Genomic DNA, 72,089 nt, shown 5'->3' on the forward strand with positions numbered 1-72,089 from the left:
GTTATAAATTATTAAAAGATTTAAATAATATTAATTATTATTATAAATAAAACCACCCATTATTATAAAAACTCCTAATATTTTTTTGAGAGCATTATTATTATTACTTATAATTATTATTTATTTAAAATGTAAAAAGAAAAACCTTTTTTAAAAAAAAAAAAAAAAAAAACAACCACCCACCACCACAACCCAGCCCAGCCACCACCCCACCCCTCCCCTACCGCCAGTCGCCACCCAGACTCCCTCCATCCCCCTCGTGCCGGCCGGCCAGTCCCACCCCTTCCCTCTAACCGAAATGTCGGACCCCCCTTCGCTTCCTCCACCATAAGCCGGAACGACCCAAACCCGAAACTCCCGATCCAAACCCGATATCCCATAGTCCAAACCATCCCTAATTCGTTAGGGTTTAGGTTTCGGGTTTTGGGCTCCGGTGAGGGGGAAAGGGGTTGTGAGGGAAATCGGATAAGGGAAAAGGAAGGAGTGGGGATGGTCGGCCGGCTAGCGCGAAAGGGAGGTAGGTGGTTTAGTGACTGTTGGAGGGGTCAGAAGGGTGGTGGTAGTTGGTTTTTTTTTTAAATAATGACAATAAAAATATTTTTAAAAATTAATAATAATAGGAGTTAATTAATTATTTTCTTTTTAACAAAAAATTAATTGATTATTTAGTTAGGATTTATTTAATATTTAATTAAGAGTTAAATGAGAAATTACCCACGCTTAAAGTTTTATTAGAAGTAAATTATATAGTTAAACGATTTTATTTTTTTTAAAAAAAAGAGTTAATCGCTTATATAAGTTGTAGGTAAACTATCTTGTTTAAAGCTGAAACCCCCCAAAGTTTGTATTATTCAGAAATAATCTAAAGGTTGACTTGTTTTTGGTGGATCGCTCAAATTTTGTATTATTTTTGACAATTTTTCCCTAATTATATGTTCACATATAATTAAAATGATTGAGCCATTATAGTTTGATAAAATTGAACCACTCTCATTAGACTTAATAAACATAATATTATCCAAATCCTTACCCTTAACTACAATTATTTTAACAGATTTATGCTAAATTTGTGTAAAATAATCGTAAAAAAACATATAAAATGACTTACAAAACAAATATAATTCAGTAAAAAACAAAAATGTGTTCGTTACGAAAATAATTACATTTTTGTTTTGTAAATTAGTATTAAAATGTATTTTTTTTTTTATGTTCATATGATTAATAAGATAATTCTAATATTTTTATATAGTGTATATACTAACTTTAAGTCTATGTAATGCATCAGTATATTTTAAATAAAATTAATTGATAAGATAAGAAAAATTAAATAAACAAATAATATTAAAATTATTTATATATTAACAAATTACGTAAAATTAACAGACAACTCCAGCTAGTTTTCTGAAAGGGAAGTACATGATTTCTCCGATTTCTCTACAATGGATAAATAAAGTAAATAATAAAATCTAAAACCCTTTATTAAAACATGAGAAATCTCCTACTGTTTCTTAGGAACAGTAACCTTATAGTTGATTGGCTTTTTTGGGACGTTTTCCCAAAGTAAGCTTAAGTAGCAAAATATATACGTAAATGGTTGCGTAGCAAAAGTATTTCCAAACTAACTTTCCAGGGTAAAACGCTGTCTCGTACAGCGTTTTATGCCCTGGTTTTTTTAAAAAAAAATTCAACTTAAAAACGCTGTCTCAGACAACGTTTTACATGTTGACTTTTGTTTTTTAAATTTCGTAATTTTTGATATTAAAAAAAAAAATTTACACTAAAACGCTGCCTGTGGCAGCGGTTTTAGTGTATAATTTTTTTTTTTAATTTTTTTTTTAATTTCTAGTTTAAAAACAAAAAAAGAAAAAAAAAATATTATACACCATTGCGTTATTATGATAATGATTGTATTCTTTGGGGTGGATAATTATCAATATGTGATAATGATTGTATTATTTGGGTGGATAATTATCAATATGTGATAATTATCATATCGTATTCGAGTATTGCGGTTGGGGTTGGGATACGATTGTTGCTTCCTATCTTCTTCTCCTCTTTGTATTTAAGTCCATATTCACATGATTGCAATATACTGAAAATACATATACTTTGATTGCTGTCATTGTTTTGTGTTTAACAAAATCAATTTATGAGCAAATTCTACATACCATCCAAAACGAAGGTGTGTTGCTCAAGTAAAGCCACAACAGAGGACAGAAAAGGTTAAAGGTAGGAGTATAGTGAAAGTGAAGGAGAAAAGAACAGTAGAAACTTTGATTAAAGGAGTGAAAATAGGAAGAGGGTCAAATAATTGGTAAAAACCAAATATAAAAAATCCTAGAAGGAGACACTAATTTATAGTGCATGAACATTACGTGTAGAACAAAGAAGAAAAAAGGTTAATTAAGCTAGGAAAATAGGGTAGCTCAAGAACACAACAGCTTTAATATTTTTTTTCTTTTTTTTTTAATATCAAAAATTACGAAATTAAAAAAACAAAAGTCAACATGTAAAACGCTGTCTGAGACAACGTTTTTTAAGTTGAATTTTTTATAAAAAAAAATTAGGGCACAAAACGCTGTCCGAGACAGCGTTTTACCCTGAAAGCTTAGTTTGGTAAATACTTATACCACGCAACCATTTACGTATATATTTTGCTACTTAAGCTTATTTCGGGAAAACGTCCGCTTTTTTGCCCTTCCAAACTGATTTTGCTTCCACTTGCTGCTTCTTTCTCTCTCTTCTATTCTTTCTCTCATACTCTATCTCTCTCCTCTAATCCATTGAAGCGTACGCTGATTTTGCTCTTCTCATCCTCACCATCCAAGCATATCTTAGCATTTTCCCCAATTTTCCCTTCTTTGTCATCATCAATTCAAACCTTTATTCCTAAAACAAATTCGACACCCACAAATTTCTCAATACCAGCTCCAAATTTTGAACTTTTTCCTCCATTGAAGCGTAATCCGAGCTCTCCAATGAAGGCTTGAAGGGTACTCAGCTTATTTTCTCCTCCATTAAAGTAGCTTCTTGAGGTAAGATGTTTTATCATTTTTGATAATCTACAATCAGGGTAATTGGAATTGCAGTTCATTTATGATTGTCGTTGTGGTGGGGTCTGACGAAAGGTCCGACGGCGGCGATGGTGGGATAAATAGAGGGAGTGTGAGAAGGAGGTGAAGGAGAGAAGAGATTGTGAGGAAGAAGAGATGGTTGTTGTTATGTTGGCGGTTTTAGACGAGGTGTAGGAGGAAATTGCCGTCGTCGCCGATCATGATGGTGGTGGGTTTAAGGTGAGATTATGATGGGATCATGAGTATCATGCCGCTATCTTTCCTCTGATCCAAAGAATTGTATTGATGTAAATAATAAAGTAAATTATAAAATTTTATATAAAAACCTTAAAAACACGAAATTTGGAGAATGAATTTGAAAGTACTAAAACATTTTGCTCGGTCTAAAATGGATGGCCGTATATCAGTTAAACCATCTCTAGCTTTTTCAAGTTGGGCCAATAGTTGTTGAACCATATGGAAATAACGGCATAAATACGGACTCAGAATAGCCCCAAGGTAAGACGGTACGTGTTGCGAACACCCATAACTGGGATGTTAATTAGTTTTCGAGAATATACATGAAGTATCCCAATTTCTCGTCCGCCTCGCCTTGTTCGATAACAAATCAGCCTAAAAAACCTCAGCCTCATGAAATCGAACCATGATAATACGCTTATGACATTGGAAATAAGTTTCTAGAATATGACCACATGTTACAATTATAATAGAGCCACTACAATTTAAAAGAATTGAGTCACTCCCAACAGACCCAACCAAGTCACCTTTGACATTCAAACCCCTAACTACAACTTGAACACACTTAGGCCGAATTTGTGTAAAATAATCCGTTAACCACTCTTCCCTCTTCACGAGAACATCGTCATAATTCATCTCATCTAATTAATAAAAATGCAAAAAATAATTTTTAAAAAAATAAACAAACAAAGACATTTATGACAAAAGAAAAAAAAATAAAAATAAATAAATAAATAAAAATAAAAACTAAAGAAAATCATAGGATAGAATCAAATAAAAAAAAAGAACCAATGCAAGAGAGCAGAAAAAAGCCCACCAAAGAAATAAAAAAAATAGAAACTTTAAGAAAAATTGAGAACTTTTTCAATGAAAAATAGTCTTTAAATGGCTTAAACCAACAAAATATGATGACCATGAACATATATGGGTCGTAAGGCTTGTTGGGGGTGTTGAGGTTGTGAAGTTTGGCTGGGTGATATTATTTTAGGTTCGATGATGCTGTGTGTTTTGGGATTATTGTTGTTGATTTTGGGTGGGAATCCATTTAGACGTGGTAGTACTGTAGTACATACATCAACAATTAATCATTTAATCAACACTTTAATCAACTTAACTTGACTTACCTTAAAATCTTGATTTTAAATTTTACTTGACTTTAAGTTTTACTTTACTCTTTGTGTTAGTTAGGTACATGAATGAGAATTATGTGAAGCCGTGACAATAATACTTATTGCATTAACCTCTGTCAACCCTACTAATTCTAACAGGAAAGGGAACTTTCCAAATAATACAGTGTATGCACCCCGCCTTCACATAACACCAAAACCTTGAGAGTTTCACTAAAATAAGTAGTGCAACGTCTCACACTACAATTAGGAGACTAAGCATTAAAACATTAGACTCCCCCGTACTGAATACTTGTAGAGATCCTTCCACAAGCATCATGCCCTATTAATTAATTAATCTTGGCTTACTTTAAATTCACATAGCACTTAAATAATTCTTTCTTGACTTTGATCACTATCTAGGTGATTCATAAAATTAAACATGATTGACTTAACTTGCTTGACTTAACTTTAAATCATAATCATGCTTTGATTCGCGTAATAAAAATCATCACTACGTTACTTTAATTCACTTTATTAGCTAATTATTAATCATACATATAATTAATTCTAACATGCTTTCTAACTTGCAAAATAAAATAAAATAAATAAAATAAAATAAAACATACAACATATAAACATGCTTCTTATATATCAAGTATGTAGTACATAAAAATAAACTAGGCCTCCCATGGACCTCATATGATTCACACATAAATCTCTCAGGTCTAACATGATACTACTTGCAATAAAATAAACTTATAGCGAGAGTATGTGTGAACATACATTGCCTAGCAAATCCAATAACAAGCAAAAGCACCAGAACTCACCTTCTACGAACTCCTCTCCTAAAAATTATAAATAAACCAAAATCAATACTACTACTCAATAATCACATAATCTAAAATAAATTTTCAGCATTATAAATAAATTAAAATCTCCTTTTATAAAGCTTTAAAACCCTTTTTAAAATCAAACCAATAAACTAATTCAATACTACATCAATACTCTTTTAAAACCCTTTAAATTCAATAATAGATACTAACTAATCCTCATGAATTTAAATCTGAAAATTATCATCATCAACCTTGAAATTAGATGAATTAAATCGAAAAATTAAATTAGAAAAGAGAAAAATCAAAAATAAAAAAATAAAAGAATAAAAGAATTTTTTTTAACAAAACCGAACAACACTCGCACCACCATCAGTCCATCAAGGTGCCGGTGGCAACAGCATCGGCTACCGGCTGGCGCTTGTGTTGGCTGCCCCGTGTGGCTAGTGGTGGGACATGGTGGTGGGGACGGTCGGTGCTCCTTGGCCGGCTGCCTTCACCCCTTCTTCTTTCTTTCTTTCTTTTTTTTTTCCAAAACATAAAATTTATAAAATGCTTACCTGATTTTGAAATTTGACAAAGTTTGAAAATTCATGACTAAATGGGTTTATATAGTTGCTCTCCCATTTAATCATGCTTGTCATAAAAATCCCTTGACTTGCTCCCCAAGCTATTTTATTATTAAATTTTCAGTTATCCTTATTAATGTAATGCTCATATTCTGATGTTAAAAAAATCTATATCTTTATGCCTATATATTTGTGCTATATATTCAATCAGTTGTTTATTTTATGCTTAGGAGAATATATACTGGTATGATAAGTATGATAAATAAAAGGTCATTATTGTGTCTATAGATTTGGTGAATGTGATAGGTAGAATAGGTATTAGGTTTTAAAGATACTTAAGTGGGTGGTATGACATGAAAATTTTAGATATTATTCTCTCTACGGGAGATAGTATTGTATTAGTCTTCTTCTCTTATATGAAGCATTATTTATGCATTATTTTTCAATTAATAAAAGGAAAAATTGATCTTAATACTCCCTCCGTATTTTAGTAAGCGTTACACTTACCAAATACGACCGTATTTTAATAAGTGTTACACTCCCTTTATTTTTTTGGCAAAAAGCTACATTTAAATATTATCTTTCTCCTTTCATGGTCCTCAATTTTTTTTTTAATTATTTCTTTCCTCTTACATTTATTAATTTTTAATAAACTATTAACCCCACTATCTTTCTTTTACAATTTTTTAATACTCCAGCTACCCTACTTACCTCTTATTTTATTTAAGTTGATTAAACTACCTAAAACTATCTGCCGGTCAAAGTGTAACACTTATTAATTAAAACACGGAGAGAGTAATTCCACATTTGGCATATTCGCGATTAATAATACCACCATTGGATTATTATTTAATAATCCCACCTTCATATAGCATCTTCTTCAATTGGTTCCTTATGATCGGTAACTTGTTGTAACACCCTAGAAATTTCCTTTTTTTTAATATACATGTTTCACCCTTTTAAAATACAAAATAGGAAATAACAAAGACATTACTGCCATTGTGATAACGGCTAAGGCTTTATCAAAGACACACAACTGAAGACTCTTTTCAAAATCACTTAAAATAAAACGAAGTCAAATAGTCAAACCAAACGAAAGTAAAGTCAAACCAAATCCAAACAATGTCAAACCTACAATTTGGAACCATTGTAGGTCCTTTCATAAACCAAACCATTATTTAAAACCAATACGTTAGTCTCCACAAGCAAATAAATAATATTCAAGCAAATAAAGCAAATCACATTCTCATAAAGACTAAACAAGATTCGCTCTTCACTCATTTCCCCAACATGGATATGCAACATCACCTAAAAGCTTCTTTTTATTCTGTCCCCGTTACTCGCTATAAGAAATGGGTTATCGTAGGGCCAAGAAAAAGACAAGGCCAAACAAACACAAACACAACAATACAATCACATGCTTACAACCTAACATCATTCATCTTACCTTTAGCCCGATGTTCAACATACAATGAACAACACAAACAAAAGACAACTCATTTGTTTATTTATTTCATTACACATCGAACGGGTTTCCAACCAAATCCTTAACCCAAAGAATTGGGGTAAACTACTTCGGAAGCTAACTGGGTAGGCACCAATGTCACTTATGAGTGATGGATGTCCCTGCGCATAATAAAACATAATAATAATAATAATAATAATAATAATAATAATAATAATAATAATAATAATAATAATAATAATAATAATAATAATAAAAGAAAAGTAAAGCGTCCTGTACCCCCAATAGAAGCTTTGGTGAAATATAAAACCCCAGAAGTCCCCCCATATGTTCATACTCAAGTTATATACGTATCGAGAGTTTTGGGAGTAACCTCTTTCACTTTACGTTATATATTTACATATTTTAAACTTGGTGATGACTTTCAAGCAATGAAATAATCAGTCAACATAAATCATTCAAACAATCAAACATTCCAATTTAATTATTGGATAATTAGTGATCACATATAATTTAATGTTGAATCCTTTTTAAAACTAGCTCGGTATAGAAACACCTTAAGCACATAAAGCACCACAAATCCTATCCCTCGGTGTATAAACACCTTAAGTGCACATAGGTAAAGTTGTCAATTTGGGTAAACGGGTCGGGTTAGTGTGGGTCTGATCAACTCGAGTCGGGTCGATTCGGGTTAGTGTCGTAACCTATGCAGGTCTGGTTCGGGTTGGGTCATGGTTGGGTCGGGTCACGTCGGGTCATACATCTTATCGGGTTTAGGTCGGATCAATAACAAGTTGGGTTACATTCGGGTCGGGTGAATAATAGGTCGGGTTTAATTCGGGTTTTATAGGGTTAAAACGAGTTAAGGTCATTCTCGGGTTCACGTCGGGTTTCATTCAAGTCAATAATTTGCAGGTAATAATCAGGTCAAGTCATTATCGGGTTCGTGTCGGGTTCGATTCAAGTCAATTATTTACGGGTTATAATCAGGTCGAGTCATATCGGGTTCGGGTACATTGAGTGGTTTTAGGCTTACAAAGTTACAACTTTACGAGTAAATTAGAATATATTTAGCATATATTCTCTAATTATTGTATATATATCTTTATTTAGCTAGTCAATTTCTACAATAATAAAGATATATACAATAATTAGAGAATATATGCTAAATATATTCTATTACTTAGGAATGAGAAAATAGCTATAATTAGCTTATGTAAGGAGTCATATGTATTGAACTATTGATTATTGAACTTCTCATAGTAACTCGTTTGAACAAAGAACACAACTACACAAATGACACACACAAGATGTCATTAATTTTATATAATATAATCTATTTGTGTGGCGAACATCATATTCTTGGTAGAAATAATTTAGAAATGAGTACGTAACTATATAACTATATATATATATATAAGGTAGTCTAAATTGAATTTATGGTGATTTGAAATCGGGTCAGGTCAATAACAGGTTAGATTGAGTTCGAAATGGGTTAAGAATAATTTGGGTTGAACTTGGGTCGAGTCAATAACAAGTCGTATTGATTTTAAATTGGGTTAGTAACAGATCGGGTTGAATTTCGGGTCGAGTTAGTAACAGATCAGGTTAAATTCGGGTCAGGTTAGTAACAGGCTGGGTTAAATTCGGGTCGAGTTAGTAACAGGTCGGGTTGAATTCGAGTCGGGTTAGTAACAGTTTGGATTAAATTCGAGTTTTGACTGGTTAAAACGGGTTTGGGTCAATCTTGGTTTAGGTTGGGTTCGGTTCAGGTCAATAATTTACAGGTTATATTCAGGTCGGGTCATCTTTGGGTCGGTTCATGTTCGGGTTCGGGTCTCAATTACTCGGGTTAACTCAGGTCTAGGGTTGGTTTTAAGTCGGGTCATATCGGATTCGGGTCACCAATTTTTCGGGTCCAAACGGGTCGGTTAATAATCGGGTTCGGGTAAATTTTTCAGGTCGGGTCAGCTTTTCACAGCTCTACACGTAGGCACCGCAATATAATTTATCCCTGTGTACTAAGACACTTAAATAGCTTAATCCTATGCTTAAAGCATCAATAAAATTTATATAAACCATAAAAAAGTTCTCTTTCAATATTTCAAACTCAATTAAACATTTAGTTTAATTAAACTACATGCTCTTAATCATGCCAATAATAAAAGTGTAGTTCATATACAATGTTCAAATATCACCATTCAAACCATAATTCATTTCAAATAATCATGCTTCATAAACCTATCATCAAATCCAATTCAATTCCACAAAATCAATTCAATCCAATAATTCCAACCAATTCCTAGCATGATTCTAACTTGGAATTAATCAAAATAAATCATAGCATCATTCTACACGCTTAATAAATACTGAGTACGCGTATGTACCTCGAATACGATCTCAAAATCGTCATGGGTAAACAAAATCACTCACTTGGAATTGTCCTACAACAAACAATTACCAAAAGGCATTAATACCCATCCTTAGCAAATTTCCAGCATTATAAACAAGTGTAAAATCACTTTTAAAACTCATAAAACATGATGAAAATTAATTAGAATTACTTAATTTTATTCCTAATTAATGGGTAATTATAAACTCTTCAAGAAACTCATGATTTAGTGTCTACATTAAAATTACAACAATATAAAAATATTAAAACTTACTGAAAATTAGTTTTAAAACATCAATTTCAATATTCTAAACCAACCACAACAAATTCCTATCAATAATCATCACTTTAAAAACCTTGGGTTTCATCAATGTGGGCTTTTTGATATAAAACATAATCTTAAAATTATTTATATAAAACATCATTAAAATCATCATAAACTCATCATAATATAATTAATATCAATGATCATCAATGCTAATTAAATTTCAAGGAAATTTTTTTTTTAAAATTTTTAATTACACAAAACCGTACGCACAAGGAGGAGGGGCTGGTTGCCGCCCTTCTCCGCGGCTGTTGTTGCTGATGGTGGCGGTGGCCTGCTAGTGAGGGCAATGGTGGTGGCCAACTACCCTTGTGTGGTGCTGATGAATCATATTTATATAGGTTTTTTTAGGCACGTTTATGCTAGTTATATAGCTTTTTCTTAGTCTTCTTAGTCGTTTTTAGAGTTGTGTCCGCATAAGTTACCATATGTCACTCTATTACGTCCTGTTTTTGTTTTTCTTAATATTTCAGGTGATTTCATAGTCATTTGGACGCTTTCGAAGTGTTTGGATATGACTCGGATGATATTTGAATGGAAATCGATGGATCGAGTTCATTGATCGAGGGATTTATGCTTATGGATGTTGGCTCTAAGGATTTTATGCATGGGAAATGAATATAGCATCCACAAGGGTCGCTATGCATCTTTCGAAAATGAATTTGAGTTAGAAATGAAGAAAAACGAAGGTTTGCAAAGTATTAAAAATGACCTTTGCTCATTCTTTTGATCATAGCTTGAGTTCTACAGATCGGATTGAAGCGATTGAAATTGCATTGGAAACTAGACTTGAAGAGCTTTCCAATGATAGGTCACATGACCCAAGAAGATTCCTAGAACAAAGTTATAGATGTTTGAATCCAAGCAATGCAGTCAACCACTCGTGGGTCGATATTGCTGCGGGTCTGTCCTGCGCCCACTTGAGGCAAGCCGCAGCTACAGCCAGCCCGCGGCCACCAGCCCTGCGCCCGTAGGTTTTGGCGAGGGATCTTGACGCTACAAGCAGCCTTAGCAACTCCCGAGCAGCGATGAGTCACCTTTATCTTTCGTCTTCACATGCCACGTCATCGCTTGTCATCCAATAATATTCTAGCTATGTATTTATTTATTTATTTTTATTTTAATTATCTTAGAATTAGGCTTTAATATAAATACTTGAGAGGATTTTATTTCTTCTCTTATGCTTTATTTTATGCTTGAACGTTCTTTTAGTTTTCTTCTCCATTATTGAACCCTATATTATTGTTCTTCATTAATTCAATATTTGAGGTATTTCATACAATCTTTCTTCTTTTATTTTATTAATTATGAATTCAATTTTATTTAGTCTTTTTGTTTTTTTTATTTCAATTATGAGTGAGTAGTTGTTTTCTAGGGGTAAGTGAGGGAAGCCATGTTTATACCTTGATTATTTGTGCTTAATTATTTATAAATTTATGAATTAGGGTTTGAATGATTCCAATTGATTTGTGCTTTATTGTTTGATTCATGTAATTGGCCAATATCATGAGTTGATTGTTTAGCTAATAAAAATTAGAATTGAAAGATCATATTTTTAGAGGCTTAATTAAAATTGGCGAATTTGATTATGTTTGCAACCGAACTACATATGTTAATTTGTAAGCGTTAATTCCCGACCGTAGGATTAACAAGTTCTTTAATTATTCGACCTAGTTTATTTATTAATGAATTTTTTGCATTTCTTGGATTGGTCTAAGCACGGTGGATCGAATGTATGTCGTAGACCTTTATTTATTTTAGAACAACCTTATTTTCAATATTGTCTTAGTTTAGTTAATTAATTTCTAAATCTCTCTTCATTTATTGAAATAGTTTATAATAATTGGGCAAAAATTAATAGAACCTGTCTCCCTAAGGGATTCGACCCGTATTTACTAAGTCTCTACTGACAACAGACACTGTGCACATGCGGTATAAATTTTTATTCATCAGGTGCGTGTGTGAGGTGAGTGAAGGGGAGGGGAAAATTGAGGATAGAGAATAAGAGGAGAGAGTGTTTACCTCTTGGGTATTTTTCCACTTTGGGGTAAAATTTGATTTTTTTTTTCTCTTAAGGTGAATATTTATACCACTTTCTAAAACCCTCCTTCCATTCAAAGTAGTTATTGAGTTTACTTTAACTCCTTTTGACTTTAAATTCCTTTATAAATTAAATACTTTCCCCAAAGTTTAAATATAGAAATAAAATATTTCCAAAACCATATAAATAAATTAATTGATGGGTTTTTATTTAAATCAACCTTTATGTATTAAAATTAGAAATGAATAATTGTTTTCTACTCTATAAATACATTTATAAAATAATAAATTAATTTATAGATCGTATAGATATACAAGGTATTACACTTGTACATTGGGTAAACATTTTTTTTAAGCGACATGTGTCTCTAAGTAATTGGTAAAAAAATTAAAAAAACAGGGAAAACCCAGCCTACCCTAACAGCCCCAACCCCCACTGCCCTCCTAACTCCCACCCTCCGGCAACCCCTCCTTCCCACCCTCACCACCGGAACCCCTTTCTCCACCCCCACCCAATAAAAACCGCCCTCTTCCCTTAAAACAACCCCGATTCCCACCCCCATCTCCAAAAACCACCCCCTCCCCTTTCCCCCACCTCGAAAACCATCCTTCTCCTTTTCCCCGCTGCCGAATAGCCCCGAAAATACTGGTTCGACGCCGAGGAAGGGGAGAGGAGTGGTTTTCATGGGTAGGGGGTGGAAATCAGGGTGATTTTAGGGGAAGGGGGCTAGTTTTCGCTGGGTGGGGGTGGGGGTTCCGGCATTGTGGGTGGGGATGGGGCTTGTCGGAAGGGTGGAGAGGGTGGGGAGGGAGAGGGTTGGGTTGGGATGGGGTGGGGTGGGGTGGGGTTTTTTCATTTTCTTTTTTTTTAGTGTTTAAAATATTTATTTTTTTTTTAGTTTTTAAAATTTTTATTTTTTCTAAAAAAAAATTTCAACCAATCACAAAGTGACACGCAGCATCTTAACCTATCAAAACCGGTTACCAACAAGTTAGGGACCAATAAAAGAAGATGTCTTATACTAGATAATTATCCAATGGTGGGATTATAAGAATCAATTTTTCCGATCCTTAACAAAATATTAACTTTTAAAATTAAAGAAATGCAAATAACATAATATACTACTAGATAAATCTCGTGTGATGCACGGTTTGTTTGTACTTTTTAGAACAAAATATTTTTGGTATATATGTGATAAAATTTGTTTGTTTTATACTTAGATAAAATAAATAATATCAAAAGATAATATTTTATATTAATTTAAACTTTAAAATCTCATTCGTTGATTCTGTTAATGTGGCATTTGAATTATTTAATTCTAAGAGAAATTACAAATCTCTTATTTATAATCCTACATGGCATGTTAAGAAATTTTGGTCTTACATGACTTTCTAAAAACTCTGGAAAAACTCCCCAATATATATATATATATATATATATGTATGTATATATATATACATATACATATATATACATATACATATACATGTACATATATATATACATATACATATATACATGTACATATACATGTACATATATATATATACATATATATATATACACACACACACACACACACACATATATATATATCTGACACTAAAGTCTAGTTGAAGTTGAAGTTTTATCCCCCCTAGAATCAAGAGAAATGGAAGTTATTGTAAAAAAAAAATGCATGAGAATTGAGGATTTGTTATAAAATAAGGAGAAACATGAGAGAGATTGTGAGAGAATCGATCAGTGTATTTCTATTCCATATGACGAGGGTATATATATATATATACATATATATATATAATTGTGCCTCGTTAAAACCTTAATAGGAAAAAGCTTGTGGGATAAAAACCTAATTAAGGATAAAGAGTACAACATTTTTTGTAATACGCTCCGGATGCTGCCTCGTTAAAAACCTTACCAGGAAAACCCAACGTGGGACAAAACCATGGTCAAGGGAAAAAGAGTGCAGCGTGTATTTTCTCCCCCTGATGAATACATAACGTGAAATCTTCTAGTGCAATAAATCTGACGTGATATGGTTCGTTGGATTACTTCTCCCATGTAGCAGTATACCATTTCTTGATAATTGATCCTTTCAAATTGAACTTGAATCTTCAAATCTTCACATGAACTTATTGAGGCGTCTTCATTTCTTCATACTTGTGGAAATAATACAAGTGTTTACCATTATACTCATCTAGAGTACTCTGTATAATCATGGTACATATCCATTTTACTAAATATAATCTCTTATAAAGATCTATCAAAATGCATTACTTCCTCAAATTTGCTATTGTTAATAATTGCTCTTTTCCTATTTGAAGATTCTTATCTTTGAAATCTATTGGGCTTGGCTATGGCTACCACGCTTTAGGCGTGCTTTAGATTCATCAGTAATTGATGTTGTCATTCTGGAGAATTAATTTTAATTAGAGCATTTACAGTTGGTATATAGCTAATGACATCTATTCATATCCATCTTCAAGATGGTATCATTTTGAAATATATTTGTTTGGGGGTTTTCTATGTGTCCTTCGAGAGAGTTACAATTTCCTAGCAGACTTCCTTCTTACGCCTGTACCTGCACCTAGCAGACTTCCTTCTTACGCCTGTACCTGCACAAGTAACGGAGACTCCGGATGGGGGTGGGAGTTCCGCCTCCGAAGATTAAGTTAGTATCTTTTCGAAGTGGAATAGGAACAATAAAAGCTTCTCGGTTCGAGAGCGTTTTTGTGGTTTGGGCTTTGTTTGTTTTTTTTTTTGTGGTTGCAATTAATGTATTTGTGTCATAAATGAGGTCTACCCTTACTATTTATAGTAAGGGAGAACTGTACCTCAATTAGGGTATAAGGGACACGTGTCTGCAAAGGAATTGGGCCTTTGCAGACCGCTGAAAGATTGACACGTGTCAAGCCTTTATTGGGCCACGTGTCTTAGGGTATTTTCACCCTAAACATCTGCCCCTCACAGGTGAGATGTGGCAAACTCACGTGTCATCTGTGACAGACGTAGGGTGCATGGGGTAAGTGACGGTTCATCTGCTTCCCCCCTCTTGAATTTCAAATTTTCGTGCAGAAGGTGACTGTTCGCCTTCTGCCTCTTTCTATAAGTAGGGTGGCTACCTCTTTCCTCCGCACTTTTTATTTTCAAAAATTTCCTGAGAAGAAGCTCTGATACCGGCTGCTTCTTTCAAGACTTTCGAGCATCCGGTTTTCGCAAGAACTTGACATCTGCCTTCCGGCTGAGTGCGGATTTAGTAAGGTACCGTCTGCTTTCTCCCTCTTTGCCCCTAGATTAAGGACCTCACTCGGCATTTTGCCGCCTGGGTATATTTTGTCCAAAATTTCTGAATTACCCCTACCTCATCCGGGATTTCCCGTGTGAGGTTTTTGAAATATTTCCCTAGTTGTAAAATGCCCTCATCCGTCATTTTTCCGCATGGGGCTGGCTTGGGACAAGTCCAAAAATCCCCCTCATCCGGCGTTTTTGCCGTCTGGAATGTTTAATACACTCCCATCCGGCATTGTGCCGCATGGGACCCCTTTGAGCCAACTTTGTTTTTATTCAGACTAGTCACAAGTAACCCCATCCGGCCTTTAGCCGTATGGGGGTGGTTTGATCAACCTTTGCTTTCAAACATCTTTCAAATTGCCCCCATCCGGCATTTAACCGTATGGGGGTAGTTTGAACAGCCTTGGCTTTTTCTCAAACATCATTCAAATTGCCCCCATCCGGCATTTAACCGTATGGGGGTAGTTTGAGCAGCCTTGGCTTTTTCTCAAACATACAAATAGCCCCCATCCGGCTTTTACCCGTATGGGGGTCGTTTGAGCTTCCTTGGCTCAAACTTTGTTTCAAATTGCCCCCATCCGACTTTTAACCGTATGGGGGTCGTTTGAGCAGCCTTGGCTTTTTCTCAAACGTTGTTTAAATTGCCCCCATCCGGCGTCTAACCGTATGGGGGTTGTTTGAGCAGCCTTTAGCTTTTTCTCAAACATACAAATAGCCCCCATCCGGCTTTTACCCGTATGGGGGTCGTTTGAGCTTCCTTGGCTCAAACTTTGTTTCAAATTGCCCCCATCCGGCTTTTAACCGTATGGGGGTCGTTTGAGCAGCCTTGGCTTTTTCTCAAACGTTGTTTAAATTGCCCCCATCCGGCGTCTAACCGTATGGGGGTTGTTTGAGCAGCCTTTAGCTTTTTCTCAAACATACAAATAGCCCCCATCCGGATTTTAACCGTATGGGGGTCGTTTGAGCAATTTCCAGCCCATCTCTGCTAACCCTCATCCGGGACTCCAACGCTTGGGGGGCTTTTAAATGAGCTTCCAATTAAACATGTCTGATATATTTTTCTTTATTTCAGCTTCAAACACATTCGGAGATTTCCGCCTGTGTAGGTTTCAAGCCACCATCTCAGCAAATTCCAACCTCCAAAGGTACCGTCTGCACCCTTTTTCAATTCTTTGTTAATTTTCCGGTTGCATAGATAGGATATGGACCCTTCAATTATACACTCGGCACAGTTTACGACTGCTGTCAGGCGGTCACCAGGCACGGCTGAGTCTAGGACTGGGACAGCCGTCTGGGGGTATTTGGGCGAACCTTCACCTACCTCGAATCCGACCGTCTCTGTTGATGTGCAGGACGGAATGGCTCGGATAAGATGGACGGCAGTTGACCCGGATTACAAGTCCGACGACGCAGCCGAAGATCCGGCTGATCCCAGAAACGAGGACCAGACAGCAGGACCGTCTGGTGAAATTCCTTTGGAAGAAACCCTGGGGACTCGTCAAGATTCCCCGAGTGGTCCGAGCACACCGGGTGACAGCATTTTAGAAGAATCTGATTCTAATGCCGAAGGATCCGGCGATGAATCTGCTGGAGAAGGGTCTGGGTCCGAATCTGAAGCCCCTGCACAGGAGGCTGAGCCTATTGTTGAGGAGGCCTACAAATGGCCGGCTAAGGGGGATCCGACTGACATGACCATGTCTGCAAGAGACGTGGTCACCCTTACTGCAACCCTTCCTGCCTTTCTTTTTAAAAGGAAACCAGTTGGGAAGGACTGGGAAATAAGAGTCCCGCCTGTTAATGCAGCCGTCGTATGGACGGACGACTTGGACCATGCCGATGATTTTTTCGGCTGTTATGAGGCGACATTCAAAGCAGGCCTCCGGTTCCCCCTTCACCCCTGCATCAAAGACATATTGCTGGGGTATGACTTGGGCGTATGGCAATTGACTCCTAACTCTTGGGTCAATATTTTGGGGTACATTGCCGCGTGTGAGCTGCAGGAGGTAAACCCCAGTTGGGAGGCCTTTGCACACATGCATTACCTCAGCCGGGCTCCGGGTGGGTGGAATGCCTGGTACACCCTTACCACCAACCAAGAATACATGATGACTTTGGAGAAGCCATCAAAGTGGACCAACTGGAAGAGCAAATTTTATGTCGTCTCTTCTCCTTCCACTTCCCTAAATCACCGGCTGCGGCGGTATAATAAACACCCGGCATTACTGGGTAAAAAATGCGCGCTCCCGAAAGTGCCGTCTGAGGCCTGAGCCCAAATAATGGAGACGGGTCTCTTCCTCAAAACGACCCATCTGATGGAGGACGGTAGTGAAATCATCGTCCCAAAGTTCTGGGTACCCCTCCCGGAATGGTTAAGGGACGAGTCCTTCTTGTCCCTTTGCAATCTAAGTTCAATGTTTAAAAAGAGTAGGTTCATTAACCCATCCGGTATTCTGACACCTGATTATGCGTACACGCTCTAACTCGAATTTCCCTTTTTTGCAGGTAAAGCTAAAAGAATGGTGCCTCCTGAAAAGACACCTGCCTTCTCAGCTATTGAGCTGAGAAAGAAGCAAATCGAAGAGAAGAAGGTGGCACTGGCCGCCAAGAATGGAGTAAAACCTCTTCTATTTCTTACCGGATGACATATGATCTGCCTTTGTTTCTAACTGATTGCTTTGTTTTGACTATTTTCAGGGTGGAACCCAAGGCATGCCAAAATCACTAGCAAGCATGCACAAAAGACCGGCTGGTGTGATACCCCAGCCGGCTTCAAAAGCTCCAAGGCTGCCGGGTCCACCTTTGGCAGCTAGTCCTGCAAAGAGGACGTCTGACCCTGCCAGGCCAACCACTGCAGGGAAGAGCCTGCAGCTAACGCCGAGTGCTTCGGCGGGCCAGACCCGGATGGTATCTGGCTCAGATGCGGCTGGGGGGGATGGCACCCCACAGCCTGAACAAGGTAAAACCTCTGCCTTTGACCCCCCCTGGCCGCTTGGGCATATGAGAGTCAAAACTCAAGCAAGCCAGTCTGGGGGCTCCTTTGGCAGCCGCATGAATATAGGCGGCGCCTATGCCCAGTATCTGACAGATAACCCTTCCTTTGCAGATGACTCTACCAGCCGGCCCGACTACAACCAATACGCCAAGAGAATGGTCAAGACTCTGACCCGTTCTGAAAAGGAGGCGGTGCCGGCTGTACACCAGGTTAACCTGGATCGCACCAACTCTCTTCTTGCTGAGGTAAATAACCCGAATGCCCTATGCTTGTCTCACGCTCTGCTTCTGCCGGATGAGTAGTAATTATCATCATTAGTTCTAACTCCTTTTCCGGTTGGTACCATAGGTGATGCTGAGAGTGGACGGGCTCCGAGTCCCCTTGCGTAAAAAGCAAGAGGAGGTAAGAGACGCTCAGAAGCGTGCCCTTGACCTAATTGACGTTAGTCAATTTCACACTATTAAATATGATTTGGCAATTAAAGAGAGAGAGTTGCAACAGGAGGAATTACTGAAAGAGGCTGTGCTGGCTGGGGATGAGGCCAAGAAGAAAGTTGATGAACTTGAGCTTAAGGTCAAGAACCTCCAGGCTGATCTCAGAGCTCTGGAAGGAGCTGAAAAGGAAAATGCCAACCTCCGCCAGAAGAACAGCGAGCTGACTGTCCAACTTACTAATATTCGGGCGGCCCACAAAAAGGAGCTGAACGAGGAACTCAGCCGCCTGATTACAGAGAATGAAGCCGACTGCAAGGAGCGCATGAAGCTGGCTTGGGGCCTCATCCATCCGGACTCTGATTTTGACTATTTCAACCTCCGTTACTTGTATGCTTCTGAAGTTTATGAAGCTCGAGTACTCGGCACTCCTGCCCCTCCTCCTTTCGACGAGTGGGCTGAGAAGGGGTTAGGGTCAGAGCCGGATGGGGTGCCAATGGGAAACCAGCCGGAGCAGCTGCAGGAGCAGACGGCTGAGACTCAGGTTGGGCAAGCTCAAGGGTTGGAGCAGCCTCAGCAACAAGAGCAACAACAAGATTGATATTTTCTTTTTTTTTACCGGCCTGCGTGCCGTGTATTTTCGATGTATCTTTCCCGGACAGGGGTCCGGCTAACATTTCAATTAATCTATTAACCGACACAGTCGGTTTTTCTATCTATTATTTGCAATTTTTTTTTTATATGCATTTTTACAAGTATTTCAGCCGTTCTATATATGCCGGATGTTACAAGTATTTCAGCCGTTCTATATATGCCGGATGAAGAAGAGATACCACAATATGCCCCTGAAATGGCTACCTGTTTACCCCAACAGTAGACAGGCAGTCGTTTAATGGAAGCCGGATGGGGGGTCAGTGACTGACCTAACCTTGCCCCGTCTGGTACAATTATATATAGGATGGGATGTAAAACCGTTTAGGTGGTTATGGTGGCCCATTAGGAATTTCATTTTTCCGGATGGACCTCTTTTGGGTCCTTGCCGGATGAATGCTAGATGCAAAGGATCATCTCTAACGGCTGCAAAATTGTTTGACAAATGCCGTTGAGTTATTGGATCGCTAGAACAATGTTCCACCCAGAAGGGAGATGTTCTCTCCAGTGATTCACCCGGATGGACCTCTTTTGGGTCCTTGCCGGATGAATCCCAGATGCAAAGGATCATTTCTAACGGCTGCAAATCGTTTTAGACAAACGCCGTTTGAGTTATGGGATCGCTAGAACAATGTTCCACCCAGAAGGGAGCTGTTCTCTTCAGTGATTCACCCGGATGGGTGTCACCGGATGACTGCTCTTTTTGGAGCAGTGGTTTTAACAAGTGTTCTTCCGTCTGTGTTCTTGCACTAGACAGGTGCAAATACAATTGTATGAATGGAAATTATATGCTTTCACATTTCAATCCTTAGAAGTAGTACTTTTTCAAGTTATCTACATTCCAGGTACGAGGCAGCCGCATTCCGTCTGGGGTTTCCAGGCGGTATGTGCCGATTCTAACTTCTTCAAAAATCCGGTAGGATCCCTCCCAGTTTGGGGTCAGTTTCCCTTGTTCGTATGCCCTACCGGTTGCTTCAAGCTTCCGTAATACAAAATCTCCAACTTTGAGGGGGCGTTTAAGCACCTTTTTGTTGTAGGCCCTCGTCATTCGAAGGCGGTAGATTTCATGACGCAAGGCGGCGTTGCCCCTTCTTTCTGGAAGAGTATCCAGAGACAGGCGCATGGCTTCCCAATTTGCCTCTTCATCATACAACATGATTCGAAGTGTTGGCTCATATAATTCAATGGGAAGCACCGCCTCTGTGCCATATGCCATAAGGAATGGAGTTTCACCGGTTGGCCCCTTCTCAGTAGTTCTAATGGACCAAAGAACGTGAGTTAACTCTTCTGCCCAAAGCCCGCCTGCCTTCTCGATCTTTTTCTTTATGCCGCCTGAGATGAGCTTGTTGAAAGCTTCAACTTGACCGTTTTCTTGCGGACGGCCAACGGATGCAAAGTAGTGGGAAATCCCTTGATCTTGCAACCAAGTCTTCAGGACAGGCGTTTCGAACTGGGGGCCATTGTCAAAGACCATTGACATTGGTACACCGAACCGGGTGATGACATTTCTCCAAATGAAGGAGATGACATCCTTAGTTTTGATGCCCTTTACCGCCTCGGCCTCAACCCACTTGGTGAAGTAATCAACAGCCACCAAAATGTATCTTCTGCCGCCTGGGGCAGGAGTGTATGGCCCCAAAATATCCATGCCCCATTTTGCAAAGGGAATTGGGCTGTGAATAGCTGTCATATCAGTTGTCGGCTGCCTTATCAGCCGGCCGAACCTCTGGCACTTGTCGCATCTTTTCACCAGATCTAATGCATCCGCCTCTAGTGTAGGCCAAAAGTATCCTTGCCGCCGGGTTCTTTTGGCGAGGGTCCTCCCGCCAATGTGAGATCCACAGAAGCCGGCGTGGAGATCTTCCAGTAGTTCCTTGCCCCGTTCTGGGGTAACACACTTGAATAGCGGCTGCAAGTAACCCTTCCGGAACAGTTCACCCTTGTGCATTGCGAAGCTTAATGCTCGTCTTTTAAGAGCAGCTGCTTCGGATGAGGTTTCCGGTAGAGTGCCGTCTACCAAGTAATTACGGATGGGGTCCATCCATGTGGAGCTTCGATCTAGAACTCCAATGGGGTCATGTTCAATGCTTTTCTTTTCCATGACTTCCCAGAAGACTGATCTAGGCGTATCACATGTGGCAGAGGATGCAAGTTTGGATAGTGCATCCGCCTGATTATTCTCGGATATGGGTACTTGACTTAGGTTGAATTCATCAAATGCCCCAGCCTCCTCTTTGACCGCCTGCAGATACATAATCATCACCGGATGGGTGGCCTCGTAGTCACCGTTGTACTGGCTAACGATGAGTTGGGAATCTGAGCAAGCATCAACTTTCCTTGCCCCGACTGCCTTACACATGCGGATACCGGCTAGCAGGGCTTCGTATTCAGCTTCATTATTCGAAGCTTGAAACTTGAATCGTAGAGCATACTCGTATTTGTCCCGCTCCGGAGAGTGAATAATTACACCCGCTCCGCAACCATTCAGCGTAGAGCTCCCGTCTACATAAACCCTCCAAACTTCATCAGTTTTATCCGGCTGTATTGGCCTTGTCATTTCAACAATGAAGTCGGCAAACGCCTGACCCTTCACTGCTCGCCTGGGTTCGAAAGTGATTTCTAAGCTTTGGATTTCCACAGCCCATTTAATCATTCTTCCGGATGACTCTAAAGTGGTCATAGGCCTTTTGAGCGGCTGATCAGTGTAAACGGTCACCGGATGTGCTAAAAAATACGGTTTCAGCCGCTTGACTGCTTTGAACAAAGCCAGACCGAATTTTTCGATCATGGGATAACGAAGTTCAGCATTCCGGAGTACATGGCTTATAAAGTATACCGGGAGCTGATTACCGTCTCTCTCAGCAAGGAGGACGGCGCTCAAGGAGTGATCCGAGATGGCCAAGTACATGTAGAGAGCCTCCTGGGGTAAGGGACTCACCAATCTTGGCAAAGAATGCAGGTGTTGCTTCAGCCGTTGAAATGCCGCCTCAGCCTCTTCACCCCATTCAAACCTTGACCTCTTTTTGATTGCTTGAAAGAAATACAGGCACTTGTCACCTGACCGGCTGAGGAATCTCCCCAATGCCGCCAGGCAACCAGTAAGCTTTTGAGCTTCCCTGACGGTACGTGGCGACTGCATGTCAATCACCGCCTGTACTTTGTCCGGATTGGCCTCTATGCCCCTCTGATCAATCAAAAATCCGAGAAACTTCCCGGACTCAACTCCAAAGACGCATTTTTTTGGATTTAACATGACTTTATGCCGTCTGAGGGTGGTGAGAGTTTCTCGGAGGTCGGCTAGATGATTCGCCTGCAGCTTTGATTTGACAATCATGTCATCAATGTACACCTCCACGTTCCTTCCAATCTGATCATAAAAGACCGAGTTCATCATTCGCTGGAAAGTAGCAGGCGCATTCTTCAACCCAAACGGCATCACCTTGTAGTAATATAGCCCTTGATCTGTGACGAAAGCCGTCTTCTCTTGGTCTTTCTTCCACAAGGGTATCTGATGGAAGCCGGAATAGGCGTCCATGAAACTCATCAGGGCATGGCCGGCTGTAGAGTCTACCAAATGATCTATCTTTGGAAGCAGGTAGCTATCCTTTGGACAAGCCCTGTTGAGGTCCGTGTAATCTACACACATCCGCCAGGTTCCATTCGGCTTTTTCACAAGGACGACATTGGCTACCCAATCCGGGTAGTAACATTGCCGGATGAATCCAGCATCCAAGAGTTTCTTGACCTCGGTTGCTGCCGCCTGGGACCTTTCCTCGCCATGGTTCCGTTTCTTTTGCCTGACCGGCTTCTTCTTAGGATCCACAACGAGTCTATGTACAGCAAGATCCGGACTTACACCCGGCATCTCTTCTACTTCAAAGGCAAACACATCTTTGAACTCCTTCAGCAAAAGGAGCAAACCTGATCCCAAACTTTCAAACGCAGCTGTTCCAACCTTGACGGTTCTGTCTGGCCGGCAGTCTTCAAGGACAACATCAATTATTTCTCCTGCCGGCTGAGGGCGAAGGACGTTTGTCCTCTCCCCGGACAGTGATTGCTATTGTTTCTCCTTCACAGGCGCCAGTTGGTTCGCCTTCCTCTTTTTACCGGCTGGCTTTGTAGCCGGTAAGCTTTGATCACAGTCGTCAAGTTCAACAATTTCTTTCTCTTGACCGCCTGTGTCAAGCGTTGGTTTGATGTCCGAGAGGTAACACTCTCTCGCCATCTTTTGGTCCCCACTCAAGGAACCGACTGTGCCATCATCCCTTTCAAACTTTATCAACATTAGAGATGGGATGATGACTGCCTTTGAGAGGTTAAGGGTTGGACGGCCAATAATCAGATTGTAGGCAGTCAGCTCTTCTACAACAAGAAACTTGACAACCATATGCCGGCCCTTACCCTTCTCTCCGAACCGGATGGGTAGATCAATCATGCCCACCGGATGTACTACTCCTCCCCCAAAACCTACAAGAGGGTATGAGGCCGGAAGCATGCTACTGGGCTTATACTTGAGTTTCTCCAAGCACCGGTAGCTGATAAGGTCGGATGAGCTCCCGGTATCAATCAAGATCCGGCCAACTCTTTGATTGGCGATTTTGCACTCGATGACTATGGGGTCATCATGAGGCCGCCTGACCTCACCCCTATCTCTCTCGGAGATGTTAACTTCCGGAAATGAATATTCAGACGACTGGCCCTCATCCACTGAGTTGACCAGTTTCCGAATGTTGTCTTTTGTGCCCCGGATGGTAGGCCCACCTCCCGCAAATCCACCGGCTATGGTCAGGATGGTTTCCTCATCCGTATCCGATTGAGTAGCCGTCTTCTTTGGGGGTGGTCCTCTTGCTTGTTTAGGAGTACCCCTTGACTTGGAAAGATAAGATTTGAGAGCCCCCTCATCAGCGAGCCGGTCGAAGAGCCGCCTGAGACTAAAGCAACCCTCAGTGTCGTGGCCAATTTCCTCGTGAAAAAGACAATATTTGCTCTTATCCCGGGCGCTTAGAGGACTCTTCATAGGAGACGGTTTTTCAAGATTCAACCGGTCCTTTACTTCGTTGAGAATGGAGGCACAGTCTTTGTTGAACTCGTACTTCGGCACATACGGATCCGACCTCTTCCTTTTCTAGAAAGGTTGTCCGGATGAGTCTGCCGCCCATACCCCCTTTCTCTTGTCTTCCTTTTTGGCCGACTGGGTAGGCCGATTCTCTTTTTTATCGGATCTTTTGTAATCCGTTGGAAGTTTAACAGCACACAATTCCACTGCCTGAATGTAGGCCTCCGCCTTCATGAGTGCCTCGTGAAGAGTGGAGACCCTCTTCCTAACCAAGTCAAACTTAAAAGTTGATCCATCTTTTAAGCCTTTGAAGAAATCAGTATAGGCAACGTCATCAGACAATCCATGGATTTGGATCCTCATCAGGTTAAACCGCCTGACATATGACCGGAGCCCCTCTTTGTCTCCCTGTTGTATTGCCCCTAGATCAAGGCTTGTTTTCTTGGCAGGGATGTTCATAGAAAAGTTGGACGTAAACCAGTAGGCCAAGGTCCTGAAATTATTGATGCATCCGGCTGGGAGGTTACCAAACCAACGTTGAGCAATCCCTTTCAACGTAGCCGGGAAGCACCGGCACCATGCGGCATCATCCAAACCTTGCAAATACATCAGGTTGGTGTATGCCATAAGGTGATCTTCCGGGTTGGTGGTACCGTCGTAGGCGCCTACCAACACGTTTTTGATTTTAGACGGCTGGGTCATCTCGGTGATTTCTCTGGAGAACGCCGTTGGCTGTTCCCCAAGGTTGAGCAGCCGGAGCTGCCAGTCCATAGGCTGGACGGGCGACTGATGCTGCCCCCCGAAAATACCTGCCTGTGCATAGGGGGATCCAAAGGGCGTATACGGTGTTCCATGCACTGCCGGTTGGATCATATGGGGGCCGGATCGAGCGGAAACCTCGCTCGTCCGGCTGTCATTGTTTGTTCTCGAGTGCCTTCCTGAGGTGGCATTGAAGCTGTCTCGAAAGGTCGATGTTGATGCCGACTCGGATCGCTGAGTCTTTTTATCTTGGATGAGCGTCCGGGCATCAGAATAGACTTTCTTGGTTCCATCCGGCTGAATGTGCCGGACGGGCTTTCTGACTCCATCTATAGGAGTGTGCATCTTTGAGAAATCAAAGAGCCTAGCTGGCATGTCTGACTTCGGATGTGGGGTAGATGCTCTACCCTTTACTGTTTTGGCTGTCTTTTTACCGTGACGCCTTTCTTCCGCCTGACCTTTACGGGGGCCGGCTGTGTAGTCCAGAAGGCCTTTGATCTCTCCTTTGAAGCTCATCATCATATTCATGAGCTCATCTCTGGAGACTGGGGAGTCTCCAACGGTAGAGGTTAACCCAAGCGGCCCCCTAGTTGGCTTGCTAGGAGCCGCCTGGTTCCCTTCCCGTTCTCTCTTATCTTTGGAACGGGTGTTCTTGGTCCTCAAAGAGCCATCCGCAGCAGTGTAGGCTTCCAAGTCATAGTTATCGGCTGTATCTTGGTCCGAATGGACCTCAACCTCCCCAGTAGGCAGATTGCCTTTACCAGGTAGTATAGGCTCAGATGTCATCTAGAACGTACTCTCCCCACAGACGGCGCCAGATGTTTGGGGGTTTTCTATGTGTCCTTCGGGAGAGTTACAATTTCCTAGCAGACTTCCTTCTTACGCCTGTACCTGCACCTAGCAGACTTCCTTCTTACGCCTGTACCTGCACAAGTAACGGAGACTCCGGATGGGGGTGGGAGTTCCGCCTCCGAAGATTAAGTTAGTATCTTTTCGAAGTGGAATAGGAACAATAAAAGCTTCTCGGTTCGAGAGCGTTTTTGTGGTTTGGGCTTTGTTTGTTTTTTTTTTGTGGTTGCAATTAATGTATGTGTGTCATAAATGAGGTCTACCCTTACTATTTATAGTAAGGGAGAACTGTACCTCAATTAGGGTATAAGGGACACGTGTCTGCAAAGGAATTGGGCCTTTGCAGACCGCTGAAAGATTGACACGTGTCAAGCCTTTATTGGGCCACGTGTCTTAGGGTATTTTCACCCTAAACAATATTAATTAACATGTGGCCACTTTTATTAAATAAAACGTTAATATTTAAGTTAATGTATGTACCAAACTGACCATCAATATATTTTTTATTATTTATGTGCAAGGATTGCATAAAGTAATGAAATAAATACTATCTCCCCCTAATCCTTGCATATGGGGCATGAAATGAATCCAACAACCTTTAAATCTCTTTCACCCTTTAAGACATAAATTCTTTTAGCAATGCATAATAAATATATCAAGCATAAATATAACAACCTTTAAATTCTTTAAGGCATAAATTCATGTATCAAGCATAATAAAATTATTCTTATAAACTCTTACTCATAACTCTTGCCCAATTATATTAATCTCTTATAAGTACGGGCATAATAAATATATCTTTACAAGTAAGTTTCCCACTATGTCATCTTTCTCTTGCTCAAATATATATTGTGCAATCATGTTAAATTTGCAGATAGTATAATTTTTTTTTTATTTTTTTTTAGAGAGAATCATAATCTAGTAATCTATAAATCATTAATATCACCCAAATAAAGATTGATATCTATAATGACCACCAAATTAAATTTAATCACACATCATCAATACTTATACCATCGTGTTAGTATGCTTCATAATAGTACCCTCTTATGAGATTACCAACAATATGACCATGGTACAAAGTTAATGTCAATTATAATATGATGTATGTACATGAGATAATTTAAAGTATATATTCAAAGAATAAAATTTGGAACTTCAAGTCCAAGATTGAAAAGGAGTATGCGATTATAGAGTATTAGCTTGCAACTTATTATCATTGATTTTATAGTTTAAATACAATTGTAAAAACATGCATCTGACCCAAGCATCAAGCAATTCCTCAACAAAACAAATTAAGATAAATTAAAGTTGTAGATGAACACAATAAATAAAATATAGATATTTTGTCAATATTAAGGATGCAAAATAGACTTGAAATACAAATAAAATGGGTCTTTTGGTTAATAGAGCTACGAATTGATAAAGTCAATCTTATCTTTAATAGTTTGTTATGCATAAATATCTTGATGAGTAAAATATCTTAGAATTATGGTTAAGAAACTAAAGACTTGATATTATGTGAGGCAATGATCAAATACTCCATATCCAATCAAAAGAATAAAATCAAACATCACACAGTAATACTTATACCATAATTTATTATAATAAGGTAGCAATGATAATCATAAATCATGCCTTAAAATAAACAAGATAACATAATAATATAACTTGACATATGTCATACTCATGTAACAAAAGCATATGTTAATTAGTATGGAAGTAATTTTTCCTCATTTACATCTTCATTCACTAGAGATATAATGTAGTACAAAGAAAAATTCCTACGGAGGAAATGTTATGAAATAATACGAAGTAACAATTAGTCTTGCAATAGTAACTCATATATCCTCAATTATGATCTTCTAGTCATAAATCAACGAAAGTTACCGTTGTTTAACAAGCCCTTTTAGTTTGATTCAATTACTCATTACCATAAAACAACAACAAAAATAGAGAAGTTTTATTATCCATTCAAAATAGGAAATTGTGCTACAAAGGGATTTATCCTACGAAGCAATTGCTAAAATATAAATTTATGTTATGAAGTCATGAAGAAACTACTATAGAAGAAATTATTGGAGTCAAGTAAAACACAAGCACAATAATATGCACAATGTTCTAAGTTTATTAATGTACCAGGCACAATGGTTATACAAGGAAGAAAACAAAGCCTTGCTCACCAAGGCTGTTAGTTTCCTAATAAAAGATATCCTACCAAAACGATAGTTGAATATATGAAAATATTATGCCTTTATAACATTAGTATATTCTATCCATCAATCAAACCAAAAAAATATATTTTATAATTTGATATAATAAGTCAGACCAAATAGAAAGATCGATTTATACAATTTTAGCACACGATGATCTATTATAGCTCTTAGACTTATTTAACATTCCTTATAAATCTGATATGAATATATGATAAATATGGAGTAACAAATTAGGAGTAAAATTCCCGTACATATTACTAGTGTGACATCACAACTAATAAAGTAATTGTATCAAATACATATACAATCTGATGAGTAAATCACCAAACATCCCATTATGCTTATATCATGGTTTCTTATATTAATAATGTATCTCATAAATCATACATAATAATCATTTAATCAAAGACAATGAATTCAAATAATATGCCACATCGCAATATAGTATCAGATCAATACTTCACCATAATGGACAATTATGCAAACCATTATTCGTGTAAGCATATGAATTTAATCAAAACAATTCACTAGTTCATGGATACAGTGCCGACAAAATTCAATATAAAAACTACTATTATTATATATAGTTGCACAATGAATCTCAAGCAATAAAACTTACCATAATGATGTTTATTTTTCTTTTCGTTTGCTCAATCGGTTAGGGATGGTGCTGATAACGTGTTATAAAATAAGGAGAAACATGAGAGAGATTGTGAAAGAATCGATCAGTGTATTTCTATTCCATATGACGGGGGTATATATATACAATATAATTAGGGTTTGATTGGATAAGTATATAAACCCTAGATTTATCTAGAATATTTTGGAATGATACAAGGAGTATAATGGGCAACCACACAATATTTCATAACAGGATTGTAATTTTGGAGAAACCTCATTAACTGACTAGTTTAGCTCCCGTACGATGTACGATTTTACATGAAGAACAAAAATTTATTAATAATTACAAATTCAAAAGCATCATAATATCTTAAAATTAATTGAAAAACTTTTCAAAATAAAAAAATTGTACTACCTCCGCTTTTTTTAGTTGACACGTATTCCTTTTTGGAAAATTTCTTTTTAGTTGACACGTTTCTATTAAGTAAATTTTGTATTAGAAACTGACAATTTTACCCACTCTCTCCTCCCAAAAAAAGACCCACTCTCTCTCCTCTCTCCTCCATACCCCCTCTCTTCTAGAATGAGCAGACCTTCGCTCTCTCTTCCATACTCACTCTCTCTCCTCTGTATTCTATCACTAGTTACTTTTTTTTCTTTTCCAAAATTTTCAAACATCTCCCATGGATGGGATAACTATCTGCGCATAGGACCTATTGGCAAGGAATGCCTATAGGATAGAATTCTTTCTAAATAGGTTGAAATTGTGTGGGGACAAGGTGCTAGCTGGTATAAAAAAATAACGGGGCAAAGATAGTGAAAATGGGGAAACCAAAATCTAAGCGGGAAACCAAAATGAAGTCTGACAAAGCAACTTTCCTCTTTCTTCCCAAAGCAAAGTGTTACTGTTCATTGGCGAATGGAGCGAAATTAAATTGAAGGCATTGAAGTCCTTTCCCAGGTGCACTAAAGCCATACAAATGTCGTAAATTTGACATTGGTAATTGAGGATGAGAACGAGGTTAGGTGACATTCTTGGCGTGGATTTAGCTGAAGCACTTGGTGACGGTGGAGAAGACGGACATGGCTGCGTTAGGGAGCTGGGATTTGATTGTGAAAATGTAAGTTTCGTACATGCATTATTGTAATTATTCAGTTTGAAGGTAGATTTGAATTTAATTTTTAGGGTTTACTCTTTAAATTGGTATTAATTTTGGAAATGGAAAAGTGTGATGTAGTTGTTTATAGATGGTTAGCAGTTAATTTGTGAATCCGAACTACATTTTGACAATACGAAATCGGTTAGCTGCTGATTTATTGGGAGTTGATTTAGCGGAAGCATTGCATGAAGGTGATGAAGAAGGCCATGGTTGCACAAGGGAGTTGCGGTTTGATAGTGAGAATGTAAGTGTTCGAAACCCCTATGTAGGTCGTTTTGTTGTGTATGAGGTATTTGTTTGAGTTAACAGTTAGTAATGCATGAATTAGGGGAGTAAACAAAATTAAATTAGCTGAAAAGTTAGGGTTTTTTTTGTGGTTCTCAATTATTGGTATCGTTTCAATTTATAGTTGTTGTTGATAGTAATTATGTTATTGCTTAAATAAGATGGCATATTGTTTAAATGTAAGTCATTTTTTGAGCAATTGTTGTTGCTATTGTTAGATTGTTGATTGTAACCTGATTAATTGAGGTGAATGTGGTTAATCTGTGTTATGTATGTTGAAATTTGGAGTAGGTTGAATTTAATATTGAGGGTTGTCTTTAAATTTTGAAATTGATACTTGGAAAATGGTTGTTCATTGGTATGATGGTTTCTGTAGCCATGAAAATGATGTTATGTATAATGTAGATATTGTACTTTGTTACTTGTGGTGGTGTTGTGTATATGATTGTTTTATGGCTGTGTCATTGTTATAGGGGGGTGTTGGTGGTGAGGATGATGTATGTGATAATGAGGAGGGATTTGAGAGTGAGCATGGGTATGGAGAAGGAGATGAGGAGGAGAATGAACAGGGATTAGAAGATGATGGAGAGGAATGGGGGTCAGATTATGAGGAAGTAGAAGTGGAGGAAGGAGTTAAAGATGAAGGAGTTGAAAATTGAGGGTTATCAATGAGTATTTGAATTGGGTAATTATGAAATGTAGACTCTTTTAATTAGATGATGAAGATGTTAGGGTTAGGACCCTTTGTTATGGTTAGGACCCTTTATTGTAAATTTGATATGAACTTCAATCCATGTAATTGAGTAAGTAAATAGGTAATTGGTAATGTTAAATTGCCATAATCTTTGATATGAAAGTAGATTGTTCATTGTTATTTGATAAAATGGGTGTTGTAGTTGAGTTGATGAAATTTGTTTAATGTGTTATAATTGTTTGGGAATGTGTTAGTTTTAGAATGGGAATGGAGTGAAGGATGAGTTGTTGCTAATTGTATGAGTTATTGTCAAACCTGTTTGTATTAAAAAATTGTACAAAAAAAAAATAAAAAGCTTTGAACTTGTTGTTTATCGAACCAGTTGCTGTTAAAGAAGGTAAAAAAAAAGTTTTGTTATGAATTATGTGATCATATTGTTTGTTGGGTTTGGTGTTGTCGTGTATGTTTTTGGTTATTGGTTTTTTGTTGTAATGTTGTATTTTCAATGAGTCATGGTTGTGTATGTGAATTAGGTGGATGTTGTTGATGGATATGAAGATGGTGGGGGGATGATGATCTGTTTATGAGGAGGGATTAGAGAGTGTGAGATTAGTGAGTGATGATGGATTAAGAGAAGGTGAGGTGCAGGAGGATGAAGAGGGGGAAGGGTTTGAGGTTGAGGAGGGCAGATTACGAGGAAGATGAAGTTGAGCCTGGTGTTAAAGGGAATTTGATGGGGCTGGTGCAAAAGGTTCCTCATTCATAACCCCAAAGAAGAACACGATAATGGTGCACACTGTGTTTGGTGTGGAAGAGGAAGTACCACCCCCAAGTTTGGGCATGGTATTTGGGATGAGTTGGATACCTATTTCTGGAGTTATGCTAGGCAAAAGGGTTTTGGTATAGTGAGGGCTGCTTTTGGGTGGGTGGATGTGAAGAAGGAATTGGAAAAGGGGAAGTGTTGTAAGCAGAGAAGGAATGCTAAGTGGACTTGTGACTGTTATGGTTACGCTTCAAGGAAGCGTAAACAGGATGCACTTAAGGAAGGGTTGTTGCAAGATTAGGAGACAGTTCAGAAACAGAAGACTAAAAAGTGCAGGTGTCCTGTGGATTTGTATGCCAGTGTTAATGAGGAAGGGAGCTGGGTTGTTTGAAGGCTGAATTTGGAGCACAAAGGTCACATTTTTACTCCGGGAAAGTCAAAGGATGTAGCGATGTACCGAAAGAACGAGTCAATGGTGAAAAACAATCATTTAGTCAAGCAGGTGCATACGGCGAAGAAGTCTAAGGTGAAGGTATCCCAAATGTACAGTTGTTATGATCGGGAGCGTAATGGAGTGGAGGAGATAACATTTACGCAAAGAGACTTGGAGAATGCAGTGGCTCGTAAATCCTGACTTGAGCTTACTGAGGGTGATGCAAATGGCATGATAGAGTACTTCAACAAAATGAGTGCCGACAATCAGAATTTTTCCATCTATGTCGGTTTGGGAAGGACGGGGCATTTCAAGATGTTGTGTGGGTAGACGTGAGGAGTAGAGATGCGTATGAAGAGTTTGGAGATGTTGTGTGTTTTGATAGTACGTATTTGACAAACAAATTTCACCTTCCCTTTACTGTGTTTATCGGTGTAAACCATCATGGGCAAAGTTTTTTGTTTGGGTGTGCATTGATCTCTCAGGAGACGGCAGAGACCTATGAGTGGGTGTTGAGGACTTGGCTACATTGCATGGGGGGGGGGGGTAAAGCTCCTATCTCAATCCTAATGGATCAAGATTCGGCGATTAGGAAAGTTGTAAACTTGACTATGCCTGAGAGTTGCCATAAGTGGTGCATATGGAACATATTTCAGAAGTTTGGGAGGTATGTGGGTAAGCATGAGAACTATGAAGCTGTAAAGGATGAGTTTGAAAATATCATTATGGTAGTTTAGATTTTGATGAATTTGTAGATCGTTGGGTGGACGCAGTTGATTATTACAAACAAGGAGATAACAGTTGGCTTGAAGGTACTGTACTTCCATTTCTTCCTTTTTTTTTTTTTTGTTTGTGATTGTTACTGATTTCTGTTAGAATATGCAGGGGTGTAGTTGTCTGTGTGCAGGGGACTAGAAGCTATTTCAGTTCTAATTTAGAGTAAGAGCAGGTTTAGTGGTAGACTTTTGTACCACTGAATGTTTTTTGTTGCAAGTTTCTTATCTGTGGCGCAATTCTGGGATAATGAATGTCCCATTCACAGGAGTCCAGGTGTATGAGGTTTGTATGTTTTTGGATAAGCCATTAATTGCAATTATTTTAAATGTAGGGTTGTATGAGGAAAGGTACATGTGGATCCCAGCGTATTGGAAGCATTTATTCTAGGCTGGGATGAGAACGACCCAACGTTTTGAAAGTTTCAATCACTTCTTCAAAGGTTATGTCAACAAGCATACAATGCTGTCTGAATTTGTGCTTCGATACTGCGATGCAATGCAGATATGGGCCGAATCAGAAAGAATTGCGGACTCCAACACAATACGGTACATCAGGCATGTAGTTACCGATCTCCCAGCGGAGGAAGTGTTCTAGAAGTGTTACATGGACGCCAAATTCAAAGAAGTTCAGCGGGAGTGCAAGAGGATGTTGTACGTGCGTCGCCTAGATGACTATGAAGTTGGTGAGAATCAAGTTGAGTTTGTTATTGAGGACCGAGTGTGGATCAAGCCAAAATATTTAAAGAAAGAATTTGTGACTAAGACTCGGAGATGCTACAGGGTGTGCTATAACAGTAATACATATGTAGCTAGTTGTGACTGTAAACACTTTGAGTGCCATGGAATCATTTGTCGACATATGATCTTTGTGTATGACCATTGCGGTGTTTCTTTTGTTCCTGAGAAGTATATTCTACGTCGTTGGAGGAAGGATATTCAAAGGAAACACACACGAGTGAAAGTAGCTTACCATGATCCACTTAAAACCAATGAAGCCTGGCAATATCACAAATTGATGGGGATGTATGAACCAATTTGCTCAAAGGCTTCAACTTGTAAGGAGGGTGTTAAGGCTGTGGCAGAGTTGTTGCAATTAATAAACCTCAGGCTGACTGTCCAACTTACTAATATTCGGGCGGCCCACAAAAAGGAGCTGAACGAGGAACTCAGCCGCCTGATTACAGAGAATGAAGCCGACTGCGAGGAGCGCATGAAGCTGGCTTGGGGCCTCATCCATCCGGACTCTGATTTTGACTATTTCAACCTCCGTTACTTGTATGCTTCTGAAGTTTATGAAGCTCGAGTACTCGGCACTCCTGCCCCTCCTCCTTTCGACGAGTGGGCTGAGAAGGGGTTAGGGTCAGAGCCGGATGGGGTGCCAATGGGAAACCAGCCGGAGCAGCTGCAGGAGCAGACGGCTGAGACTCAGGTTGGGCAAGCTCAAGGGTTGGAGCAGCCTCAGCAACAAGAGCAACAACAAGATTGATATTTTCTTTTTTTTTTACCGGCCTGCGTGCCGTGTATTTTCGATGTATCTTTCCCGGACAGGGGTCCGGCTAACATTTCAATTAATCTATTAACCGACACAGTCGGTTTTTCTATCTATTATTTGCAATTTTTTTTTATATGCATTTTTACAAGTATTTCAGCCGTTCTATATATGCCGGATGAAGAAGAGATACCACAATATGCCCCTGAAATGGCTACCTGTTTACCCCAACAGTAGACAGGCAGTCGTTTCATGGAAGCCGGATGGGGGGTCAGTGACTGACCTAACCTTGCCCCGTCTGGTACAATTATATATAGGATGGGATGTAAAACCGTTTAGGTGGTTACGGTGGCCCATTAGGAATTTCATTTTTCCGGATGGACCTCTTTTGGGTCCTTGCCGGATGAATGCTAGATGCAAAGGATCATCTCTAACGGCTGCAAAATTGTTTGACAAATGCCGTTGAGTTATTGGATCGCTAGAACAATGTTCCACCCAGAAGGGAGCTGTTCTCTCCAGTGATTCACCCGGATGGACCTCTTTTGGGTCCTTGCCGGATGAATCCCAGATGCAAAGGATCATTTCTAGCGGCTGCAAATCGTTTTAGACAAACGCCGTTTGAGTTATGGGATCGCTAGAACAATGTTCCACCTAGAAGGGAGCTGTTCTCTTCAGTGATTCACCCGGATGGGTGTCACCGGATGACTGCTCTTTTTGGAGCAGTGGTTTTAACAAGTGTTCTTCCGTCTGTGTTCTTGCACTAGACAGGTGCAAATATAATTGTATGAATGGAAATTATATGCTTTCACATTTCAATCCTTAGAAGTAGTACTTTTTCAAGTTATCTACATTCCAGGTACGAGGCAGCCGCATTCCGTCTGGGGTTTCCAGGCGGTATGTGCCGTTTCTAACTTCTTCAAAAATCCGGTAGGGTCCCTCCCAGTTTGGGGTCAGTTTCCCTTGTTCGTATGCCCTACCGGTTGCTTCAAGCTTCCGTAATACAAAATCTCCAACTTTGAGGGGGCGTTTAAGCACCTTTTTGTTGTAGGCCCTCGTCATTCGAAGGCGGTAGATTTCATGACGCAAGGCGGCGTTGCCCCTTCTTTCTGGAAGAGTATCCAGAGACAGGCGCATGGCTTCCCAATTTGCCTCTTCATCATACAACATGATTCGAAGTGTTGGCTCATATAATTCAATGGGAAGTGATTAGGGGATTTTTATCCACCAATCACCGTCTGACAAGTGGACCAACCAGGTTCCGCCACGTGTCCTTCACGAAGGCCAACAGGAGCCTGCCACGTGTCGATCACAGATACGTCCTCCACGGACCACTTAAGACACGCCACGTGTCCTTCACGAAGGCCAACAGGAGCCTGCCACGTGTCGATCACAGATACGTCCTCCACGGACCACTTAAGACACGCCACGTGTCCACCCATGCCAAATGGGACAACCGGCCATCAAGGCCCAATTCAGTCTAGAGGCCCGATCAGCCCTAGGTTTACCTTAAACCTAGAGAGTTGCACGCTTCCCAAGGCTATAAATACTCGATTAATCCTCATTAATCACACAACAGAAAAGGACCGAATAATTAAGAGATCAAGCAGAGAAGAACAGACTTATTAGCAACCGGCTAATCTCGCTAACAACGCAGATTACCAACACTAAGCACTCTCACCTAGAGAGATCTGATTACTTTAACTTCTGTATTGATTACTCCTTAATCAGGTACTAACTTGATCGTTGGAGGCGGAGCTCTGAGGAGTCTCCGTTATTTTGCAGGTACAGGCGTCCGGTTCCAGTCTCGGAATTGTAACTCTCCCGCAGGACATCAGAAAACCCCGAAACATTTGGCGCCGTCTGTGGGGAGAGTACTTCAGAGATGGCATCCAAGTCTGTACCGATTCCAGAAGAGAGGCGTCCCCTAGACGACCCTCAAGTTCAGTCGGACCATGATACCGAAAGTGAATTTGAAGTTGAAACTCATACAGCTCCAGACGGGACCCTAAGGGCCCGCCGTACCCGTCATACCGAAATGAGGGAACGGGAGTATCTTCAAACAGGAAGCGAGCCAGCAGGCGCCCCGCTTGCTCGGCAACAGCCGACTGATGGGTCTGCTCCCATCACAAGGAACGAACTCATGACCTTCATGAGGGACTTCAAGGGAGAGATCCAAGAGTTGATCAACAAAAAAACCGCCTGCTTCAGTCAAAGAGCAGTCGGCCAAGAAACATTCCACTTCACTAAAGAGGAAGCCAGTTCAGGGGCGAGAGGCGACTCCCCATCCCAAATACAAGAAGCGGGAGCCGTCTGCTCTTGATTTCACAAAACTCTGTTATCCTACTGGAAATAGAAAACCGGTTCGTCATATTCAGGCGGACGGGTCAAAGCAAACGTTCACAGATGCTCGGCACCTGCTAGAGCAGAAGAAGAGTGACCGATTATCAGAGTCGGCTTCTACTTCAAATTTTCAGGACAGTTTGCGAAATGCCTCGATGAGGCCAACTCAGTCGTACCATGAGAGTCAGTCAGGCGGCACCTCCCGTCAGTCCGGCTTTCATAGTGCTCAGGCGGTACCAAACTTACCATTTGTGCCGCAACAACAGTATTTTATGCAGCCACCTCCATTTGGTGGACCTGCAGCAAAAAACGTCCAACCTATGGACTGGCAGCTACGGCTGCTTAGACTTGGTGAACAGCCGACGGCTTTCTCCAAGGAAATTACTGAAGCCGCTCAGCCGGCCAAAGTAAAAAATATTCTAGTAGGCGCCTATGACGGCACTACTAACCCAGAAGACCATCTGATGGCATTCACCAACCTGATGTACCTTCAAGGGTTGGATGATCCCACTTGGTGCAAGTGTTTCCCAGCGACTCTCAAGGGAATTGCACAGCAATGGTTCGGCAACCTGCCGACTGGTTGTGTAAACAGCTTCAGGACACTTGCTTACTTATTTGCCTCCAACTTTGCAATGAACATCCCTGCGAAGAAAACGACCCTTGATTTGGGAACAATTCAGCAGGGCGAGAAAGAGGGGCTCCGTTCCTACATCAGGCGGTTCAACCTGATGAGAATTCAAATTCAGGGGTTACCGGATGAGGTAGCTTATACTGACTTTTTTAGAGGTCTCAAAGACGGGTCTACCTTCAAATTTGATTTAGTTCGAAAAAGGGTGGCGACTCTTCAAGAGGCCTTGATTGAAGCAGAAGCCTATATACAGGCGACTGATCTGTGTACAATGAAACAGTCGGACGGGAAGAGGTTCGACAATAGAGAAGGACGACAGAAACAGCCGTCCAACAAAGATGAAAAAAGAAAAGGGGTCTGGGCGGCTGATTCCTCTAAACAGCCGGCCCAGAAAAAGAAAAAAGAATTCAAACCATACTCCCCAAAGTATGTGTTTAACAAGGATAACCAGCTTATCCTAAAAGAAATTCAGGGACGGCTCTCAATTGAGAAGCCGCTCCCCATGAAGGGTTCTGCGAGCAACCGGAACCAAGACAAAATCTGTGCTTATCATGATGACATTGGTCATCACACCAATGACTGCATCAGTCTCATGCGGTACCTAGACCGCTTGGCTGATCAAGGTGATCTTGACACTTATGTCAAGAAATCTACGGGGAATACTTCCTCAAAAAAGCAGTCGGCCAAAAAGAATCAACAGGCCGACAGTTCCGATACAGATGATGCAGTCGTCTACACCATTGCAGGCGGCTTCTCAGGAGGCGGCCCCACTATTAGGGGCAACAAAGATAATATAAGGCGGTTAGATGTAAATTCCGTTCACCAAGAACGGCCGTCTAAATATACATTTCCTGAGATTGTCATCACTGAAGAGGATCTAGGAGGAATAAGGGGGCCGCATGACGACCCTCTCGTTATTGAATGTAAAGTGGCCAACCAGAGAGTTGGTCGAATCCTCATAGATACCGGGAGCTCTTCAGATCTCATCAGCAGCAAATGTCTGTCAAAACTGAAATATCAGACGGACTGCATACATCCAGCCTCCCACCCTTTAATAGGTTTTGGAGGAGGAGTCGTCCACCCACTGGGACGAGTAGATCTACCCGTCCGCCTGGGCGAAAAAGGGAAAGGACGACACATGGTAGTCCGGTTCCTAGTGGTAGAGGAACTCTCGGCCTACAACATGATTTTGGGCCGACCAACCCTGAATAATTCCAAGGCTGTTATAATCCCGTCACTTATGCTGCTTAAGTTTGAAAGGGACAATGGAACAGTCGGCTCCCTAAGGGGAGATCAGAGGATGGCCCGAGAGTGCTATCTCTCGGATGTCAAGCCCACTGCTATGGCCACTGGGTCAAGTGGAGAAAAAACAGACCTTGACAATGTCAAGAAAAGTGCGCCTGTTCAAGAAACAGGCGACAGAAAAAGAAAGGCGCCCCAGACTGAGTCCGCAAGAAAAGCAAGAAAATAGCAATCATTGGCAGAGGACCGGCCGGATGAGTTCCGCCCTCAGCCGGCTAGTGAGCATGCGGACCTGATATTAGACGACTCCCATCCTGACCGAACAGTCAAAGTAGGGACGACTGCTCTGAGAAACCTTGGGGACGACTTTCACAACTTGTTGAAAGAATACAAGGACATCTTTGCATTTGAAGTCCATGAAATGCCAGGCATTAGTCCTGATCTGGCAGTACATAAACTCGCTGTGGATCCGAAAAAGAAGCCGGTACGACAAAAGAAACGGAACCATGGTGAAGAAAGAGGTCAGGCGGCAGCCGCCGAAGTCAAAAAATTACTTGATGCAGGGTTCATTCGGCAATGTTACTTCCCAGATTGGGTTGCAAATGTGGTACTTGTTAAAAAGCCGAATGGCACCTGGCGAATGTGTGTAGACTACACAGACTTAAACAAGGCGTGCCCCAAAGACAGTTACCCTCTGCCTAAAATTGATAACCTGGTCGACTCAACAGCCGGCCATGCCTTGATGAGTTTTATGGACGCCTATTCTGGTTTTCATCAAATACCTTTATGGAAGAAAGATCAGGAGAAGACGGCCTTCGTCACTGATCAGGGGTTATACTGTTACACGGTCATGCCGTTTGGTCTTAAGAATGCCCCGGCTACCTTCCAACGAATGATAAACACAGTGTTCTTTGATCAGATTGGGAGAAACGTAGAGGCATACATTGATGATATGATTGTCAAGACTAAACTTCAGGAAGATCATCTGACGGACCTCCGAGAAACTTTCGCCACACTCAGGCGGCACCATGTCATGCTCAATCCCAAGAAATGTGTATTTGGAGTTGAGTCTGGGAAATTTCTCGGATTCCTTATCAACCAGAGAGGAATAGAGGCGAACCCTGAGAAGGTACAGGCGGTCATTGACATGCAGTCGCCTCGTACTGTCCGAGAGGTTCAGAAGTTAACAGGTTGTCTGGCGGCCTTGGGAAGATTCCTAAGCCGATCAGGCGACAAATGCCTATACTTTTTCCAGGCAATTAAGAAGAAGGCAAGGTTTGAATGGGGGCCGGATGCTGAGGCCGCCTTCCAGAAATTAAAGGTTCACTTGCATTCCTTGCCGAGGCTGGTCAGCCCTTTGCCCAAAGAAAATCTCTACATGTACCTGGCCGTCTCTGATCATGCGTTAAGCGCGGTGCTCCTTGCTGAAAGGGACGGCTGTCAACTCCCGGTCTACTTTGTCAGTCACGTACTGAAAAATGCCGAGTTGAGGTATCCCCTAGTGGAGAAATTTGGTCTTGCACTCTTCATGGCTGTTAAAAAATTGAAGCCCTACTTTCTGGCACATGCAGTCGTCGTGTATACCGACCAACCGATCAAGCGGCCCCTTACCACCATGGAGTCCTCCGGACGAATGATCAAATGGGCCATAGAAATGCAGAGTCTCGAAGTTACTTTCGAGCCTAGAAAAGCAGTGAAGGGGCAAGCCTTTGCTGACTTTATTGTAGAGATGACTCGTCCTCCAGACTCTCAAGTTCCAGACCAAGTCTGGAAGGTATATGTGGACGGAAGCTCTACTTCAAACGGTTGTGGAGCAGGCGTCGTATGTCAATCTCCAGAGGGCGACAGGTTCGAGTATGCTCTACGCTTCAGTTTCCAGGCTTCAAACAATGAGGCAGAATATGAAGCTTTACTAGCCGGGATCCGCATGTGTAAGGCGGCCGGAGCAAGGAAAATAGACGCCTGTTCTGATTCACAACTGATAGTGAGTCAGTACAATGGCGACTACGAAGCAACACATCCGGCCATGATCAAGTATTTACAGGCGGTCCGACAAGCAGTCGGCTCCCTTGAGGATTTCCATCTTATCCAAGTGCCGAGATCCGAAAACAACCAGGCAGATGCACTTTCGAAATTAGCATCGTCCGCCTCCTCCGATACTCCTCGAACTGTGTTTTGGGAAGTAATGGAGAAGAGAAGCATCGAGGAAAATCCTATTGGAATTCTAGACAGAAGCTCAACCTGGATGGATTCAATCAGGGCATATCTAACAAACGGTACACTGCCGGATGATCCTCAACAGGCGGCAGCATTGAAAAAACGAGCCTCCTGTTTTGAAATGATACAAGGAGAACTTCACAAGAGGGGGCACCTTCAACCTTTCTTAAAGTGTGTTACTCCTGAAAAGGGACGAGAGATACTAGATGATCTTCACTCTGGTTTCTGTGCTTCCCATATAGGTGGTAGGATGCTTGCTCAAAGGGCAAGGCGGCAGGGCTACTTTTGGCCTACTTTGGAAGCAGATGCAATGGAGATGGTGAAAAAATGTGACAAGTGCCAAAGGTTTGGCAAATTAATTCACCGTCCGGCTACTGACCTCACTATCATTCACAGCCCCCTACCGTTTGCTAAGTGGGGCATGGACATTCTGGGTCCATATACGCCTGCTACAGGCGGCAGAAGGTATATACTTGTTGCCGTTGACTACTTCACTAAATGGGTAGAGGCGGAGGCTGTAAAGGGAATCAAGACGAAAGATGTAATTTCATTCATTTGGAAAAACGTCATCACTCGGTTCGGGGTTCCCATGTCTATGGTTTTTGATAATGGTCCCCAATTTGAGACGCCTGTTCTCAAAAGCTGGTTGGGAGACCAAGGAATTGCACATTGCTTTGCATCTGTCGGCCGTCCACAAGCAAACGGCCAGGTAGAAGCCTTTAATAAAATCATCTCAGACGGTCTCAAGAAAAAAATTGAACGAGCAGGCGGCCTATGGGCAGATGAACTACCACATGTTCTTTGGGCCATTAGGACGACTGAAAAAGGGGCGACTGGAGAAACTCCATTCCTCCTAACTTATGGTGCAGAAGCTGTTCTTCCAATAGAACACTACGAGCCGACTCTTCGAGTAATGCTATATGACGAAGAGGCAAACTGGGAAGCTATGCGCCTGGCATTAGACTCACTTCCTGAAAAGAGGGGCAATGCTGTTTTGCGCCATGAGATCTACCGCCTGAGAATGACTAGATCATACAACAAAAAAGTACACAGGCGTCCACTCAAAGTAGGGGACTTTGTACTTAGAAAAATGGAAGCAGTTGGTAGGGCTAATGAGTCTGGCAAACTAACTCCCAACTGGGAAGGACCCTACCGAATCTATGCGGAAGTCAGGGACGGTACCTACCGTCTGGAAACACCAGACGGCCAACCGTTGCCTCGAACTTGGAATGTAGATAACCTTAAAAGATATTTTTTCTGAATGATGTAAAGTAAAGAGCTACTTAATAAAGTTTGCACTTACTATTCAATTTTGTATTACGAGGGGCATGCCATCTGTACCTTTACAGTCGGCTACTCTCCATTGAGTTTTCACTCTATCTTTAGAGGGGCATGCCGTCTGTTCCTTTACAGTCGGCTACTCTCCATCGAGTATTTTACTCACCATACTTAGCTAAAAAGATTAGGGCCTGATCGATCCTGTACCTAACAGGCGGCTACCCTTCTTTTACTTAACACCTACGTTCACCAAGAACTTACCAAGGCCACTGGCCGAATGATCAGACCAGGCGCCTAGTCAACTGATCCAAACTTTTAAAAACTAATCCGACCTGTCCCAACATTATAGCAGGCGTCCGGCGGCATCCATTAGGATGAAATTCGTCGCAGAGAGCAGCTCCCTTTTGGGTGGAACATTGTTCTATAAACTAATTACACGGCACCTATACGACTGTCCCAAAGGGCAACCACGTAGCCGTTTTTGAGACAAGGATAACTCTATCACTAACCAAACCAGTGGTAGCAGTTGACATCTGAGTCAGATGACCGCCTGTATTACTTGGGATAAATGCAGGGGGTACCTATTGAGTTAATAGCCAACAAACATTGGCGAATCAAGGGGTCTAGCCGGCCTACGCCGCCTGGTACCTCTACTTCTCAAACAAAAGTGACGGCGACTGAGTAACTCCAAAGTTAACTCATAGTCACTCCTTCAAATTTGGTATGGAACCTAAAAGGTTTGAGTCGTCCGCCTGTTTTAAACAAACAAGGGCACTCGAACCCCTATTCCTACTGGATAACCTATTGAGTAAATAGCCAACAAACATTGGTGAATCAAGGGGTCTAGCCGGCCTACGCCGCCTGGTACCTCTACTTCTCAAACAAAAGTGACGGCGACTGAGTAACTCCAAAGTTAACTCATAGTCACTCCTTCAAATTTGGTATGGAACCTAAAAGGTTTGAGTCGTCCGCCTGTTTTAAACAAACAAGGGCACTCGAACCCCTATTCCTACTGGATAACCTATTGAGTAAATAGCCAACAAACATTGGTGAATCAAGGGGTCTAGCCGGCCTACGCCGCCTGATACCTTGACTACTCAATCAAGATTGTGACAAAGACTAAGTAACTCCTATGTTAACTTAATAGTCACTCAAACTTAGTATGGAGCCTAAAAGGTATGAGTCGTCCACTTGTTTTTAAACAAAGGCTCTCAACCAATACTCTTGCTAGGTTAACAAATAACAAATTAAAGGCCAACACTGGCAATAAAGGGAAACAACCGGTACCCGCCGCTTGGTTTCCTACTTAAATTCCTTGGCTACTAGGTAATTCAATTTACTTGGTCAAATTGAATAAAGAGTTCGAATACCGATTGATTAAATGGCCGACTGATCATCTATCCTGGAAACAGACAACCAGTCGTCCAGGGGCATAGGCGGCATACTTACTATTTGTACCTGTCTTAACGTTCGGCCATACACAACAGTCGGTCTAGTGAGCAAATTTCAAATACTTAGACAAATTTGAACAAAAACAAAAAATTTGATTAAAATGAGCCGGCCATAAAAGACCAGCAGAATATTCAAAACCCCGGCCCCCTGGCCGGGTAATTACAAAGCAAACGGCACGCAGGCCGTGAAAAAAAAAAAAAAAATAAATAAATACTTAAAGCTTAAGAAGGGGGCAGTTCAGTATCAGCAGCAGCCGCCTGGTCAGCACTCTTCTTGCTGGACTCGGCCTTAGCTGCATCATCTTTTGATGCCTTACCCCCAAGTGGCACAAGCGCCACAACCGGCTCTTCCTCCTCCAACGCAACGTCCATCGCCTCTTCTTCAGCAGCCGCCAGGATCTGTTGATTATATATTTCCGAACACTGGCGGTACGTTCTTTCCCATGAGGCAAAGTCGGCACTGGGGAACAGTCGTTCCCAGGTCATGCGTTGGATTTGGGCGGAGTCTTCCACCATCTCCCGGACGAGCTCTTGTTTCTCTTGCTCGGCCTTGTCCGAGAGCTCTTGGGTAAGACTCTTCTCCTGGTTCACCAGGCGTTCTTTTACGTTAGCCAAAGATTTCTCCATGGCTTCGTAAGAGTGCATTTTTTGGCGAAGGGGTTTCAGCTCGGTTTTAAGTTTGGTGACGGTCCCCTCCAGCTCGTCAACCTTCTTTTGGGCCGTCTCTAGCTGAGCCCGAACAGCGGCGGTCGCCTGCGCCTGATAATAAAGAAGATCAAGGGTCAGTACTTCATTTTGGGCAATTTGAAACATTGCCTTATCACAGCTGGAGGCGGCCATAGCCTTTGCGGCCTTTACCTCTTTGTTTTTCCGATCAATCGGCTTGCGAAGGCTGTTGACTCGGAGCAGGGCCTAAGTACAAAGAAAAGCAGGCGTCAGTTTCCAATCAAAAGAGTTAACAGGCGTCCTGGAACTTAAAAGCTCAAAAAGGTGGTAAGTATACCTCAGCTAGGATCCCTGAAATTCCATCGAGGTCAAGGGTGCCGGCACCCTTGACCGCCTCCCTGTCAGAGGGAGGAACTACTTTAACCATTGACTTGGCTACCTCAACCAAGTCAAGTCCCTGGGGGCCGGCTGCATTAAGTAAAAGGATAAAACAAGTTAGACCTAATCAAGAAGGAAGCAAGGGTGAGTTTTTACAAGCAAATGTCCATACATCTAGGCGGCCCCGCCTGGGTTTTTGAAGAAGTGGCCGGCTGCTTCTCAGCCGCCACTGTTTTCCTGGAAGACCCAGGAGAGCTTGCAACAGTCGTCCTCCGGGCCTTGGGGTCCGGCTGTTGCGAGGAAGAAGCCCTTGGAGTGCCAGACTGAAAACAAAAAAGAGTTAGTATATGCATAATACAACTAAAAGGAGAAGAGTTTTCAAAGCTTACCAAGGGTGCCTCCTTGCTGGGGGAGTCGGCATACGACTGCTTCATTAGCGAGACCCGCAGCATGGCCGCCGCAGTCTTAGATGCTGTTATTTTACTCATGGCGTCGGCTGAAAGAAATAAACAGCAAAGTTAGTAAAAATCCCAAGTAAACAAGGCGTGAAAAAACAGAGTATTCGTCAGGCCGGCTACCTCTAGAGCACCGACTGCCGAGGCCACAGGCGGCCAAGAAGTACTCATCATAGAGCCACTTGAAGTTCGGGACGCAGTTTAGGGGTACTTGCTCTCGTACCCCTGAAGTAGAGTTCACCCTAGTCTCTACTTTGAAGAGTCCTTTGTCTAGGATCTCTTTTTTAGCCTTTGGGGGAACAGGCGGCATGCTGCGACCGCCTGCGAGAAGAGGCGGATCCCTGTTCCACTTGTTAAAACGTTTGTTCAGCTCCTTGTCTGAACTCTCGATAATAAGGAAGGTGTTCCGCCAATCCTTCCATTTGTTTGCCTTACCTCTCGTCATGAGGTAACCCCTATGGCTTGTTAATTGATACCAGCCGGTACCTCCCGACTTAGGGGTCCGGCTGAGATAGTTCATGTGGGCGAAAGCCTCAAAACTTGGCTCCACCCCGTTCAGTTCGCACCCGGCCACATAGCCGAGTACGTTAACCCAAGAGTTGGGGGCTAACTGCCATAACCCCAGATCATACCCATCTAAAATCCGCTGAACAGCCGGATGTAATGGGAAGCGCAGTCCAGCTTTGATGGCCGCCACATAGCAGCCAAAGCAGCCGTCACCATAGCTGGTACCAGCCGGCCAGACGACAGTATCTTCTTGATCCGGCACAAACAGTAAATACTCTGAGCCCATTTTGTGGTTAGCAATAAAGCTCGCCACGTTGTCTCGCATGGTTGCGATCCGGCCCCGGGGCACCCTGCAGTAGTAGGGGGCGTTTTCCTCTCTGTAAGAGGCGGACGGCTCTGCCCAATTATCCCCCTTCTCCACTGCATGGGAACTTCTCGCCTCTTGTAGGCGGCTATGTTTCTCTTCTGAGCCAGAAGAACTATGGTCAGAAGAGCTGGAATCGGACTCGTCCCCTGACGAGTCCGAAGAGGACGACTCCTCCCCTCTCCTAGAGGGGCCCGCCTCCTCTCCCTTAGAAGGAGCAGAAGGAAAATTAGACATGTCCACGGTTAGATGAGAAGGGAACACCTTGGTCCCTCTCTCAGAACTGTCAGCTTGACAGTCGCCTCGTTCTACATCTGGCGCCTGGTCAGATGTTTCGCTAAGGAGCACCCTTTGGGAGGAGCCGTCTGAGTTTGATATCATAGCAGTCTTTTTTGTTCTGGCCATCACGTTCTGCATAGACACAGATTCAGTCGGACTTTGTATAAAGGGCAAAGATGGGTCCAGAAAAGGGCAGGCGGCACTCCTAGTCCTAGATTCAGCCGTCCCCGGTGACCGGCTGATCACTAACTTAGGGCGTGTCGTGTACTTCCATGGTGCCATTTCAAAAAATAAAAAGAAAATTAAGAGTAAGAGAACTGAGTTACCTGAACGGTTGACGGTTGATGAAGTCCTGAAAGTTCGGGTCAGTCGGCTTGTCAGAACAGGCGGTAGGCAGAAAAAGTCCGAAAATGTCAGAGCAAGTTCAGGGGTCCGAATGTTCTCGCAAAAGTTCTCAAATGTGAAAATGACCGAAGTCAGCACTTCCTTTTATAGGCAAAATGAGAAGGCGAAGGGTCGCTTCCAAATTCAAATTTGGGCGGGAAAATCTCTCGGCCGTCTGTAAGGTGACACCTGTACCGGGCCGTCGCCTGTCATCGTGCGACACCTGTCACAGGCGACACGTGACCAGTCGCGTGCCACCTGTGAGGGGCAAATGATTAGGGGATTTTTATCCACCAATCACCGTCTGACAAGTGGACCAACCAGGTTCCGCCACGTGTCCTTCACGAAGGCCAACAGGAGCCTGCCACGTGTCGATCACAGATACGTCCTCCACGGACCACTTAAGACACGCCACGTGTCCTTCACGAAGGCCAACAGGAGCCTGCCACGTGTCGATCACAGATACGTCCTCCACGGACCACTTAAGACACGCCACGTGTCCACCCATGCCAAATGGGACAACCGGCCATCAAGGCCCAATTCAGTCTAGAGGCCCGATCAGCCCTAGGTTTACCTTAAACCTAGAGAGTTGCACGCTTCCCAAGGCTATAAATACTCGATTAATCCTCATTAATCACACAACAGAAAAGGACCGAATAATTAAGAGATCAAGCAGAGAAGAACAGACTTATTAGCAACCGGCTAATCTCGCTAACAACGCAGATTACCAACACTAAGCACTCTCACCTAGAGAGATCTGATTACTTTAACTTTTGTATTGATTACTCCTTAATCAGGTACTAACTTGATCGTTGGAGGCGGAGCTCTCAGGAGTCTCCGTTATTTTGCAGGTACAGGCGTCCGGTTCCAGTCTCGGAATTGTAACTCTCCCGCAGGACATCAGAAAACCCCGAAACAGGAAGCACCGCCTCTGTGCCATATGCCATAAGGAATGGAGTTTCACCGGTTGGCCCCTTCTCAGTAGTTCTGATGGACCAAAGAACGTGAGTTAACTCTTCTGCCCAAAGCCCGCCTGCCTTCTCGATCTTTTTCTTTATGCCGCCTGAGATGAGCTTGTTGAAAGCTTCAACTTGACCGTTTTCTTGCGGACGGCCAACGGATGCAAAGTAGTGGGAAATCCCTTGATCTTGCAACCAAGTCTTCAGGACAGGCGTTTCGAACTGGGGGCCATTGTCAAAGACCATTGACATTGGTACACCGAACCGGGTGATGACATTTCTCCAAATGAAGGAGATGACATCCTTAGTTTTGATGCCCTTTACCGCCTCGGCCTCAACCCACTTGGTGAAGTAATCAACAGCCACCAAAATGTATCTTCTGCCGCCTGGGGCAGGAGTGTATGGCCCCAAAATATCCATGCCCCATTTTGCAAAGGGAATTGGGCTGTGAATAGCTGTCATATCAGTTGCCGGCTGCCTTATCAGCCGGCCGAACCTCTGGCACTTGTCGCATCTTTTCACCAGATCTAATGCATCCGCCTCTACTGTAGGCCAAAAGTATCCTTGCCGCCGGGTTCTTTTGGCGAGGGTCTTCCCGCCAATGTGAGATCCACAGAAGCCGGCGTGGAGATCTTCCAGTAGTTCCTTGCCCCGTTCTGGGGTAACACACTTGAATAGCGGCTGCAAGTAACCCTTCCGGAACAGTTCACCCTTGTGCATTGCGAAGCTTAATGCTCGTCTTTTAAGAGCAGCTGCTTCAGATGAGGTTTCCGGTAGAGTGGCGTCTACCAAGTAATTACGGATGGGGTCCATCCATGTGGAGCTTCGATCTAGAACTCCAATGGGGTCATGTTCAATGCTTTTCTTTTCCATGACTTCCCAGAAGACTGATCTAGGCGTATCACATGTGGCGGAGGATGCAAGTTTGGATAGTGCATCCGCCTGATTATTCTCGGATCTGGGTACTTGACTTAGGTTGAATTCATCAAATGCCCCAGCCTCCTCTTTGACCGCCTGCAGATACATAATCATCACCGGATGGGTGGCCTCGTAGTCACCGTTGTACTAGCTAACGATGAGTTGGGAATCTGAGCAGGCATCAACTTTCCTTGCCCCGACTGCCTTACACATGCGGATACCGGCTAGCAGGGCTTCGTATTCAGCTTCATTATTCGAAGCTTGAAACTTGAATCGTAGAGCATACTCGTATTTGTCCCCCTCTGGAGAGTGAATAATTACACCCGCTCCGCAACCATTCAGCGTAGAGCTCCCGTCTACATAAACCCTCCAAACTTCATCAGTTTTATCCGGCTGTATTGGCCTTGTCATTTCAACAATGAAGTCGGCAAACGCCTGACCCTTCACTGCTCGCCTGGGTTCGAAAGTGATTTCTAAGCTTTGGATTTCCACAGCCCATTTAATCATTCTTCCGGATGACTCTAAAGTGGTCATAGGCCTTTTGAGCGGCTGATCAGTGTAAACGGTCACCGGATGTGCTAAAAAATACGGTTTCAGCCGCTTGACTGCTTTGAACAAAGCCAGACCGAATTTTTCGATCATGGGATAACGAAGTTCAGCATTCCGGAGTACATGGCTTATAAAGTATACCGGGAGCTGATTACCGTCTCTCTCAGCAAGGAGGACGGCGCTCAAGGAGTGATCCGAGACGGCCAAGTACATGTAGAGAGCCTCCTGGGGTAAGGGACTCACCAATCTTGGCAAAGAATGCAGGTGTTGCTTCAGCCGTTGAAATGCCGCCTCAGCCTCTTCACCCCATTCAAACCTTGACCTCTTTTTGATTGCTTGAAAGAAATACAGGCACTTGTCACCTGACCGGCTGAGGAATCTCCCCAATGCCGCCAGGCAACCGGTAAGCTTTTGAGCTTCCCTGGCGGTACGTGGCGACTGCATGTCAATCACCGCCTGTACTTTGTCCGGATTGGCCTCTATGCCCCTCTGATCAATCAAAAATCCGAGAAACTTCCCGGACTCAACTCCAAAGACGCATTTTTTTGGATTTAACATGACTTTATGCCGTCTGAGGGTGGTGAGAGTTTCTCGGAGGTCGGCTAGATGATTCGCCTGCAGCTTTGATTTGACAATCATGTCATCAATGTACACCTCCACGTTCCTTCCAATCTGATCATAAAAGACCGAGTTCATCATTCGCTGGAAAGTAGCAGGCGCATTCTTCAACCCAAACGGCATCACCTTGTAGCAATATAGCCCTTGATCTGTGACGAAAGCCGTCTTCTCTTGGTCTTTCTTCCACAAGGGTATCTGATGGAAGCCGGAATAGGCGTCCATGAAACTCATCAGGGCATGGCCGGCTTTAGAGTCTACCAAATGATCTATCTTTGGAAGCGGGTAGCTATCCTTTGGACAAGCCCTGTTGAGGTCCGTGTAATCTACACACATCCGCCAGGTTCCATTCGGCTTTTTCACAAGGACGACATTGGCTACCCAATCCGTGTAGTAACATTGACGGATGAATCCAGCATCCAAGAGTTTCTTGACCTCGGTTGCTGCCGCCTGGGACCTTTCCTCGACATGGTTCCGTTTCTTTTGCCTGACCGGCTTCTTCTTAGGATCCACAGCGAGTCTATGTACAGCAAGATCCGGACTTACACCCGGCATCTCTTCTACTTCAAAGGCAAACACATCTTTGAACTCCTTCAGCAAAAGGAGCAAACCTGATCCCAAACTTTCAAACGCAGCCGTTCCAACCTTGACGGTTCTGTCTGGCCGGCGGTCTTCAAGGACAACATCAATTATTTCTCCTGCCGGCTGAGGGCGAAGGACGTTTGTCCTCTCCCCGGACAGTGATTGCTATTGTTTCTCCTTCACAGGCGCCAGTTGGTTCGCCTTCCTCTTTTTACCGGCTGGCTTTGTAGCCAGTAAGCTTTGATCACAGTCGTCAAGTTCAACAATTTCTTTCTCTTGACCGCCTGTGTCAAGCGTTGGTTTGATGTCCGAGAGGTAACACTCTCTCGCCATCTTTTGGTCCCCACTCAAGGAACCGACTGTGCCATCATCCCTTTCAAACTTTATCAACATTAGAGATGGGATGATGACTGCCTTTGAGAGGTTAAGGGTTGGACGGCCAATAATCAGATTGTAGGCAGTCAGCTCTTCTACAACAAGAAACTTGACAACCATATGCCGGCCCTTACCCTTCTCTCCGAACCGGATGGGTAGATCAATCATGCCCACCGGATGTACTACTCCTCCCCCAAAACCTACAAGAGGGTATGAGGCCGGAAGCATGCTACTGGGCTTATACTTGAGTTTCTCCAAGCACCGGTAGCTGATAAGGTCGGATGAGCTCCCGGTATCAATCAAGATCCGGCCAACTCTTTGATTGGCGATTTTGCACTCGATGACTATGGGGTCATCATGAGGCCGCCTAACCTCACCCCTATCTCTCTCGGAGATGTTAACTTCCGGAAATGAATATTCAGACGACTGGCCCTCATCCACTGAGTTGACCAGTTTCCGAATGTTGTCTTTTGTGCCCCGGATGGTAGGCCCACCTCCCGCAAATCCACCGGCTATGGTTAGGATGGTTTCCTCATCCGTATCCGATTGAGTAGCCGTCTTCTTTGGGGGTGGTCCTCTTGCTTGTTTAGGAGTACCCCTTGACTTGGAAAGATAAGATTTGAGAGCCCCCTCATCAGCGAGCCGGTCGAAGAGCCGCCTGAGACTAAAGCAACCCTCAGTGTCGTGGCCAATTTCCTCGTGAAAAAGACAATATTTGCTCTTATCCCGGGCGCTTAGAGGACTCTTCATAGGAGACGGTTTTTCAAGATTCAACCGGTCCTTTACTTCGTTGAGAATGGAGGCACAGTCTTTGTTGAACTCGTACTTCGGCACATACGGATCCGACCTCTTCCTTTTCTGGAAAGGTTGTCCGGATGAGTCTGCCGCCCATACCCCCTTTCTCTTGTCTTCCTTTTTGGCCGACTGGGTAGGCCGATTCTCTTTTTTATCGGATCTTTTGTAATCCGTTGGAAGTTTAACAGCACACAATTCCACTGCCTGAATGTAGGCCTCCGCCTTCATGAGTGCCTCGTGAAGAGTGGAGACCCTCTTCCTAACCAAGTCAAACTTAAAAGTTGATCCATCTTTTAAGCCTTTGAAGAAATCAGTATAGGCAACGTCATCAGACAATCCATGGATTTGGATCCTCATCAGGTTAAACCGCCTGACATATGACCGGAGCCCCTCTTTGTCTCCCTGTTGTATTGCCCCTAGATCAAGGCTTGTTTTCTTGGCAGGGATGTTCATAGAAAAGTTGGACGTAAACCAGTAGGCCAAGGTCCTGAAATTATTGATGCATCCGGCTGGGAGGTTACCAAACCAACGTTGAGCAATCCCTTTCAACGTAGCCGGGAAGCACCGGCACCATGCGACATCATCCAAACCTTGCAAATACATCAGGTTGGTGTATGCCATAAGGTGATCTTCCGGGTTGGTGGTACCGTCGTAGGCGCCTACCAACACGTTTTTGATTTTAGACGGCTGGGTCATCTCGGTGATTTCTCTGGAGAACGCCGTTGGCTGTTCCCCAAGGTTGAGCAGCCGGAGCTGCCAGTCCATAAGCTGGACGGGCGACTGATGCTGCCCCCCAAAAATACCTGCCTGTGCATAGGGGGATCCAAAGGGCGTATACGGTGTTCCATGCACTACCGGTTGGATCATATGGGGGCCGGATCGAGCGGAAACCTCGCTCGTCCGGCTGTCATTGTTTGTTCTCGAGTGCGTTCCTGAGGTGGCATTGAAGCTGTCTCGAAAGGTCGATGTTGATGCCGACTCGGATCGCTGAGTCTTTTTATCTTGGATGAGCGTCCGGGCATCAGAATAGACTTTCTTGGTTCCATCCGGCTGAATTTGCCGGACGGGCTTTCTGACTCCATCTATAGGAGTGTGCATCTTTGAGAAATCAAAGAGCCTAGCTGGCATGTCTGACTTCGGATGTGGGGTAGATGCTCTACCCTTTATTGTTTTGGCTGTCTTTTTACCGTGACGCCTTTCTTCCGCCTGACCCTTACGGGGGCCGGCTGTGTAGTCCAGAAGGCCTTTGATCTCTCCTTTGAAGCTCATCATCATATTCATGAGCTCATCTCTGGAGACTGGGGAGTCTCCAACGGTAGAGGTTAACCCAAGCGGCCCCCTAGTTGGCTTGCTAGGAGCCGCCTGGTTCCCTTCCCGTTCTCTCTTATCTTTGGAACGGGTGTTCTTGGTCCTCAAAGAGCCATCCGCAGCAGTGTAGGCTTCCAAGTCATAGTTATCGGCTGTATCTTGGTCCGAATGGACCTCAACCTCCCCAGTAGGCAGATTGCCTTTACCAGGTAGTATAGGCTCAGATGTCATCTAGAACGTACTCTCCCCACAGACGGCGCCAGATGTTTGGGGGTTTTCTATGTGTCCTTCGGGAGAGTTACAATTTCCTAGCAGACTTCCTTCTTACGCCTGTACCTACACCTAGCAGACTTCCTTCTTACGCCTGTACCTGCACAAGTAACGGAGACTCCGGATGGGGGTGGGAGTTCCGCCTCCGAAGATTAAGTTAGTATCTTTTCGAAGTGGAATAGGAACAATAAAAGCTTCTCGGTTCGAGAGCGTTTTTGTGGTTTGGGCTTTGTTTGTTTTTTTTTTGTGGTTGCAATTAATGTATGTGTGTCATAAATGAGGTCTACCCTTACTATTTATAGTAAGGGAGAACTGTACCTCAATTAGGGTATAAGGGACACGTGTCTGCAAAGGAATTGGGCCTTTGCAGACCGCTGAAAGATTGACACGTGTCAAGCCTTTATTGGGCCACGTGTCTTAGGGTATTTTCACCCTAAACAATATTAATTAACATGTGGCCACTTTTATTAAATAAAACGTTAATATTTAAGTTAATGTATGTACCAAACTGACCATCAATATATTTTTTATTATTTATGTGCAAGGATTGCATAAAGTAATGAAATAAATACTATCTCCCCCTAATCCTTGCATATGGGGCATGAAATGAATCCAACAACCTTTAAATCTCTTTCACCCTTTAAGACATAAATTCTTTTAGCAATGCATAATAAATATATCAAGCATAAATATAACAACCTTTAAATTCTTTAAGGCATAAATTCATGTATCAAGCATAATAAAATTATTCTTATAAACTCTTACTCATAACTCTTGCCCAATTATATTAATCTCTTATAAGTACGGGCATAATAAATATATCTTTACAAGTAAGTTTCCCACTATGTCATCTTTCTCTTGCTCAAATATATATTGTGCAATCATGTTAAATTTGCAGATAGTATAATTTTTTTTTTATTTTTTTTTTAGAGAGAATCATAATCTAGTAATCTATAAATCATTAATATCACCCAAATAAAGATTGATATCTATAATGACCACCAAATTAAATTTAATCACACATCATCAATACTTATACCATCGTGTTAGTATGCTTCATAATAGTACCCTCTTATGAGATTACCAACAATATGACCATGGTACAAAGTTAATGTCAATTATAATATGATGTATGTACATGAGATAATTTAAAGTATATATTCAAAGAATAAAATTTGGAACTTCAAGTCCAATATTGAAAAGGAGTATGCGATTATAGAGTATTAGCTTGCAACTTATTATCATTGATTTTATAGTTTAAATACAATTGAAAAAACATGCATCTGACCCAAGCATCAAGCAATTCCTCAACAAAACAAATTAAGATAAATTAAAGTTGTAGATGAACACAATAAATAAAATATAGATATTTTGTCAATATTAAGGATGCAAAATAGACTTGAAATACAAATAAAATGGGTCTTTTGGTTAATAGAGCTACGAATTGATAAAGTCAATCTTATCTTTAATAGTTTGTTATGCATAAATATCTTGATGAGTAAAATATCTTAGAATTATGGTTAAGAAACTAAAGACTTGATATTATGTGAGGCAATGATCAAATACTCCATATCCAATCAAAAGAATAAAATCAAACATCACACAGTAATACTTATACCATAATTTATTATAATAAGGTAGCAATGATAATCATAAATCATGCCTTAAAATAAACAAGATAACATAATAATATAACTTGACATATGTCATACTCATGTAACAAAAGCATATGTTAATTAGTATGGAAGTAATTTTTCCTCATTTACATCTTCATTCACTAGAGATATAATGTAGTACAAAGAAAAATTCCTACGGAGGAAATGTTATGAAATAATACGAAGTAACAATTAGTCTTGCAATAGTAACTCATATATCCTCAATTATGATCTTCTAGTCATAAATCAACGAAAGTTACCGTTGTTTAACAAGCCCTTTTAGTTTGATTCAATTACTCATTACCATAAAACAACAACAAAAATAGAGAAGTTTTATTATCCATTCAAAATAGGAAATTGTGCTACAAAGGGATTTATCCTACGAAGCAATTGCTAAAATATAAATTTATGTTATGAAGTCATGAAGAAACTACTATAGAAGAAATTATTGGAGTCAAGTAAAACACAAGCACAATAATATGCACAATGTTCTAAGTTTATTAATGTACCAGGCACAATGGTTATACAAGGAAGAAAACAAAGCCTTGCTCACCAAGGCTGTTAGTTTCCTAATAAAAGATATCCTACCAAAACGATAGTTGAATATATGAAAATATTATGCCTTTATAACATTAGTATATTCTATCCATCAATCAAACCAAAAAAATATATTTTATAATTTGATATAATAAGTCAGACCAAATAGAAAGATCGATTTATACAATTTTAGCACACGATGATCTATTATAGCTCTTAGACTTATTTAACATTCCTTATAAATCTGATATGAATATATGATAAATATGGAGTAACAAATTAGGAGTAAAATTCCCGTACATATTACTAGTGTGACATCACAACTAATAAAGTAATTGTATCAAATACATATACAATCTGATGAGTAAATCACCAAACATCCCATTATGCTTATATCATGGTTTCTTATATTAATAATGTATCTCATAAATCATACATAATAATCATTTAATCAAAGACAATGAATTCAAATAATATGCCACATCGCAATATAGTATCAGATCAATACTTCACCATAATGGACAATTATGCAAACCATTATTCGTGTAAGCATATGAATTTAATCAAAACAATTCACTAGTTCATGGATACAGTGCCGACAAAATTCAATATAAAAACTACTATTATTATATATAGTTGCACAATGAATCTCAAGCAATAAAACTTACCATAATGATGTTTATTTTTCTTTTCGTTTGCTCAATCGGTTAGGGATGGTGCTGATAACGTGTTATAAAATAAGGAGAAACATGAGAGAGATTGTGAAAGAATCGATCAGTGTATTTCTATTCCATATGACGGGGGTATATATATACAATATAATTAGGGTTTGATTGGATAAGTATATAAACCCTAGATTTATCTAGAATATTTTGGAATGATACAAGGAGTATAATGGGCAACCACACAATATTTCATAACAGGATTGTAATTTTGGAGAAACCTCATTAACTGACTAGTTTAGCTCCCGTACGATGTACGATTTTACATGAAGAACAAAAATTTATTAATAATTACAAATTCAAAAGCATCATAATATCTTAAAATTAATTGAAAAACTTTTCAAAATAAAAAAATTGTACTACCTCCGCTTTTTTTAGTTGACACGTATTCCTTTTTGGAAAATTTCTTTTTAGTTGACACGTTTCTATTAAGTAAATTTTGTATTAGAAACTGACAATTTTACCCACTCTCTCCTCCCAAAAAAAGACCCACTCTCTCTCCTCTCTCCTCCATACCCCCTCTCTTCTAGAATGAGCAGACCTTCGCTCTCTCTTCCATACTCACTCTCTCTCCTCTGTATTCTATCACTAGTTACTTTTTTTTCTTTTCCAAAATTTTCAAACATCTCCCATGGATGGGATAACTATCTGCGCATAGGACCTATTGGCAAGGAATGCCTATAGGATAGAATTCTTAATAAATAGGTTGAAATTGTGTGGGGACAAGGTGCTAGCTGGTATAAAAAAATAACGGGGCAAAGATAGTGAAAATGGGGAAACCAAAATCTAAGCGGGAAACCAAAATGAAGTCTGACAAAGCAACTTTCCTCTTTCTTCCCAAAGCAAAGTGTTACTGTTCATTGGCGAATGGAGCGAAATTAAATTGAAGGCATTGAAGTCCTTTCCCAGGTGCACTAAAGCCATACAAATGTCGTAAATTTGACATTGGTAATTGAGGATGAGAACGAGGTTAGGTGACATTCTTGGCGTGGATTTAGCTGAAGCACTTGGTGACGGTGGAGAAGACGGACATGGCTGCGTTAGGGAGCTGGGATTTGATTGTGAAAATGTAAGTTTCGTACATGCATTATTGTAATTATTCAGTTTGAAGGTAGATTTGAATTTAATTTTTAGGGTTTACTCTTTAAATTGGTATTAATTTTGGAAATGGAAAAGTGTGATGTAGTTGTTTATAGATGGTTAGCAGTTAATTTGTGAATCCGAACTACATTTTGACAATACGAAATCGGTTAGCTGCTGATTTATTGGGAGTTGATTTAGCGGAAGCATTGCATGAAGGTGATGAAGAAGGCCATGGTTGCACAAGGGAGTTGCGGTTTGATAGTGAGAATGTAAGTGTTCGAAACCCCTATGTAGGTCGTTTTGCTGTGTATGAGGTATTTGTTTGAGTTAACAGTTAGTAATGCATGAATTAGGGGAGTAAACAAAATTAAATTAGCTGAAAAGTTAGGGTTTTTTTTTGTGGTTCTCAATTATTGGTATCGTTTCAATTTATAGTTGTTGTTGATAGTAATTATGTTATTGCTTAAATAAGATGGCATATTGTTTAAATGTAAGTCATTTTTTGAGCAATTGTTGTTGCTATTGTTAGATTGTTGATTGTAACCTGATTAATTGAGGTGAATGTGGTTAATCTGTGTTATGTATGTTGAAATTTGGAGTAGGTTGAATTTAATATTGAGGGTTGTCTTTAAATTTTGAAATTGATACTTGGAAAATGGTTGTTCATTGGTATGATGGTTTCTGTAGCCATGAAAATGATGTTATGTATAATGTAGATATTGTACTTTGTTACTTGTGGTGGTGTTGTGTATATGATTGTTTTATGGCTGTGTCATTGTTATAGGGGGGTGTTGGTGGTGAGGATGATGTATGTGATAATGAGGAGGGATTTGAGAGTGAGCATGGGTATGGAGAAGGAGATGAGGAGGAGAATGAACAGGGATTAGAAGATGATGGAGAGGAATGGGGGTCAGATTATGAGGAAGTAGAAGTGGAGGAAGGAGTTAAAGATGAAGGAGTTGAAAATTGAGGGTTATCAATGAGTATTTGAATTGGGTAATTATGAAATGTAGACTCTTTTAATTAGATGATGAAGATGTTAGGGTTAGGACCCTTTGTTATGGTTAGGACCCTTTATTGTAAATTTGATATGAACTTCAATCCATGTAATTGAGTAAGTAAATAGGTAATTGGTAATGTTAAATTGCCATAATCTTTGATATGAAAGTAGATTGTTCATTGTTATTTGATAAAATGGGTGTTGTAGTTGAGTTGATGAAATTTGTTTAATGTGTTATAATTGTTTGGGAATGTGTTAGTTTTAGAATGGGAATGGAGTGAAGGATGAGTTGTTGCTAATTGTATGAGTTATTGTCAAACCTGTTTGTATTAAAAAATTGTACAAAAAAAAAATAAAAAGCTTTGAACTTGTTGTTTATCGAACCAGTTGCTGTTAAAGAAGGTAAAAAAAAAGTTTTGTTATGAATTATGTGATCATATTGTTTGTTGGGTTTGGTGTTGTCGTGTATGTTTTTGGTTATTGGTTTTTTGTTGTAATGTTGTATTTTCAATGAGTCATGGTTGTGTATGTGAATTAGGTGGATGTTGTTGATGGATATGAAGATGGTGGGGGGATGATGATCTGTTTATGAGGAGGGATTAGAGAGTGTGAGATTAGTGAGTGATGATGGATTAAGAGAAGGTGAGGTGCAGGAGGATGAAGAGGGGGAAGGGTTTGAGGTTGAGGAGGGCAGATTACGAGGAAGATGAAGTTGAGCCTGGTGTTAAAGGGAATTTGATGGGGCTGGTGCAAAAGGTTCCTCATTCATAACCCCAAAGAAGAACACGATAATGGTGCACACTGTGTTTGGTGTGGAAGAGGAAGTACCACCCCCAAGTTTGGGCATGGTATTTGGGATGAGTTGGATACCTATTTCTGGAGTTATGCTAGGCAAAAGGGTTTTGGTATAGTGAGGGCTGCTTTTGGGTGGGTGGATGTGAAGAAGGAATTGGAAAAGGGGAAGTGTTGTAAGCAGAGAAGGAATGCTAAGTGGACTTGTGACTGTTATGGTTACGCTTCAAGGAAGCGTAAACAGGATGCACTTAAGGAAGGGTTGTTGCAAGATTAGGAGACAGTTCAGAAACAGAAGACTAAAAAGTGCAGGTGTCCTGTGGAGTTGTATGCCAGTGTTAATGAGGAAGGGAGCTGGGTTGTTTGAAGGCTGAATTTGGAGCACAAAGGTCACATTGTTACTCCGGGAAAGTCAAAGGATGTAGCGATGTACCGAAAGAACGAGTCAATGGTGAAAAACAATCATTTAGTCAAGCAGGTGCATACGGCGAAGAAGTCTAAGGTGAAGGTATCCCAAATGTACAGTTGTTATGCTCGGGAGCGTAATGGAGTGGAGGAGATAACATTTACGCAAAGAGACTTGGAGAATGCAGTGGCTCGTAAATCCTGACTTGAGCTTACTGAGGGTGATGCAAATGGCATGATAGAGTACTTCAACAAAATGAGTGCCGACAATCAGAATTTTTCCATCTATGTCGGTTTAGGAAGGACGGGGCATTTCAAGATGTTGTGTGGGTAGACGTGAGGAGTAGAGATGCGTATGAAGAGTTTGGAGATGTTGTGTGTTTTGATAGTACGTATTTGACAAACAAATTTCACCTTCCCTTTACTGTGTTTATCGGTGTAAACCATCATGGGCAAAGTTTTTTGTTTAGGTGTGCATTGATCTCTCAGGAGACGGCAGAGACCTATGAGTGGGTGTTGAGGACTTGGCTACATTGCATGGGGGGGGGGGGTAAAGCTCCTATCTCAATCCTAATGGATCAAGATTCGGCGATTAGGAAAGTTGTAAACTTGACTATGCCTGAGAGTTGCCATAAGTGGTGCATATGGAACATATTTCAGAAGTTTGGGAGGTATGTGGGTAAGCATGAGAACTATGAAGCTGTAAAGGATGAGTTTGAAAATATCATTATGGTAGTTTAGATTTTGATGAATTTGTAGATCGTTGGGTGGACGCAGTTGATTATTACAAACAAGGAGATAACAGTTGGCTTGAAGGTACTGTACTTCCATTTCTTCCTTTTTTTTTTTTTTTGTTTGTGATTGTTACTGATTTCTGTTAGAATATGCAGGGGTGTAGTTGTCTGTGTGCAGGGGACTAGAAGCTATTTCAGTTCTAATTTAGAGTAAGAGCAGGTTTAGTGGTAGACTTTTGTACCACTGAATGTTTTTTGTTGCAAGTTTCTTATCTGTGGCGCAATTCTGGGATAATGAATGTCCCATTCACAGGAGTCCAGGTGTATGAGGTTTGTATGTTTTTGGATAAGCCATTAATTGCAATTATTTTAAATGTAGGGTTGTATGAGGAAAGGTACATGTGGATCCCAGCGTATTGGAAGCATTTATTCTAGGCTGGGATGAGAACGACCCAACGTTTTGAAAGTTTCAATCACTTCTTCAAAGGTTATGTCAACAAGCATACAATGCTGTCTGAATTTGTGCTTCGATACTGCGATGCAATGCAGATATGGGCCGAATCAGAAAGAATTGCGGACTCCAACACAATACGGTACATCAGGCATGTAGTTACCGATCTCCCAGCGGAGGAAGTGTTCTAGAAGTGTTACATGGACGCCAAATTCAAAGAAGTTCAGCGAGAGTGCAAGAGGATGTTGTACGTGCGTCGCCTAGATGACTATGAAGTTGGTGAGAATCAAGTTGAGTTTGTTATTGAGGACCGAGTGTGGATCAAGCCAAAATATTTAAAGAAAGAATTTGTGACTAAGACTCCGAGATGCTACAGGGTGTGCTATAACAGTAATACATATGTAGCTAGTTGTGACTGTAAACACTTTGAGTGCCATGGAATCATTTGTCGACATATGATCTTTGTGTATGACCATTGCGGTGTTTCTTTTGTTCCTGAGAAGTATATTCTACGTCGTTGGAGGAAGGATATTCAAAGGAAACACACACGAGTGAAAGTAGCTTACCATGATCCACTTAAAACCAATGAAGCCTGGCAATATCACAAATTGATGGGGATGTATGAACCAATTTGCTCAAAGGCTTCAACTTGTAAGGAGGGTGTTGAGGCTGTGGCAGAGTTGTTGCAATTAATAAACCTCAGGCTGACTGTCCAACTTACTAATATTCGGGCGGCCCACAAAAAGGAGCTGAACGAGGAACTCAGCCGCCTGATTACAGAGAATGAAGCCGACTGCGAGGAGCGCATGAAGCTGGCTTGGGGCCTCATCCATCCGGACTCTGATTTTGACTATTTCAACCTCCGTTACTTGTATGCTTCTGAAGTTTATAAAGCTCGAGTACTCGGCACTCCTGCCCCTCCTCCTTTCGACGAGTGGGCTGAGAAGGGGTTAGGGTCAGAGTCGGATGGGGTGCCAATGGGAAACCAGCCGGAGCAGCTGCAGGAGCAGACGGCTGAGACTCAGGTTGGGCAAGCTCAAGGGTTGGAGCAGCCTCAGCAACAAGAGCAACAGCAAGATTGATATTTTCTTTTTTTTTTACCGGCCTGCGTGCCGTGTATTTTCGATGTATCTTTCCCGGACAGGGGTCCGGCTAACATTTCAATTAATCTATTAACCGACACAGTTGGTTTTTCTATCTATTATTTGCAATTTTTTTTTATATGCATTTTTACAAGTATTTCAGCCGTTCTATATATGCCGGATGTTACAAGTATTTCAGCCGTTCTATATATGCCGGATGAAGAAGAGATACCACAATATGCCCCTGAAATGGCTACCTGTTTACCCCAACAGTAGACAGGCAGTCGTTTCATGGAAGCCGGATGGGGGGTCAGTGACTGACCTAACCTTGCCCCGTCTGGTACAATTATATATAGGATGGGATGTAAAACCGTTTAGGTGGTTACGGTGGCCCATTAGGAATTTCATTTTTCCGGATGGACCTCTTTTGGGTCCTTGCCGGATGAATGCTAGATGCAAAGGATCATCTCTAACGGCTGCAAAATTGTTTGACAAATGTCGTTGAGTTATTGGATCGCTAGAACAATGTTCCACCCAGAAGGGAGCTGTTCTCTCCAGTGATTCACCCGGATGGACCTCTTTTGGGTCCTTGCCGGATGAATCCCAGATGCAAAGGATCATTTCTAACGGCTGCAAATCGTTTTAGACAAACGCCGTTTGAGTTATGGGATCGCTAGAACAATGTTCCACCCAGAAGGGAGCTGTTCTCTTCAGTGATTCACCCGGATGGGTGTCACCGGATGACTGCTCTTTTTGGAGCAGTGGTTTTAACAAGTGTTCTTCCGTCTGTGTTCTTGCACTAGACAGGTGCAAATACAATTGTATGAATGGAAATTATATGCTTTCACATTTCAATCCTTAGAAGTAGTACTTTTTCAAGTTATCTACATTCCAGGTACGAGGCAGCCGCATTCCGTCTGGGGTTTCCAGGCGGTATGTGCCGTTTCTAACTTCTTCAAAAATCCGGTAGGGTCCCTCCCAGTTTGGGGTCAGTTTCCCTTGTTCGTATGCCCTACCGGTTGCTTCAAGCTTCCGTAATACAAAATCTCCAACTTTGAGGGGGCGTTTAAGCACCTTTTTGTTGTAGGCCCTCGTCATTCGAAGGCGGTAGATTTCATGACGCAAGGCGGCGTTGCCCCTTCTTTCTGGAAGAGTATCCAGAGACAGGCGCATGGCTTCCCAATTTGCCTCTTCATCATACAACATGATTCGAAGTGTTGGCTCATATAATTCAATGGGAAGCACCGCCTCTGTGCCATATGCCATAAGGAATGGAGTTTCACCGGTTGACCCCTTCTCAGTAGTTCTGATGGACCAAAGAACGTGAGTTAACTCTTCTGCCCAAAGCCCGCCTGCCTTCTTGATCTTTTTCTTTATGCCGCCTGAGATGAGCTTGTTGAAAGCTTCAACTTGACCGTTTGCTTGCGGACGGCCAACGGATGCAAAGTAGTGGGAAATCCCTTGATCTTGCAACCAAGTCTTCAGGACAGGCGTTTCGAACTGGGGGCTATTGTCAAAGACCATTGACATTGGTACACCGAACCGGGTGATGACATTTCTCCAAATGAAGGAGATGACATCCTTAGTTTTGATGCCCTTTACCGCCTCGGCCTCAACCCACTTGGTGAAGTAATCAACAGCCACCAAAATGTATCTTCTGCCGCCTGGGGCAGGAGTGTATGGCCCCAAAATATCCATGCCCCATTTTGCAAAGGGAATTGGGCTGTGAATAGCTGTCATATCAGTTGCCGGCTGCCTTATCAGCCGGCCGAACCTCTGGCACTTGTCGCATCTTTTCACCAGATCTAATGCATCCGCCTCTAGTGTAGACCAAAAGTATCCTTGCCGCCGGGTTCTTTTGGCGAGGGTCCTCCCGCCAATGTGAGATCCACAGAAGCCGGCGTGGAGATCTTCCAGTAGTTCCTTGCCCCGTTCTGGGGTAACACACTTGAATAGCGGCTGCAAGTAACCCTTCCGGAACAGTTCACCCTTGTGCATTGCGAAGCTTAATGCTCGTCTTTTAAGAGCAGCTGCTTCGGATGAGGTTTCCGGTAGAGTGCCGTCTACCAAGTAATTACGGATGGGGTCCATCCATGTGGAGCTTCGATCTAGAACTCCAATGGGGTCATGTTCAATGCTTTTCTTTTCCATGACTTCCCAGAAGACTGATCTAGGCGTATCACATGTGGCGGAGGATGCAAGTTTGGATAGTGCATCCGCCTGATTATTCTCGGATCTGGGTACTTGACTTAGGTTGAATTCATCAAATGCCCCAGCCTCCTCTTTGACCGCCTGCAGATACATAATCATCACCGGATGGGTGGCCTCGTAGTCACCGTTGTACTGGCTAACGATGAGTTGGGAATCTGAGCAGGCATCAACTTTCCTTGCCCCGACTGCCTTACACATGCGGATACCGGCTAGCAGGGCTTCGTATTCAGCTTCATTATTCGAAGCTTGAAACTTGAATCGTAGAGCATACTCGTATTTGTCCCCCTCCGGAGAGTGAATAATTACACCCGCTCCGCAACCATTCAGCGTAGAGCTCCCGTCTACATAAACCCTCCAAACTTCATCAGTTTTATCCGGCTGTATTGGCCTTGTCATTTCAACAATGAAGTCGGCAAACGCCTGACCCTTCACTGCTCGCCTGGGTTCGAAAGTGATTTCTAAGCTTTGGATTTCCACAGCCCATTTAATCATTCTTCCGGATGACTCTAAAGTGGTCATAGGCCTTTTGAGCGGCTGATCAGTGTAAACGGTCACCGGATGTGCTAAAAAATACGGTTTCAGCCGCTTGACTGCTTTGAACAAAGCCAGACCGAATTTTTCGATCATGGGATAACGAAGTTCAGCATTCCGGAGTACATGGCTTATAAAGTATACCGGGAGCTGATTACCGTCTCTCTCAGCAAGGAGGACGGCGCTCAAGGAGTGATCCGAGACGGCCAAGTACATGTAGAGAGCCTCCTGGGGTAAGGGACTCACCAATCTTGGCAAAGAATGCAGGTGTTGCTTCAGCCGTTGAAATGCCGCCTCAGCCTCTTCACCCCATTCAAACCTTGACCTCTTTTTGATTGCTTGAAAGAAATACAGGCACTTGTCACCTGACCGGCTGAGGAATCTCCCCAATGCCGCCAGGCAACCGGTAAGCTTTTGAGCTTCCCTGACGGTACGTGGCGACTGCATGTCAATCACCGCCTGTACTTTGTCCGGATTGGCCTCTATGCCCCTCTGATCAATCAAAAATCCGAGAAACTTCCCGGACTCAACTCCAAAGACGCATTTTTTTGGATTTAACATGACTTTATGCCGTCTGAGGGTGGTGAGAGTTTCTCGGAGGTCGGCTAGATGATTCGCCTGCAGCTTTGATTTGACAATCATGTCATCAATGTACACCTCCACGTTCCTTCCAATCTGATCATAAAAGACCAAGTTCATCATTCGCTGGAAAGTAGCAGGCGCATTCTTCAACCCAAACGGCATCACCTTGTAGCAATATAGCCCTTGATCTGTGACGAAAGCCGTCTTCTCTTGGTCTTTCTTCCACAAGGGTATCTGATGGAAGTCGGAATAGGCGTCCATGAAACTCATCAGGGCATGGCCGGCTGTAGAGTCTACCAAATGATCTATCTTTGGAAGCGGGTAGCTATCCTTTGGACAAGCCCTGTTGAGGTCCGTGTAATCTACACACATCCGCCAGGTTCCATTCGGCTTTTTCACAAGGACGACATTGGCTACCCAATCCGGGTAGTAACATTGCCGGATGAATCCAGCATCCAAGAGTTTCTTGACCTCGGTTGCTGCCGCCTGGGACCTTTCCTCGCCATGGTTCCGTTTCTTTTGCCTGACCGGCTTCTTCTTAGGATCCACAGCGAGTCTATGTACAGCAAGATCCGGACTTACACCCGGCATCTCTTCTACTTCAAAGGCAAACACATCTTTGAACTCCTTCAGCAAAAGGAGCAAACCTGATCCCAAACTTTCAAACGCAGCTGTTCCAACCTTGACGGTTCTGTCTGGCCGGCAGTCTTCAAGGACAACATCAATTATTTCTCCTGCCGGCTGAGGGCGAAGGACGTTTGTCCTCTCCCCGGACAGTGATTGCTATTGTTTCTCCTTCACAGGCGCCAGTTGGTTCGCCTTCCTCTTTTTACCGGCTGGCTTTGTAGCCGGTAAGCTTTGATCACAGTCGTCAAGTTCAACAATTTCTTTCTCTTGACCGCCTGTGTCAAGCGTTGGTTTGATGTCCGAGAGGTAACACTCTCTCGCCATCTTTTGGTCCCCACTCAAGGAACCGACTGTGCCATCATCCCTTTCAAACTTTATCAACATTAGAGATGGGATGATGACTGCCTTTGAGAGGTTAAGGGTTGGACGGCCAATAATCAGATTGTAGGCAGTCAGCTCTTCTACAACAAGAAACTTGACAACCATATGCCGGCCCTTACCCTTCTCTCCGAACCGGATGGGTAGATCAATCATGCCCACCGGATGTACTACTCCTCCCCCAAAACCTACAAGAGGGTATGAGGCCGGAAGCATGCTACTGGGCTTATACTTGAGTTTCTCCAAGCACCGGTAGCTGATAAGGTCGGATGAGCTCCCGGTATCAATCAAGATCCGGCCAACTCTTTGATTGGCGATTTTGCACTCGATGACTATGGGGTCATCATGAGGCCGCCTGACCTCACCCCTATCTCTCTCGGAGATGTTAACTTCCGGAAATGAATATTCAGACGACTGGCCCTCATCCACTGAGTTGACCAGTTTCCGAATGTTGTCTTTTGTGCCCCGGATGGTAGGCCCACCTCCCGCAAATCCACCGGCTATGGTCAGGATGGTTTCCCCATCCGTATCCGATTGAGTAGCCGTCTTCTTTGGGGGTGGTCCTCTTGCTTGTTTAGGAGTACCCCTTGACTTGGAAAGATAAGATTTGAGAGCCCCCTCATCAGCGAGCCGGTCGAAGAGCCGCCTGAGACTAAAGCAACCCTCAGTGTCGTGGCCAATTTCCTCGTGAAAAAGACAATATTTGCTCTTATCCCGGGCGCTTAGAGGACTCTTCATAGGAGACGGTTTTTCAAGATTCAACCGGTCCTTTACTTCGTTGAGAATGGAGGCACAGTCTTTGTTGAACTCGTACTTCGGCACATACGGATCCGACCTCTTCCTTTTCTGGAAAGGTTGTCCGGATGAGTCTGCCGCCCATACCCCCTTTCTCTTGTCTTCCTTTTTGGCCGACTGGGTAGGCCGATTCTCTTTTTTATCGGATCTTTTGTAATCCGTTGGAAGTTTAACAGCACACAATTCCACTGCCTGAATGTAGGCCTCCGCCTTCATGAGTGCCTCGTGAAGAGTGGAGACCCTCTTCCTAACCAAGTCAAACTTAAAAGTTGATCCATCTTTTAAGCCTTTGAAGAAATCAGTATAGGCAACGTCATCAGACAATCCATGGATTTGGATCCTCATCAGGTTAAACCGCCTGACATATGACCGGAGCCCCTCTTTGTCTCCCTGTTGTATTGCCCCTAGATCAAGGCTTGTTTTCTTGGCAGGGATGTTCATAGAAAAGTTGGACGTAAACCAGTAGGCCAAGGTCCTGAAATTATTGATGCATCCGGCTGGGAGGTTACCAAACCAACGTTGAGCAATCCCTTTCAACGTAGCCGGGAAGCACCGGCACCATGCGGCATCATCCAAACCCTGCAAATACATCAGGTTGGTGTATGCCATAAGGTGATCTTCCGGGTTGGTGGTACCGTCGTAGGCGCCTACCAACACGTTTTTGATTTTAGACGGCTGGGTCATCTCGGTGATTTCTCTGGAGAACGCCGTTGGCTGTTCCCCAAGGTTGAGCAGCCGGAGCTGCCAGTCCATAGGCTGGACGGGCGACTGATGCTGCCCCCGAAAATACCTGCCTGTGCATAGGGGGATCCAAAGGGCGTATACGGTGTTCCATGCACTGCCGGTTGGATCATATGGGGGCCGGATCGAGCGGAAACCTCGCTCGTCCGGCTGTCATTGTTTGTTCTCGAGTGCCTTCCTGAGGTGGCATTGAAGCTGTCTCGAAAGGTCGATGTTGATGCCGACTCGGATCGCTGAGTCTTTTTATCTTGGATGAGCGTCCGGGCATCAGAATAGACTTTCTTGGTTCCATCCGGCTGAATGTGCCGGACGGGCTTTCTGACTCCATCTATAGGAGTGTGCATCTTTGAGAAATCAAAGAGCCTAGCTGGCATGTCTGACTTCGGATGTGGGGTAGATGCTCTACCCTTTACTGTTTTGGCTGTCTTTTTACCGTGACGCCTTTCTTCCGCCTGACCCTTACGGGGGCCGGCTGTGTAGTCCAGAAGGCCTTTGATCTCTCCTTTGAAGCTCATCATCATATTCATGAGCTCATCTCTGGAGACTGGGGAGTCTCCAACGGTAGAGGTTAACCCAAGCGGCCCCGTAGTTGGCTTGCTAGGAGCCGCCTGGTTCCCTTCCCGTTCTCTCTTATCTTTGGAACGGGTGTTCTTGGTCCTCAAAGAGCCATCCTTAGCAGTGTAGGCTTCCAAGTCATAGTTATCGGCTGTATCTTGGTCCGAATGGACCTCAACCTCCCCAGTAGGCAGATTGCCTTTACCAGGTAGTATAGGCTCAGATGTCATCTAGAACGTACTCTCCCCACAGACGGCGCCAGATGTTTGGGGGTTTTCTATGTGTCCTTCGGGAGAGTTACAATTTCCTAGCAGACTTCCTTCTTACGCCTGTACCTGCACCTAGCAGACTTCCTTCTTACGCCTGTACCTGCACAAGTAACGGAGACTCCGGATGGGGGTGGGAGTTCCGCCTCCGAAGATTAAGTTAGTATCTTTTCGAAGTGGAATAGGAACAATAAAAGCTTCTCGGTTCGAGAGCGTTTTTGTGGTTTGGGCTTTGTTTGTTTTTTTTTTGTGGTTGCAATTAATGTATGTGTGTCATAAATGAGGTCTACCCTTACTATTTATAGTAAGGGAGAACTGTACCTCAATTAGGGTATAAGGGACACGTGTCTGCAAAGGAATTGGGCCTTTGCAGACCGCTGAAAGATTGACACGTGTCAAGCCTTTATTGGGCCACGTGTCTTAGGGTATTTTCACCCTAAACAATATTAATTAACATGTGGCCACTTTTATTAAATAAAACGTTAATATTTAAGTTAATGTATGTACCAAACTGACCATCAATATATTTTTTTATTATTTATGTGCAAGGATTGCATAAAGTAATGAAATAAATACTATCTCCCCCTAATCCTTGCATATGGGGCATGAAATGAATCCAACAACCTTTAAATCTCTTTCACCCTTTAAGACATAAATTCTTTTAGCAATGCATAATAAATATATCAAGCATAAATATAACAACCTTTAAATTCTTTAAGGCATAAATTCATGTATCAAGCATAATAAAATTATTCTTATAAACTCTTACTCATAACTCTTGCCCAATTATATTAATCTCTTATAAGTACGGGCATAATAAATATATCTTTACAAGTAAGTTTCCCACTATGTCATCTTTCTCTTGCTCAAATATATATTGTGCAATCATGTTAAATTTGCAGATAGTATAATTTTTTTTTTATTTTTTTTTTTAGAGAGAATCATAATCTAGTAATCTATAAATCATTAATATCACCCAAATAAAGATTGATATCTATAATGACCACCAAATTAAATTTAATCACACATCATCAATACTTATACCATCGTGTTAGTATGCTTCATAATAGTACCCTCTTATGAGATTACCAACAATATGACCATGGTACAAAGTTAATGTCAATTATAATATGATGTATGTACATGAGATAATTTAAAGTATATATTCAAAGAATAAAATTTGGAACTTCAAGTCCAAGATTGAAAAGGAGTATGCGATTATAGAGTATTAGCTTGCAACTTATTATCATTGATTTTATAGTTTAAATACAATTGTAAAAACATGCATCTGACCCAAGCATCAAGCAATTCCTCAACAAAACAAATTAAGATAAATTAAAGTTGTAGATGAACACAATAAATAAAATATAGATATTTTGTCAATATTAAGGATGCAAAATAGACTTGAAATACAAATAAAATGGGTCTTTTGGTTAATAGAGCTACGAATTGATAAAGTCAATCTTATCTTTAATAGTTTGTTATGCATAAATATCTTGATGAGTAAAATATCTTAGAATTATGGTTAAGAAACTAAAGACTTGATATTATGTGAGGCAATGATCAAATACTCCATATCCAATCAAAAGAATAAAATCAAACATCACACAGTAATACTTATACCATAATTTATTATAATAAGGTAGCAATGATAATCATAAATCATGCCTTAAAATAAACAAGATAACATAATAATATAACTTGACATATGTCATACTCATGTAACAAAAGCATATGTTAATTAGTATGGAAGTAATTTTTCCTCATTTACATCTTCATTCACTAGAGATATAATGTAGTACAAAGAAAAATTCCTACGGAGGAAATGTTATGAAATAATACGAAGTAACAATTAGTCTTGCAATAGTAAACTCATATATCCTCAATTATGATCTTCTAGTCATAAATCAACGAAAGTTACCGTTGTTTAACAAGCCCTTTTAGTTTGATTCAATTACTCATTACCATAAAACAACAACAAAAATAGAGAAGTTTTATTATCCATTCAAAATAGGAAATTGTGCTACAAAGGGATTTATCCTACGAAGCAATTGCTAAAATATAAATTTATGTTATGAAGTCATGAAGAAACTACTATAGAAGAAATTATTGGAGTCAAGTAAAACACAAGCACAATAATATGCACAATGTTCTAAGTTTATTAATGTACCAGGCACAATGGTTATACAAGGAAGAAAACAAAGCCTTGCTCACCAAGGCTGTTAGTTTCCTAATAAAAGATATCCTACCAAAACGATAGTTGAATATATGAAAATATTATGCCTTTATAACATTAGTATATTCTATCCATCAATCAAACCAAAAAAATATATTTTATAATTTGATATAATAAGTCAGACCAAATAGAAAGATCGATTTATACAATTTTAGCACACGATGATCTATTATAGCTCTTAGACTTATTTAACATTCCTTATAAATCTGATATGAATATATGATAAATATGGAGTAACAAATTAGGAGTAAAATTCCCGTACATATTACTAGTGTGACATCAACAACTAATAAAGTAATTGTATCAAATACATATACAATCTGATGAGTAAATCAACCAAACATCCCATTATGCTTATATCATGGTTTCTTATATTAATAATGTATCTCATAAATCATACATAATAATCATTTTAATCAAAGACAATGAATTCAAATAATATGCCACATCGCAATATAGTATCAGATCAATACTTCACCATAATGGACAATTATGCAAACCATTATTCGTGTAAGCATATGAATTTAATCAAAACAATTCACTAGTTCATGGATACAGTGCCGACAAAATTCAATATAAAAACTACTATTATTATATATAGTTGCACAATGAATCTCAAGCAATAAAACTTACCATAATGATGTTTATTTTTCTTTTCGTTTGCTCAATCGGTTAGGGATGGTGCTGATAACGTGTTATAAAATAAGGAGAAACATGAGAGAGATTGTGAAAGAATCGATCAGTGTATTTCTATTCCATATGACGGGGGTATATATACAATATAATTAGGGTTTGATTGGATAAGTATATAAACCCTAGATTTATCTAGAATATTTTGGAATGATACAAGGAGTATAATGGGCAACCACACAATATTTCATAACAGGATTGTAATTTTGGAGAAACCTCATTAACTGACTAGTTTAGCTCCCGTACGATGTACGATTTTACATGAAGAACAAAAATTTATTAATAATTACAAATTCAAAAGCATCATAATATCTTAAAATTAATTGAAAAACTTTTCAAAATAAAAAAATTGTACTACCTCCGCTTTTTTTAGTTGACACGTATTCCTTTTTGGAAAATTTCTTTTTAGTTGACACGTTTCTATTAAGTAAATTTTGTATTAGAAACTGACAATTTTACCCACTCTCTCCCCAAAAAAAGACCCTCTCTCTCCTCTCTCCTCCATACCCCCTCTCTTCTAGAATGAGCAGACCTTCGCTCTCTCTTCCATACTCACTCTCTCTCCTCTGTATTCTATCACTAGTTACTTTTTTTTCTTTTCCAAAATTTTCAAACATCTCCCATGGATGGGATAACTATCTGCGCATAGGACCTATTGGCAAGGAATGCCTATAGGATAGAATTCTTTCTAAATAGGTTGAAATTGTGTGGGGACAAGGTGCTAGCTGGTATAAAAAAATAACGGGGCAAAGATAGTGAAAATGGGGAAACCAAAATCTAAGCGGGAAACCAAAATGAAGTCTGACAAAGCAACTTTCCTCTTTCTTCCCAAAGCAAAGTGTTACTGTTCATTGGCGAATGGAGCGAAATTAAATTGAAGGCATTGAAGTCCTTTCCCAGGTGCACTAAAGCCATACAAATGTCGTAAATTTGACATTGGTAATTGAG

The sequence above is a fragment of the Chenopodium quinoa genome, unplaced genomic scaffold, assembly GCF_001683475.1.
Source record: "Chenopodium quinoa cultivar QQ74 unplaced genomic scaffold, ASM168347v1, whole genome shotgun sequence".
In the NCBI taxonomy this organism is placed as follows: domain Eukaryota; kingdom Viridiplantae; phylum Streptophyta; class Magnoliopsida; order Caryophyllales; family Amaranthaceae; genus Chenopodium; species Chenopodium quinoa.